The sequence below is a fragment of the Ascaphus truei genome, unplaced genomic scaffold (assembly GCF_040206685.1).
Source record: "Ascaphus truei isolate aAscTru1 unplaced genomic scaffold, aAscTru1.hap1 HAP1_SCAFFOLD_133, whole genome shotgun sequence".
Taxonomy (NCBI): Eukaryota; Metazoa; Chordata; class Amphibia; order Anura; family Ascaphidae; genus Ascaphus; species Ascaphus truei.
In genome coordinates, this window is record NW_027454207.1 from 679,396 (window position 1) to 751,484 (window position 72,089).

Sequence of the window (72,089 nt, forward strand, 5' to 3'; positions counted from 1 at the left end):
TTTATGCACTGTATATGAGCTGGCGATTTCTAAGTCTGTGGTTCCGAGAGGGGGTAACCAGGCTCACTAATAAAGGTCAAGCCACTTGCCTGCCAGAATGCCCTGCTTCAGCACAGACCAGAAAGGTATTGTGATAAGCGTATCCCCGGTATAGTCAGGGGTTAATGGGAGTCGTCCCCGTCCCCCCAGTATACGGCCAGAACCATGGACCCGGTACTTGTGGTTCGGACTGTCTCCAACCAGCCATAATGTTGTGAGAGTGAAATTATGTCTAAGTCCAGCTTTGGTACATTAGAAGCAACTCTGAAACTTAACCTAAGCGTTTTTCGAAGCTACTTTTTGGCTAACTTCTTATAGGAAGGTCTAGGAGCTTTGAAAATGAACGTGCGCGTCTTTCACTCTTCCCGAGGGACTTAGAAGAATTTTGTGATATTTTTTATAAAAATGGTGTATAAGGGTATATATATAAATATATTTTATGCACTGTATATGAGCTGGCGATTTCTAAGTCTGTGGTTCCGAGAGGGGGTAACCAGGCTCACTAATAAAGGTCAAGCAACTTGGCTGCCAGAATTCCCTCCTTCAGCACAGACCAGAAAGGCATTGTGATAAGCGTATCCCCGGTATAGTCAGGGGTTAATGGGAGTCGTCCCCGTCCCCCCAGTATACGGCCAGAACCATGGACCCGGTACTTGTGGTTCGGACTGTCTCCAACCAGCCATAATGTTGTGAGAGTGAAATTATGTCTAAGTCCAGCTTTGGTACATTAGAAGCAACTCTGAAACTTAACCTAAGCGTTTTTCGAAGCTACTTTTTGGCTAACTTCTTATAGGAAGGTCTAAGAGCTCTGAAAATGAACGTGCTCGTCTTTCACTCTTCCCGAGGGACTTAGAAGAATTTTGTGATATTTTTTATTAAAATGGTGTATAAGGGTTTATATATAAATATATTTTATGCACTGTATATGAGCTGGCGATTTCTAAGTCTGTGGTTCCGAGAGGGGGTAACCAGGCTCACTAATAAAGGTCAAGCCACTTGCCTGCCAGAATGCCCTGCTTCAGCACAGACCAGAAAGGTATTGTGATAAGCGTATCCCCGGTATAGTCAGGGGTTAATGGGAGTCGTCCCCGTCCCCCCAGTATACGGCCAGAACCATGGACCCGGTACTTGTGGTTCGGACTGTCTCCAACCAGCCATAATGTTGTGAGAGTGAAATTATGTCTAAGTCCAGCTTTGGTACATTAGAAGCAACTCTGAAACTTAACCTAAGCGTTTTTCGAAGCTACTTTTTGGCTAACTTCTTATAGGAAGGTCTAGGAGCTCTGAAAATGAACGTGCGCGTCTTTCACTCTTCCCGAGGGACTTAGAAGAATTTTGTGATATTTTTTATTAAAATGGTGTATAAGGGTTTATATATAAATATATTTTATGCACTGTATATGAGCTGGCGATTTCTAAGTCTGTGGTTCCGAGAGGGGGTAACCAGGCTCACTAATAAAGGTCAAGCCACTTGCCTGCCAGAATGCCCTGCTTCAGCACAGACCAGAAAGGCATTGTGATAAGCGTATCCCCGGTATAGTCAGGGGTTAATGGGAGTCGTCCCCGTCCCCCCAGTATACGGCCAGAACCATGGACCCGGTACTTGTGGTTCGGACTGTCTCCAACCAGCCATAATGTTGTGAGAGTGAAATTATGTCTAAGTCCAGCTTTGGTACATTAGAAGCAACTCTGAAACTTAACCTAAGCGTTTTTCGAAGCTACTTTTTGGCTAACTTCTTATAGGAAGGTCTAGGAGCTTTGAAAATGAACGTGCGCGTCTTTCACTCTTCCCGAGGGACTTAGAAGAATTTTGTGATATTTTTTATAAAAATGGTGTATAAGGGTATATATATAAATATATTTTATGCACTGTATATGAGCTGGCGATTTCTAAGTCTGTGGTTCCGAGAGGGGGTAACCAGGCTCACTAATAAAGGTCAAGCAACTTGGCTGCCAGAATTCCCTCCTTCAGCACAGACCAGAAAGGCATTGTGATAAGCGTATCCCCGGTATAGTCAGGGGTTAATGGGAGTCGTCCCCGTCCCCCCAGTATACGGCCAGAACCATGGACCCGGTACTTGTGGTTCGGACTGTCTCCAACCAGCCATAATGTTGTGAGAGTGAAATTATGTCTAAGTCCAGCTTTGGTACATTAGAAGCAACTCTGAAACTTAACCTAAGCGTTTTTCGAAGCTACTTTTTGGCTAACTTCTTATAGGAAGGTCTAAGAGCTCTGAAAATGAACGTGCTCGTCTTTCACTCTTCCCGAGGGACTTAGAAGAATTTTGTGATATTTTTTATTAAAATGGTGTATAAGGGTTTATATATAAATATATTTTATGCACTGTATATGAGCTGGCGATTTCTAAGTCTGTGGTTCCGAGAGGGGGTAACCAGGCTCACTAATAAAGGTCAAGCCACTTGCCTGCCAGAATGCCCTGCTTCAGCACAGACCAGAAAGGTATTGTGATAAGCGTATCCCCGGTATAGTCAGGGGTTAATGGGAGTCGTCCCCGTCCCCCCAGTATACGGCCAGAACCATGGACCCGGTACTTGTGGTTCGGACTGTCTCCAACCAGCCATAATGTTGTGAGAGTGAAATTATGTCTAAGTCCAGCTTTGGTACATTAGAAGCAACTCTGAAACTTAACCTAAGCGTTTTTCGAAGCTACTTTTTGGCTAACTTCTTATAGGAAGGTCTAGGAGCTTTGAAAATGAACGTGCGCGTCTTTCACTCTTCCCGAGGGACTTAGAAGAATTTTGTGATATTTTTTATAAAAATGGTGTATAAGGGTATATATATAAATATATTTTATGCACTGTATATGAGCTGGCGATTTCTAAGTCTGTGGTTCCGAGAGGGGGTAACCAGGCTCACTAATAAAGGTCAAGCAACTTGGCTGCCAGAATTCCCTCCTTCAGCACAGACCAGAAAGGCATTGTGATAAGCGTATCCCCGGTATAGTCAGGGGTTAATGGGAGTCGTCCCCGTCCCCCCAGTATACGGCCAGAACCATGGACCCGGTACTTGTGGTTCGGACTGTCTCCAACCAGCCATAATGTTGTGAGAGTGAAATTATGTCTAAGTCCAGCTTTGGTACATTAGAAGCAACTCTGAAACTTAACCTAAGCGTTTTTCGAAGCTACTTTTTGGCTAACTTCTTATAGGAAGGTCTAAGAGCTCTGAAAATGAACGTGCTCGTCTTTCACTCTTCCCGAGGGACTTAGAAGAATTTTGTGATATTTTTTATTAAAATGGTGTATAAGGGTTTATATATAAATATATTTTATGCACTGTATATGAGCTGGCGATTTCTAAGTCTGTGGTTCCGAGAGGGGGTAACCAGGCTCACTAATAAAGGTCAAGCCACTTGCCTGCCAGAATGCCCTGCTTCAGCACAGACCAGAAAGGTATTGTGATAAGCGTATCCCCGGTATAGTCAGGGGTTAATGGGAGTCGTCCCCGTCCCCCCAGTATACGGCCAGAACCATGGACCCGGTACTTGTGGTTCGGACTGTCTCCAACCAGCCATAATGTTGTGAGAGTGAAATTATGTCTAAGTCCAGCTTTGGTACATTAGAAGCAACTCTGAAACTTAACCTAAGCGTTTTTCGAAGCTACTTTTTGGCTAACTTCTTATAGGAAGGTCTAGGAGCTCTGAAAATGAACGTGCGCGTCTTTCACTCTTCCCGAGGGACTTAGAAGAATTTTGTGATATTTTTTATTAAAATGGTGTATAAGGGTTTATATATAAATATATTTTATGCACTGTATATGAGCTGGCGATTTCTAAGTCTGTGGTTCCGAGAGGGGGTAACCAGGCTCACTAATAAAGGTCAAGCCACTTGCCTGCCAGAATGCCCTGCTTCAGCACAGACCAGAAAGGCATTGTGATAAGCGTATCCCCGGTATAGTCAGGGGTTAATGGGAGTCGTCCCCGTCCCCCCAGTATACGGCCAGAACCATGGACCCGGTACTTGTGGTTCGGACTGTCTCCAACCAGCCATAATGTTGTGAGAGTGAAATTATGTCTAAGTCCAGCTTTGGTACATTAGAAGCAACTCTGAAACTTAACCTAAGCGTTTTTCGAAGCTACTTTTTGGCTAACTTCTTATAGGAAGGTCTAGGAGCTCTGAAAATGAACGTGCGCGTCTTTCACTCTTCCCGAGGGACTTAGAAGAATTTTGTGATATTTTTTATAAAAATGGTGTATAAGGGTATATATATAAATATATTTTATGCACTGTATATGAGCTGGCGATTTCTAAGTCTGTGGTTCCGAGAGGGGGTAACCAGGCTCACTAATAAAGGTCAAGCAACTTGGCTGCCAGAATTCCCTCCTTCAGCACAGACCAGAAAGGCATTGTGATAAGCGTATCCCCGGTATAGTCAGGGGTTAATGGGAGTCGTCCCTGTCCCCCCAGTATACGGCCAGAACCATGGACCCGGTACTTGTGGTTCGGACTGTCTCCAACCAGCCATAATGTTGTGAGAGTGAAATTATGTCTAAGTCCAGCTTTGGTACATTAGAAGCAACTCTGAAACTTAACCTAAGCGTTTTTCGAAGCTACTTTTTGGCTAACTTCTTATAGGAAGGTCTAAGAGCTCTGAAAATGAACGTGCTCGTCTTTCACTCTTCCCGAGGGACTTAGAAGAATTTTGTGATATTTTTTATTAAAATGGTGTATAAGGGTTTATATATATATATATTTTATGCACTGTATATGAGCTGGCGATTTCTAAGTCTGTGGTTCCGAGAGGGGGTAACCAGGCTCACTAATAAAGGTCAAGCCACTTGCCTGCCAGAATGCCCTGCTTCAGCACAGACCAGAAAGGTATTGTGATAAGCGTATCCCCGGTATAGTCAGGGGTTAATGGGAGTCGTCCCCGTCCCCCCAGTATACGGCCAGAACCATGGACCCGGTACTTGTGGTTCGGACTGTCTCCAACCAGCCATAATGTTGTGAGAGTGAAATTATGTCTAAGTCCAGCTTTGGTACATTAGAAGCAACTCTGAAACTTAACCTAAGCGTTTTTCGAAGCTACTTTTTGGCTAACTTCTTATAGGAAGGTCTAAGAGCTCTGAAAATGAACGTGCGCGTCTTTCACTCTTCCCGAGGGACTTAGAAGAATTTTGTGATATTTTTTATTAAAATGGTGTATAAGGGTTTATATATAAATATATTTTATGCACTGTATATGAGCTGGCGATTTCTAAGTCTGTGGTTCCGAGAGGGGGTAACCAGGCTCACTAATAAAGGTCAAGCCACTTGCCTGCCAGAATGCCCTGCTTCAGCACAGACCAGAAAGGCATTGTGATAAGCGTATCCCCGGTATAGTCAGGGGTTAATGGGAGTCGTCCCCGTCCCCCCAGTATACGGCCAGAACCATGGACCCGGTACTTGTGGTTCGGACTGTCTCCAACCAGCCATAATGTTGTGAGAGTGAAATTATGTCTAAGTCCAGCTTTGGTACATTAGAAGCAACTCTGAAACTTAACCTAAGCGTTTTTCGAAGCTACTTTTTGGCTAACTTCTTATAGGAAGGTCTAAGAGCTCTGAAAATGAACGTGCTCGTCTTTCACTCTTCCCGAGGGACTTAGAAGAATTTTGTGATATTTTTTATTAATATGGTGTATAAGGGTTTATATATAAATATATTTTATGCACTGTATATGAGCTGGCGATTTCTAAGTCTGTGGTTCCGAGAGGGGGTAACCAGGCTCACTAATAAAGGTCAAGCCACTTGCCTGCCAGAATGCCCTGCTTCAGCACAGACCAGAAAGGTATTGTGATAAGCGTATCCCCGGTATAGTCAGGGGTTAATGGGAGTCGTCCCCGTCCCCCCAGTATACGGCCAGAACCATGGACCCGGTACTTGTGGTTCGGACTGTCTCCAACCAGCCATAATGTTGTGAGAGTGAAATTATGTCTAAGTCCAGCTTTGGTACATTAGAAGCAACTCTGAAACTTAACCTAAGCGTTTTTCGAAGCTACTTTTTGGCTAACTTCTTATAGGAAGGTCTAGGAGCTCTGAAAATGAACGTGCGCGTCTTTCACTCTTCCCGAGGGACTTAGAAGAATTTTGTGATATTTTTTATTAAAATGGTGTATAAGGGTTTATATATAAATATATTTTATGCACTGTATATGAGCTGGCGATTTCTAAGTCTGTGGTTCCAAGAGGGGGTAACCAGGCTCACTAATAAAGGTCAAGCCACTTGCCTGCCAGAATGCCCTGCTTCAGCACAGACCAGAAAGGCATTGTGATAAGCGTATCCCCGGTATAGTCAGGGGTTAATGGGAGTCGTCCCCGTCCCCCCAGTATACGGCCAGAACCATGGACCCGGTACTTGTGGTTCGGACTGTCTCCAACCAGCCATAATGTTGTGAGAGTGAAATTATGTCAAAGTCCAGCTTTGGTACATTAGAAGCAACTCTGAAACTTAACCTAAGCGTTTTTCGAAGCTACTTTTTGGCTAACTTCTTATAGGAAGGTCTAAGAGCTCTGAAAATGAACGTGCTCGTCTTTCACTCTTCCCGAGGGACTTAGAAGAATTTTGTGATATTTTTTATTAAAATGGTGTATAAGGGTTTATATATAAATATATTTTATGCACTGTATATGAGCTGGCGATTTCTAAGTCTGTGGTTCCGAGAGGGGGTAACCAGGCTCACTAATAAAGGTCAAGCCACTTGCCTGCCAGAATGCCCTGCTTCAGCACAGACCAGAAAGGCATTGTGATAAGCGTATCCCCGGTATAGTCAGGGGTTAATGGGAGTCGTCCCCGTCCCCCCAGTATACGGCCAGAACCATGGACCCGGTACTTGTGGTTCGGACTGTCTCCAACCAGCCATAATGTTGTGAGAGTGAAATTATGTCTAAGTCCAGCTTTGGTACATTAGAAGCAACTCTGAAACTTAACCTAAGCGTTTTTCGAAGCTACTTTTTGGCTAACTTCTTATAGGAAGGTCTAAGAGCTCTGAAAATGAACGTGCTCGTCTTTCACTCTTCCCGAGGGACTTAGAAGAATTTTGTGATATTTTTTATTAAAATGGTGTATAAGGGTTTATATATAAATATATTTTATGCACTGTATATGAGCTGGCGATTTCTAAGTCTGTGGTTCCGAGAGGGGGTAACCAGGCTCACTAATAAAGGTCAAGCCACTTGCCTGCCAGAATGCCCTGCTTCAGCACAGACCAGAAAGGTATTGTGATAAGCGTATCCCCGGTATAGTCAGGGGTTAATGGGAGTCGTCCCCGTCCCCCCAGTATACGGCCAGAACCATGGACCCGGTACTTGTGGTTCGGACTGTCTCCAACCAGCCATAATGTTGTGAGAGTGAAATTATGTCTAAGTCCAGCTTTGGTACATTAGAAGCAACTCTGAAACTTAACCTAAGCGTTTTTCGAAGCTACTTTTTGGCTAACTTCTTATAGGAAGGTCTAGGAGCTCTGAAAATGAACGTGCGCGTCTTTCACTCTTCCCGAGGGACTTAGAAGAATTTTGTGATATTTTTTATTAAAATGGTGTATAAGGGTTTATATATAAATATATTTTATGCACTGTATATGAGCTGGCGATTTCTAAGTCTGTGGTTCCGAGAGGGGGTAACCAGGCTCACTAATAAAGGTCAAGCCACTTGCCTGCCAGAATGCCCTGCTTCAGCACAGACCAGAAAGGCATTGTGATAAGCGTATCCCCGGTATAGTCAGGGGTTAATGGGAGTCGTCCCCGTCCCCCCAGTATACGGCCAGAACCATGGACCCGGTACTTGTGGTTCGGACTGTCTCCAACCAGCCATAATGTTGTGAGAGTGAAATTATGTCTAAGTCCAGCTTTGGTACATTAGAAGCAACTCTGAAACTTAACCTAAGCGTTTTTCGAAGCTACTTTTTGGCTAACTTCTTATAGGAAGGTCTAGGAGCTTTGAAAATGAACGTGCGCGTCTTTCACTCTTCCCGAGGGACTTAGAAGAATTTTGTGATATTTTTTATAAAAATGGTGTATAAGGGTATATATATAAATATATTTTATGCACTGTATATGAGCTGGCGATTTCTAAGTCTGTGGTTCCGAGAGGGGGTAACCAGGCTCACTAATAAAGGTCAAGCAACTTGGCTGCCAGAATTCCCTCCTTCAGCACAGACCAGAAAGGCATTGTGATAAGCGTATCCCCGGTATAGTCAGGGGTTAATGGGAGTCGTCCCCGTCCCCCCAGTATACGGCCAGAACCATGGACCCGGTACTTGTGGTTCGGACTGTCTCCAACCAGCCATAATGTTGTGAGAGTGAAATTATGTCTAAGTCCAGCTTTGGTACATTAGAAGCAACTCTGAAACTTAACCTAAGCGTTTTTCGAAGCTACTTTTTGGCTAACTTCTTATAGGAAGGTCTAAGAGCTCTGAAAATGAACGTGCTCGTCTTTCACTCTTCCCGAGGGACTTAGAAGAATTTTGTGATATTTTTTATTAAAATGGTGTATAAGGGTTTATATATAAATATATTTTATGCACTGTATATGAGCTGGCGATTTCTAAGTCTGTGGTTCCGAGAGGGGGTAACCAGGCTCACTAATAAAGGTCAAGCCACTTGCCTGCCAGAATGCCCTGCTTCAGCACAGACCAGAAAGGTATTGTGATAAGCGTATCCCCGGTATAGTCAGGGGTTAATGGGAGTCGTCCCCGTCCCCCCAGTATACGGCCAGAACCATGGACCCGGTACTTGTGGTTCGGACTGTCTCCAACCAGCCATAATGTTGTGAGAGTGAAATTATGTCTAAGTCCAGCTTTGGTACATTAGAAGCAACTCTGAAACTTAACCTAAGCGTTTTTCGAAGCTACTTTTTGGCTAACTTCTTATAGGAAGGTCTAGGAGCTCTGAAAATGAACGTGCGCGTCTTTCACTCTTCCCGAGGGACTTAGAAGAATTTTGTGATATTTTTTATTAAAATGGTGTATAAGGGTTTATATATAAATATATTTTATGCACTGTATATGAGCTGGCGATTTCTAAGTCTGTGGTTCCGAGAGGGGGTAACCAGGCTCACTAATAAAGGTCAAGCCACTTGCCTGCCAGAATGCCCTGCTTCAGCACAGACCAGAAAGGCATTGTGATAAGCGTATCCCCGGTATAGTCAGGGGTTAATGGGAGTCGTCCCCGTCCCCCCAGTATACGGCCAGAACCATGGACCCGGTACTTGTGGTTCGGACTGTCTCCAACCAGCCATAATGTTGTGAGAGTGAAATTATGTCTAAGTCCAGCTTTGGTACATTAGAAGCAACTCTGAAACTTAACCTAAGCGTTTTTCGAAGCTACTTTTTGGCTAACTTCTTATAGGAAGGTCTAGGAGCTCTGAAAATGAACGTGCGCGTCTTTCACTCTTCCCGAGGGACTTAGAAGAATTTTGTGATATTTTTTATTAAAATGGTGTATAAGGGTTTATATATAAATATATTTTATGCACTGTATATGAGCTGGCGATTTCTAAGTCTGTGGTTCCGAGAGGGGGTAACCAGGCTCACTAATAAAGGTCAAGCCACTTGCCTGCCAGAATGCCCTGCTTCAGCACAGACCAGAAAGGCATTGTGATAAGCGTATCCCCGGTATAGTCAGGGGTTAATGGGAGTCGTCCCCGTCCCCCCAGTATACGGCCAGAACCATGGACCCGGTACTTGTGGTTCGGACTGTCTCCAACCAGCCATAATGTTGTGAGAGTGAAATTATGTCTAAGTCCAGCTTTGGTACATTAGAAGCAACTCTGAAACTTAACCTAAGCGTTTTTCGAAGCTACTTTTTGGCTAACTTCTTATAGGAAGGTCTAGGAGCTCTGAAAATGAACGTGCGCGTCTTTCACTCTTCCCGAGGGACTTAGAAGAATTTTGTGATATTTTTTATTAAAATGGTGTATAAGGGTTTATATATAAATATATTTTATGCACTGTATATGAGCTGGCGATTTCTAAGTCTGTGGTTCCGAGAGGGGGTAACCAGGCTCACTAATAAAGGTCAAGCCACTTGCCTGCCAGAATGCCCTGCTTCAGCACAGACCAGAAAGGCATTGTGATAAGCGTATCCCCGGTATAGTCAGGGGTTAATGGGAGTCGTCCCCGTCCCCCCAGTATACGGCCAGAACCATGGACCCGGTACTTGTGGTTCGGACTGTCTCCAACCAGCCATAATGTTGTGAGAGTGAAATTATGTCTAAGTCCAGCTTTGGTACATTAGAAGCAACTCTGAAACTTAACCTAAGCGTTTTTCGAAGCTACTTTTTGGCTAACTTCTTATAGGAAGGTCTAGGAGCTCTGAAAATGAACGTGCGCGTCTTTCACTCTTCCCGAGGGACTTAGAAGAATTTTGTGATATTTTTTATAAAAATGGTGTATAAGGGTATATATATAAATATATTTTATGCACTGTATATGAGCTGGCGATTTCTAAGTCTGTGGTTCCGAGAGGGGGTAACCAGGCTCACTAATAAAGGTCAAGCAACTTGGCTGCCAGAATTCCCTCCTTCAGCACAGACCAGAAAGGCATTGTGATAAGCGTATCCCCGGTATAGTCAGGGGTTAATGGGAGTCGTCCCTGTCCCCCCAGTATACGGCCAGAACCATGGACCCGGTACTTGTGGTTCGGACTGTCTCCAACCAGCCATAATGTTGTGAGAGTGAAATTATGTCTAAGTCCAGCTTTGGTACATTAGAAGCAACTCTGAAACTTAACCTAAGCGTTTTTCGAAGCTACTTTTTGGCTAACTTCTTATAGGAAGGTCTAAGAGCTCTGAAAATGAACGTGCTCGTCTTTCACTCTTCCCGAGGGACTTAGAAGAATTTTGTGATATTTTTTATTAAAATGGTGTATAAGGGTTTATATATATATATATTTTATGCACTGTATATGAGCTGGCGATTTCTAAGTCTGTGGTTCCGAGAGGGGGTAACCAGGCTCACTAATAAAGGTCAAGCCACTTGCCTGCCAGAATGCCCTGCTTCAGCACAGACCAGAAAGGTATTGTGATAAGCGTATCCCCGGTATAGTCAGGGGTTAATGGGAGTCGTCCCCGTCCCCCCAGTATACGGCCAGAACCATGGACCCGGTACTTGTGGTTCGGACTGTCTCCAACCAGCCATAATGTTGTGAGAGTGAAATTATGTCTAAGTCCAGCTTTGGTACATTAGAAGCAACTCTGAAACTTAACCTAAGCGTTTTTCGAAGCTACTTTTTGGCTAACTTCTTATAGGAAGGTCTAAGAGCTCTGAAAATGAACGTGCGCGTCTTTCACTCTTCCCGAGGGACTTAGAAGAATTTTGTGATATTTTTTATTAAAATGGTGTATAAGGGTTTATATATAAATATATTTTATGCACTGTATATGAGCTGGCGATTTCTAAGTCTGTGGTTCCGAGAGGGGGTAACCAGGCTCACTAATAAAGGTCAAGCCACTTGCCTGCCAGAATGCCCTGCTTCAGCACAGACCAGAAAGGCATTGTGATAAGCGTATCCCCGGTATAGTCAGGGGTTAATGGGAGTCGTCCCCGTCCCCCCAGTATACGGCCAGAACCATGGACCCGGTACTTGTGGTTCGGACTGTCTCCAACCAGCCATAATGTTGTGAGAGTGAAATTATGTCTAAGTCCAGCTTTGGTACATTAGAAGCAACTCTGAAACTTAACCTAAGCGTTTTTCGAAGCTACTTTTTGGCTAACTTCTTATAGGAAGGTCTAAGAGCTCTGAAAATGAACGTGCTCGTCTTTCACTCTTCCCGAGGGACTTAGAAGAATTTTGTGATATTTTTTATTAAAATGGTGTATAAGGGTTTATATATAAATATATTTTATGCACTGTATATGAGCTGGCGATTTCTAAGTCTGTGGTTCCGAGAGGGGGTAACCAGGCTCACTAATAAAGGTCAAGCCACTTGCCTGCCAGAATGCCCTGCTTCAGCACAGACCAGAAAGGTATTGTGATAAGCGTATCCCCGGTATAGTCAGGGGTTAATGGGAGTCGTCCCCGTCCCCCCAGTATACGGCCAGAACCATGGACCCGGTACTTGTGGTTCGGACTGTCTCCAACCAGCCATAATGTTGTGAGAGTGAAATTATGTCTAAGTCCAGCTTTGGTACATTAGAAGCAACTCTGAAACTTAACCTAAGCGTTTTTCGAAGCTACTTTTTGGCTAACTTCTTATAGGAAGGTCTAGGAGCTCTGAAAATGAACGTGCGCGTCTTTCACTCTTCCCGAGGGACTTAGAAGAATTTTGTGATATTTTTTATTAAAATGGTGTATAAGGGTTTATATATAAATATATTTTATGCACTGTATATGAGCTGGCGATTTCTAAGTCTGTGGTTCCGAGAGGGGGTAACCAGGCTCACTAATAAAGGTCAAGCCACTTGCCTGCCAGAATGCCCTGCTTCAGCACAGACCAGAAAGGCATTGTGATAAGCGTATCCCCGGTATAGTCAGGGGTTAATGGGAGTCGTCCCCGTCCCCCCAGTATACGGCCAGAACCATGGACCCGGTACTTGTGGTTCGGACTGTCTCCAACCAGCCATAATGTTGTGAGAGTGAAATTATGTCTAAGTCCAGCTTTGGTACATTAGAAGCAACTCTGAAACTTAACCTAAGCGTTTTTCGAAGCTACTTTTTGGCTACCTTCTTATAGGAAGGTCTAAGAGCTCTGAAAATGAACGTGCTCGTCTTTCACTCTTCCCGAGGGACTTAGAAGAATTTTGTGATATTTTTTATTAAAATGGTGTATAAGGGTTTATATATATATATATATTTTATGCACTGTATATGAGCTGGCGATTTCTAAGTCTGTGGTTCCGAGAGGGGGTAACCAGGCTCACTAATAAAGGTCAAGCCACTTGCCTGCCAGAATGCCCTGCTTCAGCACAGACCAGAAAGGTATTGTGATAAGCGTATCCCCGGTATAGTCAGGGGTTAATGGGAGTCGTCCCCGTCCCCCCAGTATACGGCCAGAACCATGGACCCGGTACTTGTGGTTCGGACTGTCTCCAACCAGCCATAATGTTGTGAGAGTGAAATTATGTCTAAGTCCAGCTTTGGTACATTAGAAGCAACTCTGAAACTTAACCTAAGCGTTTTTCGAAGCTACTTTTTGGCTAACTTCTTATAGGAAGGTCTAAGAGCTCTGAAAATGAACGTGCGCGTCTTTCACTCTTCCCGAGGGACTTAGAAGAATTTTGTGATATTTTTTATTAAAATGGTGTATAAGGGTTTATATATAAATATATTTTATGCACTGTATATGAGCTGGCGATTTCTAAGTCTGTGGTTCCGAGAGGGGGTAACCAGGCTCACTAATAAAGGTCAAGCCACTTGCCTGCCAGAATGCCCTGCTTCAGCACAGACCAGAAAGGCATTGTGATAAGCGTTTCCCCGGTATAGTCAGGGGTTAATGGGAGTCGTCCCCGTCCCCCCAGTATACGGCCAGAACCATGGACCCGGTACTTGTGGTTCGGACTGTCTCCAACCAGCCATAATGTTGTGAGAGTGAAATTATGTCTAAGTCCAGCTTTGGTACATTAGAAGCAACTCTGAAACTTAACCTAAGCGTTTTTCGAAGCTACTTTTTGGCTAACTTCTTATAGGAAGGTCTAAGAGCTCTGAAAATGAACGTGCTCGTCTTTCACTCTTCCCGAGGGACTTAGAAGAATTTTGTGATATTTTTTATAAAAATGGTGTATAAGGGTTTATATATAAATATATTTTATGCACTGTATATGAGCTGGCGATTTCTAAGTCTGTGGTTCCGAGAGGGGGTAACCAGGCTCACTAATAAAGGTCAAGCCACTTGCCTGCCAGAATGCCCTGCTTCAGCACAGACCAGAAAGGTATTGTGATAAGCGTATCCCCGGTATAGTCAGGGGTTAATGGGAGTCGTCCCCGTCCCCCCAGTATACGGCCAGAACCATGGACCCGGTACTTGTGGTTCGGACTGTCTCCAACCAGCCATAATGTTGTGAGAGTGAAATTATGTCTAAGTCCAGCTTTGGTACATTAGAAGCAACTCTGAAACTTAACCTAAGCGTTTTTCGAAGCTACTTTTTGGCTAACTTCTTATAGGAAGGTCTAGGAGCTCTGAAAATGAACGTGCGCGTCTTTCACTCTTCCCGAGGGACTTAGAAGAATTTTGTGATATTTTTTATTAAAATGGTGTATAAGGGTTTATATATAAATATATTTTATGCACTGTATATGAGCTGGCGATTTCTAAGTCTGTGGTTCCGAGAGGGGGTAACCAGGCTCACTAATAAAGGTCAAGCCACTTGCCTGCCAGAATGCCCTGCTTCAGCACAGACCAGAAAGGCATTGTGATAAGCGTATCCCCGGTATAGTCAGGGGTTAATGGGAGTCGTCCCCGTCCCCCCAGTATACGGCCAGAACCATGGACCCGGTACTTGTGGTTCGGACTGTCTCCAACCAGCCATAATGTTGTGAGAGTGAAATTATGTCTAAGTCCAGCTTTGGTACATTAGAAGCAACTCTGAAACTTAACCTAAGCGTTTTTCGAAGCTACTTTTTGGCTAACTTCTTATAGGAAGGTCTAGGAGCTTTGAAAATGAACGTGCGCGTCTTTCACTCTTCCCGAGGGACTTAGAAGAATTTTGTGATATTTTTTATAAAAATGGTGTATAAGGGTATATATATAAATATATTTTATGCACTGTATATGAGCTGGCGATTTCTAAGTCTGTGGTTCCGAGAGGGGGTAACCAGGCTCACTTATAAAGGTCAAGCAACTTGGCTGCCAGAATTCCCTCCTTCAGCACAGACCAGAAAGGCATTGTGATAAGCGTATCCCCGGTTTAGTCAGGGGTTAATGGGAGTCGTCCCCGTCCCCCCAGTATACGGCCAGAACCATGGACCCGGTACTTGTGGTTCGGACTGTCTCCAACCAGCCATAATGTTGTGAGAGTGAAATTATGTCTAAGTCCAGCTTTGGTACATTAGAAGCAACTCTGAAACTTAACCTAAGCGTTTTTCGAAGCTACTTTTTGGCTAACTTCTTATAGGAAGGTCTAAGAGCTCTGAAAATGAACGTGCTCGTCTTTCACTCTTCCCGAGGGACTTAGAAGAATTTTGTGATATTTTTTATTAAAATGGTGTATAAGGGTTTATATATAAATATATTTTATGCACTGTATATGAGCTGGCGATTTCTAAGTCTGTGGTTCCGAGAGGGGGTAACCAGGCTCACTAATAAAGGTCAAGCCACTTGCCTGCCAGAATGCCCTGCTTCAGCACAGACCAGAAAGGTATTGTGATAAGCGTATCCCCGGTATAGTCAGGGGTTAATGGGAGTCGTCCCCGTCCCCCCAGTATACGGCCAGAACCATGGACCCGGTACTTGTGGTTCGGACTGTCTCCAACCAGCCATAATGTTGTGAGAGTGAAATTATGTCTAAGTCCAGCTTTGGTACATTAGAAGCAACTCTGAAACTTAACCTAAGCGTTTTTCGAAGCTACTTTTTGGCTAACTTCTTATAGGAAGGTCTAGGAGCTCTGAAAATGAACGTGCGCGTCTTTCACTCTTCCCGAGGGACTTAGAAGAATTTTGTGATATTTTTTATTAAAATGGTGTATAAGGGTTTATATATAAATATATTTTATGCACTGTATATGAGCTGGCGATTTCTAAGTCTGTGGTTCCGAGAGGGGGTAACCAGGCTCACTAATAAAGGTCAAGCCACTTGCCTGCCAGAATGCCCTGCTTCAGCACAGACCAGAAAGGTATTGTGATAAGCGTATCCCCGGTATAGTCAGGGGTTAATGGGAGTCGTCCCCGTCCCCCCAGTATACGGCCAGAACCATGGACCCGGTACTTGTGGTTCGGACTGTCTCCAACCAGCCATAATGTTGTGAGAGTGAAATTATGTCTAAGTCCAGCTTTGGTACATTAGAAGCAACTCTGAAACTTAACCTAAGCGTTTTTCGAAGCTACTTTTTGGCTAACTTCTTATAGGAAGGTCTAGGAGCTCTGAAAATGAACGTGCGCGTCTTTCACTCTTCCCGAGGGACTTAGAAGAATTTTGTGATATTTTTTATTAAAATGGTGTATAAGGGTTTATATATAAATATATTTTATGCACTGTATATGAGCTGGCGATTTCTAAGTCTGTGGTTCCGAGAGGGGGTAACCAGGCTCACTAATAAAGGTCAAGCCACTTGCCTGCCAGAATGCCCTGTTTCAGCACAGACCAGAAAGGCATTGTGATAAGCGTATCCCCGGTATAGTCAGGGGTTAATGGGAGTCGTCCCCGTCCCCCCAGTATACGGCCAGAACCATGGACCCGGTACTTGTGGTTCGGACTGTCTCCAACCAGCCATAATGTTGTGAGAGTGAAATTATGTCTAAGTCCAGCTTTGGTACATTAGAAGCAACTCTGAAACTTAACCTAAGCGTTTTTCGAAGCTACTTTTTGGCTAACTTCTTATAGGAAGGTCTAGGAGCTCTGAAAATGAACGTGCGCGTCTTTCACTCTTCCCGAGGGACTTAGAAGAATTTTGTGATATTTTTTATAAAAATGGTGTATAAGGGTATATATATAAATATATTTTATGCACTGTATATGAGCTGGCGATTTCTAAGTCTGTGGTTCCGAGAGGGGGTAACCAGGCTCACTAATAAAGGTCAAGCCACTTGCCTGCCAGAATGCCCTGCTTCAGCACAGACCAGAAAGGCATTGTGATAAGCGTATCCCCGGTATAGTCAGGGGTTAATGGGAGTCGTCCCTGTCCCCCCAGTATACGGCCAGAACCATGGACCCGGTACTTGTGGTTCGGACTGTCTCCAACCAGCCATAATGTTGTGAGAGTGAAATTATGTCTAAGTCCAGCTTTGGTACATTAGAAGCAACTCTGAAACTTAACCTAAGCGTTTTTCGAAGCTACTTTTTGGCTAACTTCTTATAGGAAGGTCTAAGAGCTCTGAAAATGAACGTGCTCGTCTTTCACTCTTCCCGAGGGACTTAGAAGAATTTTGTGATATTTTTTATTAAAATGGTGTATAAGGGTTTATATATATATATATTTTATGCACTGTATATGAGCTGGCGATTTCTAAGTCTGTGGTTCCGAGAGGGGGTAACCAGGCTCACTAATAAAGGTCAAGCCACTTGCCTGCCAGAATGCCCTGCTTCAGCACAGACCAGAAAGGTATTGTGATAAGCGTATCCCCGGTATAGTCAGGGGTTAATGGGAGTCGTCCCCGTCCCCCCAGTATACGGCCAGAACCATGGACCCGGTACTTGTGGTTCGGACTGTCTCCAACCAGCCATAATGTTGTGAGAGTGAAATTATGTCAAAGTCCAGCTTTGGTACATTAGAAGCAACTCTGAAACTTAACCTAAGCGTTTTTCGAAGCTACTTTTTGGCTAACTTCTTATAGGAAGGTCTAGGAGCTCTGAAAATGAACGTGCGCGTCTTTCACTCTTCCCGAGGGACTTAGAAGAATTTTGTGATATTTTTTATTAAAATGGTGTATAAGGGTTTATATATAAATATATTTTATGCACTGTATATGAGCTGGCGATTTCTAAGTCTGTGGTTCCGAGAGGGGGTAACCAGGCTCACTAATAAAGGTCAAGCCACTTGCCTGCCAGAATGCCCTGCTTCAGCACAGACCAGAAAGGCATTGTGATAAGCGTATCCCCGGTATAGTCAGGGGTTAATGGGAGTCGTCCCCGTCCCCCCAGTATACGGCCAGAACCATGGACCCGGTACTTGTGGTTCGGACTGTCTCCAACCAGCCATAATGTTGTGAGAGTGAAATTATGTCTAAGTCCAGCTTTGGTACATTAGAAGCAACTCTGAAACTTAACCTAAGCGTTTTTCGAAGCTACTTTTTGGCTAACTTCTTATAGGAAGGTCTAGGAGCTCTGAAAATGAACGTGCGCGTCTTTCACTCTTCCCGAGGGACTTAGAAGAATTTTGTGATATTTTTTATAAAAATGGTGTATAAGGGTATATATATAAATATATTTTATGCACTGTATATGAGCTGGCGATTTCTAAGTCTGTGGTTCCGAGAGGGGGTAACCAGGCTCACTAATAAAGGTCAAGCAACTTGGCTGCCAGAATTCCCTCCTTCAGCACAGACCAGAAAGGCATTGTGATAAGCGTATCCCCGGTATAGTCAGGGGTTAATGGGAGTCGTCCCTGTCCCCCCAGTATACGGCCAGAACCATGGACCCGGTACTTGTGGTTCGGACTGTCTCCAACCAGCCATAATGTTGTGAGAGTGAAATTATGTCTAAGTCCAGCTTTGGTACATTAGAAGCAACTCTGAAACTTAACCTAAGCGTTTTTCGAAGCTACTTTTTGGCTAACTTCTTATAGGAAGGTCTAAGAGCTCTGAAAATGAACGTGCTCGTCTTTCACTCTTCCCGAGGGACTTAGAAGAATTTTGTGATATTTTTTATTAAAATGGTGTATAAGGGTTTATATATATATATATTTTATGCACTGTATATGAGCTGGCGATTTCTAAGTCTGTGGTTCCGAGAGGGGGTAACCAGGCTCACTAATAAAGGTCAAGCCACTTGCCTGCCAGAATGCCCTGCTTCAGCACAGACCAGAAAGGCATTGTGATAAGCGTATCCCCGGTATAGTCAGGGGTTAATGGGAGTCGTCCCCGTCCCCCCAGTATACGGCCAGAACCATGGACCCGGTACTTGTGGTTCGGACTGTCTCCAACCAGCCATAATGTTGTGAGAGTGAAATTATGTCTAAGTCCAGCTTTGGTACATTAGAAGCAACTCTGAAACTTAACCTAAGCGTTTTTCGAAGCTACTTTTTGGCTAACTTCTTATAGGAAGGTCTAGGAGCTCTGAAAATGAACGTGCGCGTCTTTCACTCTTCCCGAGGGACTTAGAAGAATTTTGTGATCTTTTTTATTAAAATGGTGTATAAGGGTTTATATATAAATATATTTTATGCACTGTATATGAGCTGGCGATTTCTAAGTCTGTGGTTCCGAGAGGGGGTAACCAGGCTCACTAATAAAGGTCAAGCCACTTGCCTGCCAGAATGCCCTGCTTCAGCACAGACCAGAAAGGCATTGTGATAAGCGTATCCCCGGTATAGTCAGGGGTTAATGGGAGTCGTCCCCGTCCCCCCAGTATACGGCCAGAACCATGGACCCGGTACTTTTGGTTCGGACTGTCTCCAACCAGCCATAATGTTGTGAGAGTGAAATTATGTCTAAGTCCAGCTTTGGTACATTAGAAGCAACTCTGAAACTTAACCTAAGCGTTTTTCGAAGCTACTTTTTGGCTAACTTCTTATAGGAAGGTCTAAGAGCTCTGAAAATGAACGTGCTCGTCTTTCACTCTTCCCGAGGGACTTAGAAGAATTTTGTGATATTTTTTATTAAAATGGTGTATAAGGGTTTATATATAAATATATTTTATGCACTGTATATGAGCTGGCGATTTCTAAGTCTGTGGTTCCGAGAGGGGGTAACCAGGCTCACTAATAAAGGTCAAGCCACTTGCCTGCCAGAATGCCCTGCTTCAGCACAGACCAGAAAGGTATTGTGATAAGCGTATCCCCGGTATAGTCAGGGGTTAATGGGAGTCGTCCCCGTCCCCCCAGTATACGGCCAGAACCATGGACCCGGTACTTGTGGTTCGGACTGTCTCCAACCAGCCATAATGTTGTGAGAGTGAAATTATGTCTAAGTCCAGCTTTGGTACATTAGAAGCAACTCTGAAACTTAACCTAAGCGTTTTTCGAAGCTACTTTTTGGCTAACTTCTTATAGGAAGGTCTAGGAGCTCTGAAAATGAACGTGCGCGTCTTTCACTCTTCCCGAGGGACTTAGAAGAATTTTGTGATATTTTTTATTAAAATGGTGTATAAGGGTTTATATATAAATATATTTTATGCACTGTATATGAGCTGGCGATTTCTAAGTCTGTGGTTCCGAGAGGGGGTAACCAGGCTCACTAATAAAGGTCAAGCCACTTGCCTGCCAGAATGCCCTGCTTCAGCACAGACCAGAAAGGCATTGTGATAAGCGTATCCCCGGTATAGTCAGGGGTTAATGGGAGTCGTCCCCGTCCCCCCAGTATACGGCCAGAACCATGGACCCGGTACTTGTGGTTCGGACTGTCTCCAACCAGCCATAATGTTGTGAGAGTGAAATTATGTCTAAGTCCAGCTTTGGTACATTAGAAGCAACTCTGAAACTTAACCTAAGCGTTTTTCGAAGCTACTTTTTGGCTAACTTCTTATAGGAAGGTCTAAGAGCTCTGAAAATGAACGTGCTCGTCTTTCACTCTTCCCGAGGGACTTAGAAGAATTTTGTGATATTTTTTATTAAAATGGTGTATAAGGGTTTATATATAAATATATTTTATGCACTGTATATGAGCTGGCGATTTCTAAGTCTGTGGTTCCGAGAGGGGGTAACCAGGCTCACTAATAAAGGTCAAGCCACTTGCCTGCCAGAATGCCCTGCTTCAGCACAGACCAGAAAGGCATTGTGATAAGCGTATCCCCGGTATAGTCAGGGGTTAATGGGAGTCGTCCCCGTCCCCCCAGTATACGGCCAGAACCATGGACCCGGTACTTGTGGTTCGGACTGTCTCCAACCAGCCATAATGTTGTGAGAGTGAAATTATGTCTAAGTCCAGCTTTGGTACATTAGAAGCAACTCTGAAACTTAACCTAAGCGTTTTTCGAAGCTACTTTTTGGCTAACTTCTTATAGGAAGGTCTAAGAGCTCTGAAAATGAACGTGCTCGTCTTTCACTCTTCCCGAGGGACTTAGAAGAATTTTGTGATATTTTTTATTAAAATGGTGTATAAGGGTTAATATATAAATATATTTTATGCACTGTATATGAGCTGGCGATTTCTAAGTCTGTGGTTCCGAGAGGGGGTAACCAGGCTCACTAATAAAGGTCAAGCCACTTGCCTGTCAGAATGCCCTGCTTCAGCACAGACCAGAAAGGCATTGTGATAAGCGTATCCCCGGTATAGTCAGGGGTTAATGGGAGTCGTCCCCGTCCCCCCAGTATACGGCCAGAACCATGGACCCGGTACTTGTGGTTCGGACTGTCTCCAACCAGCCATAATGTTGTGAGAGTGAAATTATGTCAAAGTCCAGCTTTGGTACATTAGAAGCAACTCTGAAACTTAACCTAAGCGTTTTTCGAAGCTACTTTTTGGCTAACTTCTTATAGGAAGGTCTAAGAGCTCTGAAAATGAACGTGCTCGTCTTTCACTCTTCCCGAGGGACTTAGAAGAATTTTGTGATATTTTTTATTAAAATGGTGTATAAGGGTTTATATATAAATATATTTTATGCACTGTATATGAGCTGGCGATTTCTAAGTCTGTGGTTCCGAGAGGGGGTAACCAGGCTCACTAATAAAGGTCAAGCCACTTGCCTGCCAGAATGCCCTGCTTCAGCACAGACCAGAAAGGCATTGTGATAAGCGTATCCCCGGTATAGTCAGGGGTTAATGGGAGTCGTCCCCGTCCCCCCAGTATACGGCCAGAACCATGGACCCGGTACTTGTGGTTCGGACTGTCTCCAACCAGCCATAATGTTGTGAGAGTGAAATTATGTCTAAGTCCAGCTTTGGTACATTAGAAGCAACTCTGAAACTTAACCTAAGCGTTTTTCGAAGCTACTTTTTGGCTAACTTCTTATAGGAAGGTCTAAGAGCTCTGAAAATGAACGTGCTCGTCTTTCACTCTTCCCGAGGGACTTAGAAGAATTTTGTGATATTTTTTATTAAAATGGTGTATAAGGGTTTATATATAAATATATTTTATGCACTGTATATGAGCTGGCGATTTCTAAGTCTGTGGTTCCGAGAGGGGGTAACCAGGCTCACTAATAAAGGTCAAGCCACTTGCCTGCCAGAATGCCCTGCTTCAGCACAGACCAGAAAGGCATTGTGATAAGCGTATCCCCGGTATAGTCAGGGGTTAATGGGAGTCGTCCCCGTCCCCCCAGTATACGGCCAGAACCATGGACCCGGTACTTGTGGTTCGGACTGTCTCCAACCAGCCATAATGTTGTGAGAGTGAAATTATGTCTAAGTCCAGCTTTGGTACATTAGAAGCAACTCTGAAACTTAACCTAAGCGTTTTTCGAAGCTACTTTTTGGCTAACTTCTTATAGGAAGGTCTAGGAGCTCTGAAAATGAACGTGCGCGTCTTTCACTCTTCCCGAGGGACTTAGAAGAATTTTGTGATATTTTTTATAAAAATGGTGTATAAGGGTATATATATAAATATATTTTATGCACTGTATATGAGCTGGCGATTTCTAAGTCTGTGGTTCCGAGAGGGGGTAACCAGGCTCACTAATAAAGGTCAAGCAACTTGGCTGCCAGAATTCCCTCCTTCAGCACAGACCAGAAAGGCATTGTGATAAGCGTATCCCCGGTATAGTCAGGGGTTAATGGGAGTCGTCCCCGTCCCCCCAGTATACGGCCAGAACCATGGACCCGGTACTTGTGGTTCGGACTGTCTCCAACCAGCCATAATGTTGTGAGAGTGAAATTATGTCTAAGTCCAGCTTTGGTACATTAGAAGCAACTCTGAAACTTAACCTAAGCGTTTTTCGAAGCTACTTTTTGGCTAACTTCTTATAGGAAGGTCTAAGAGCTCTGAAAATGAACGTGCTCGTCTTTCACTCTTCCCGAGGGACTTAGAAGAATTTTGTGATATTTTTTATTAAAATGGTGTATAAGGGTTTATATATAAATATATTTTATGCACTGTATATGAGCTGGCGATTTCTAAGTCTGTGGTTCCGAGAGGGGGTAACCAGGCTCACTAATAAAGGTCAAGCCACTTGCCTGCCAGAATGCCCTGCTTCAGCACAGACCAGAAAGGCATTGTGATAAGCGTATCCCCGGTATAGTCAGGGGTTAATGGGAGTCGTCCCCGTCCCCCCAGTATACGGCCAGAACCATGGACCCGGTACTTGTGGTTCGGACTGTCTCCAACCAGCCATAATGTTGTGAGAGTGAAATTATGTCTAAGTCCAGCTTTGGTACATTAGAAGCAACTCTGAAACTTAACCTAAGCGTTTTTCGAAGCTACTTTTTGGCTAACTTCTTATAGGAAGGTCTAGGAGCTCTGAAAATGAACGTGCGCGTCTTTCACTCTTCCCGAGGGACTTAGAAGAATTTTGTGATATTTTTTATTAAAATGGTGTATAAGGGTTTATATATAAATATATTTTATGCACTGTATATGAGCTGGCGATTTCTAAGTCTGTGGTTCCGAGAGGGGGTAACCAGGCTCACTAATAAAGGTCAAGCCACTTGCCTGCCAGAATGCCCTGCTTCAGCACAGACCAGAAAGGCATTGTGATAAGCGTATCCCCGGTATAGTCAGGGGTTAATGGGAGTCGTCCCCGTCCCCCCAGTATACGGCCAGAACCATGGACCCGGTACTTGTGGTTCGGACTGTCTCCAACCAGCCATAATGTTGTGAGAGTGAAATTATGTCTAAGTCCAGCTTTGGTACATTAGAAGCAACTCTGAAACTTAACCTAAGCGTTTTTCGAAGCTACTTTTTGGCTAACTTCTTATAGGAAGGTCTAGGAGCTCTGAAAATGAACGTGCGCGTCTTTCACTCTTCCCGAGGGACTTAGAAGAATTTTGTGATATTTTTTATTAAAATGGTGTATAAGGGTTTATATATAAATATATTTTATGCACTGTATATGAGCTGGCGATTTCTAAGTCTGTGGTTCCGAGAGGGGGTAACCAGGCTCACTAATAAAGGTCAAGCCACTTGCCTGCCAGAATGCCCTGCTTCAGCACAGACCAGAAAGGCATTGTGATAAGCGTATCCCCGGTATAGTCAGGGGTTAATGGGAGTCCCCCCCGTCCCCCCAGTATACGGCCAGAACCATGGACCCGGTACTTGTGGTTCGGACTGTCTCCAACCAGCCATAATGTTGTGAGAGTGAAATTATGTCTAAGTCCAGCTTTGGTACATTAGAAGCAACTCTGAAACTTAACCTAAGCGTTTTTCGAAGCTACTTTTTGGCTAACTTCTTATAGGAAGGTCTAAGAGCTCTGAAAATGAAGGTGCGCGTCTTTCACTCTTCCCGAGGGACTTAGAAGAATTTTGTGATATTTTTTATTAAAATGGTGTATAAGGGTTTATATATAAATATATTTTATGCACTGTATATGAGCTGGCGATTTCTAAGTCTGTGGTTCCGAGAGGGGGTAACCAGGCTCACTAATAAAGGTCAAGCCACTTGCCTGCCAGAATGCCCTGCTTCAGCACAGACCAGAAAGGCATTGTGATAAGCGTATCCCCGGTATAGTCAGGGGTTAATGGGAGTCGTCCCCGTCCCCCCAGTATACGGCCAGAACCATGGACCCGGTACTTGTGGTTCGGACTGTCTCCAACCAGCCATAATGTTGTGAGAGTGAAATTATGTCTAAGTCCAGCTTTGGTACATTAGAAGCAACTCTGAAACTTAACCTAAGCGTTTTTCGAAGCTACTTTTTGGCTAACTTCTTATAGGAAGGTCTAGGAGCTCTGAAAATGAACGTGCGCGTCTTTCACTCTTCCCGAGGGACTTAGAAGAATTTTGTGATATTTTTTATTAAAATGGGGTATAAGGGTTTATATATAAATATATTTTATGCACTGTATATGAGCTGGCGATTTCTAAGTCTGTGGTTCCGAGAGGGGGTAACCAGGCTCACTAATAAAGGTCAAGCCACTTGCCTGCCAGAATGCCCTGCTTCAGCACAGACCAGAAAGGCATTGTGATAAGCGTATCCCCGGTATAGTCAGGGGTTAATGGGAGTCGTCCCCGTTCCCCCAGTATACGGCCAGAACCATGGACCCGGTACTTGTGGTTCGGACTGTCTCCAACCAGCCATAATGTTGTGAGAGTGAAATTATGTCAAAGTCCAGCTTTGGTACATTAGAAGCAACTCTGAAACTTAACCTAAGCGTTTTTCGAAGCTACTTTTTGGCTAACTTCTTATAGGAAGGTCTAGGAGCTCTGAAAATGAACGTGCGCGTCTTTCACTCTTCCCGAGGGACTTAGAAGAATTTTGTGATATTTTTTATTAAAATGGTGTATAAGGGTTTATATATAAATATATTTTATGCACTGTATATGAGCTGGCGATTTCTAAGTCTGTGGTTCCGAGAGGGGGTAACCAGGCTCACTAATAAAGGTCAAGCCACTTGCCTGCCAGAATGCCCTGCTTCAGCACAGACCAGAAAGGCATTGTGATAAGCGTATCCCCGGTATAGTCAGGGGTTAATGGGAGTCGTCCCCGTCCCCCCAGTATACGGCCAGAACCATGGACCCGGTACTTGTGGTTCGGACTGTCTCCAACCAGCCATAATGTTGTGAGAGTGAAATTATGTCTAAGTCCAGCTTTGGTACATTAGAAGCAACTCTGAAACTTAACCTAAGCGTTTTTCGAAGCTACTTTTTGGCTAACTTCTTATAGGAAGGTCTAGGAGCTCTGAAAATGAACGTGCGCGTCTTTCACTCTTCCCGAGGGACTTAGAAGAATTTTGTGATATTTTTTATTAAAATGGTGTATAAGGGTTTATATATAAATATATTTTATGCACTGTATATGAGCTGGCGATTTCTAAGTCTGTGGTTCCGAGAGGGGGTAACCAGGCTCACTAATAAAGGTCAAGCCACTTGCCTGCCAGAATGCCCTGCTTCAGCACAGACCAGAAAGGCATTGTGATAAGCGTATCCCCGGTATAGTCAGGGGTTAATGGGAGTCCCCCCCGTCCCCCCAGTATACGGCCAGAACCATGGACCCGGTACTTGTGGTTCGGACTGTCTCCAACCAGCCATAATGTTGTGAGAGTGAAATTATGTCTAAGTCCAGCTTTGGTACATTAGAAGCAACTCTGAAACTTAACCTAAGCGTTTTTCGAAGCTACTTTTTGGCTAACTTCTTATAGGAAGGTCTAAGAGCTCTGAAAATGAAGGTGCGCGTCTTTCACTCTTCCCGAGGGACTTAGAAGAATTTTGTGATATTTTTTATTAAAATGGTGTATAAGGGTTTATATATAAATATATTTTATGCACTGTATATGAGCTGGCGATTTCTAAGTCTGTGGTTCCGAGAGGGGGTAACCAGGCTCACTAATAAAGGTCAAGCCACTTGCCTGCCAGAATGCCCTGCTTCAGCACAGACCAGAAAGGCATTGTGATAAGCGTATCCCCGGTATAGTCAGGGGTTAATGGGAGTCGTCCCCGTCCCCCCAGTATACGGCCAGAACCATGGACCCGGTACTTGTGGTTCGGACTGTCTCCAACCAGCCATAATGTTGTGAGAGTGAAATTATGTCTAAGTCCAGCTTTGGTACATTAGAAGCAACTCTGAAACTTAACCTAAGCGTTTTTCGAAGCTACTTTTTGGCTAACTTCTTATAGGAAGGTCTAGGAGCTCTGAAAATGAACGTGCGCGTCTTTCACTCTTCCCGAGGGACTTAGAAGAATTTTGTGATATTTTTTATTAAAATGGGGTATAAGGGTTTATATATAAATATATTTTATGCACTGTATATGAGCTGGCGATTTCTAAGTCTGTGGTTCCGAGAGGGGGTAACCAGGCTCACTAATAAAGGTCAAGCCACTTGCCTGCCAGAATGCCCTGCTTCAGCACAGACCAGAAAGGCATTGTGATAAGCGTATCCCCGGTATAGTCAGGGGTTAATGGGAGTCGTCCCCGTTCCCCCAGTATACGGCCAGAACCATGGACCCGGTACTTGTGGTTCGGACTGTCTCCAACCAGCCATAATGTTGTGAGAGTGAAATTATGTCAAAGTCCAGCTTTGGTACATTAGAAGCAACTCTGAAACTTAACCTAAGCGTTTTTCGAAGCTACTTTTTGGCTAACTTCTTATAGGAAGGTCTAGGAGCTCTGAAAATGAACGTGCGCGTCTTTCACTCTTCCCGAGGGACTTAGAAGAATTTTGTGATATTTTTTATAAAAATGGTGTATAAGGGTATATATATAAATATATTTTATGCACTGTATATGAGCTGGCGATTTCTAAGTCTGTGGTTCCGAGAGGGGGTAACCAGGCTCACTAATAAAGGTCAAGCCACTTGGCTGCCAGAATTCCCTCCTTCAGCACAGACCAGAAAGGCATTGTGATAAGCGTATCCCCGGTATAGTCAGGGGTTAATGGGAGTCGTCCCCGTCCCCCCAGTATACGGCCAGAACCATGGACCCGGTACTTGTGGTTCGGACTGTCTCCAACCAGCCATAATGTTGTGAGAGTGAAATTATGTCTAAGTCCAGCTTTGGTACATTAGAAGCAACTCTGAAACTTAACCTAAGCGTTTTTCGAAGCTACTTTTTGGCTAACTTCTTATAGGAAGGTCTAGGAGCTCTGAAAATGAATGTGCGCGTCTTTCACTCTTCCCGAGGGACTTAGAAGAATTTTGTGATATTTTTTTATTAAAATGGTGTATAAGGGTTTATATATAAATATATTTTATGCACTGTATATGAGCTGGCGATTTCTAAGTCTGTGGTTCCGAGAGGGGGTAACCAGGCTCACTAATAAAGGTCAAGCCACTTGCCTGCCAGAATGCCCTGCTTCAGCACAGACCAGAAAGGCATTGTGATAAGCGTATCCCCGGTATAGTCAGGGGTTAATGGGAGTCGTCCCCGTCCCCCCAGTATACGGCCAGAACCATGGACCCGGTACTTGTGGTTCGGACTGTCTCCAACCAGCCATAATGTTGTGAGAGTGAAATTATGTCAAAGTCCAGCTTTGGTACATTAGAAGCAACTCTGAAACTTAACCTAAGCGTTTTTCGAAGCTACTTTTTGGCTAACTTCTTATAGGAAGGTCTAAGAGCTCTGAAAATGAACGTGCTCGTCTTTAACTCTTCCCGAGGGACTTAGAAGAATTTTGTGATATTTTTTATTAAAATGGTGTATAAGGGTTTATATATAAATATATTTTATGCACTGTATATGAGCTGGCGATTTCTAAGTCTGTGGTTCCGAGAGGGGGTAACCAGGCTCACTAATAAAGGTCAAGCCACTTGCCTGCCAGAATGCCCTGCTTCAGCACAGACCAGAAAGGCATTGTGATAAGCGTATCCCCGGTATAGTCAGGGGTTAATGGGAGTCGTCCCCGTCCCCCCAGTATACGGCCAGAACCATGGACCCGGTACTTGTGGTTCGGACTGTCTCCAACCAGCCATAATGTTGTGAGAGTGAAATTATGTCTAAGTCCAGCTTTGGTACATTAGAAGCAACTCTGAAACTTAACCTAAGCGTTTTTCGAAGCTACTTTTTGGCTAACTTCTTATAGGAAGGTCTAGGAGCTCTGAAAATGAACGTGCGCGTCTTTCACTCTTCCCGAGGGACTTAGAAGAATTTTGTGATATTTTTTATTAAAATGGTGTATAAGGGTTTATATATAAATATATTTTATGCACTGTATATGAGCTGGCGATTTCTAAGTCTGTGGTTCCGAGAGGGGGTAACCAGTCTCACTAATAAAGGTCAAGCCACTTGCCTGCCAGAATGCCCTGCTTCAGCACAGACCAGAAAGGCATTGTGATAAGCGTATCCCCGGTATAGTCAGGGGTTAATGGGAGTCGTCCCCGTCCCCCCAGTATACGGCCAGAACCATGGACCCGGTACTTGTGGTTCGGACTGTCTCCAACCAGCCATAATGTTGTGAGAGTGAAATTATGTCTAAGTCCAGCTTTGGTACATTAGAAGCAACTCTGAAACTTAACCTAAGCGTTTTTCGAAGCTACTTTTTGGCTAACTTCTTATAGGAAGGTCTAAGAGCTCTGAAAATGAACGTGCGCGTCTTTCACTCTTCCCGAGGGACTTAGAAGAATTTTGTGATATTTTTTATTAAAATGGTGTATAAGGGTTTATATATAAATATATTTTATGCACTGTATATGAGCTGGCGATTTCTAAGTCTGTGGTTCCGAGAGGGGGTAACCAGGCTCACTAATAAAGGTCAAGCCACTTGCCTGCCAGAATGCCCTGCTTCAGCACAGACCAGAAAGGCATTGTGATAAGCGTATCCCCGGTATAGTCAGGGGTTAATGGGAGTCGTCCCCGTCCCCCCAGTATACGGCCAGAACCATGGACCCGGTACTTGTGGTTCGGACTGTCTCCAACCAGCCATAATGTTGTGAGAGTGAAATTATGTCTAAGTCCAGCTTTGGTACATTAGAAGCAACTCTGAAACTTAACCTAAGCGTTTTTCGAAGCTACTTTTTGGCTAACTTCTTATAGGAAGGTCTAAGAGCTCTGAAAATGAACGTGCGCGTCTTTCACTCTTCCCGAGGGACTTAGAAGAATTTAGATATTTTTTATTAAAATGGTGTATAAGGGTTTATATATAAATATATTTTATGCACTGTATATGAGCTGGCGATTTCTAAGTCTGTGGTTCCGAGAGGGGGTAACCAGGCTCACTAATAAAGGTCAAGCCACTTGCCTGCCAGAATGCCCTGCTTCAGCACAGACCAGAAAGGCATTGTGATAAGCGTATCCCCGGTATAGTCAGGGGTTAATGGGAGTCGTCCCCGTCCCCCCAGTATACGGCCAGAACCATGGACCCGGTACTTGTGGTTCGGACTGTCTCCAACCAGCCATAATGTTGTGAGAGTGAAATTATGTCTAAGTCCAGCTTTGGTACATTAGAAGCAACTCTGAAACTTAACCTAAGCGTTTTTCGAAGCTACTTTTTGGCTAACTTTTTATAGGAAGGTCTAGGAGCTCTGAAAATGAACGTGCGCGTCTTTCACTCTTCCCGAGGGACTTAGAAGAATTTTGTGATATTTTTTATAAAAATGGTGTATAAGGGTATATATATAAATATATTTTATGCACTGTATATGAGCTGGCGATTTCTAAGTCTGTGGTTCCGAGAGGGGGTAACCAGGCTCACTAATAAAGGTCAAGCAACTTGGCTGCCAGAATTCCCTCCTTCAGCACAGACCAGAAAGGCATTGTGATAAGCGTATCCCCGGTATAGTCAGGGGTTAATGGGAGTCGTCCCCGTCCCCCCAGTATACGGCCAGAACCATGGACCCGGTACTTGTGGTTCGGACTGTCTCCAACCAGCCATAATGTTGTGAGAGTGAAATTATGTCTAAGTCCAGCTTTGGTACATTAGAAGCAACTCTGAAACTTAACCTAAGCGTTTTTCGAAGCTACTTTTTGGCTAACTTCTTATAGGAAGGTCTAAGAGCTCTAAAAATGAACGTGCTCGTCTTTCACTCTTCCCGAGGGACTTAGAAGAATTTTGTGATATTTTTTATTAAAATGGTGTATAAGGGTTTATATATAAATATATTTTATGCACTGTATATGAGCTGGCGATTTCTAAGTCTGTGGTTCCGAGAGGGGGTAACCAGTCTCACTAATAAAGGTCAAGCCACTTGCCTGCCAGAATGCCCTGCTTCAGCACAGACCAGAAAGGCATTGTGATAAGCGTATCCCCGGTATAGTCAGGGGTTAATGGGAGTCGTCCCCGTCCCCCCAGTATACGGCCAGAACCATGGACCCGGTACTTGTGGTTCGGACTGTCTCCAACCAGCCATAATATTGTGAGAGTGAAATTATGTCTAAGTCCAGCTTTGGTACATTAGAAGCAACTCTGAAACTTAACCTAAGCGTTTTTCGAAGCTACTTTTTGGCTAACTTCTTATAGGAAGGTCTAAGAGCTCTGAAAATGAACGTGCGCGTCTTTCACTCTTCCCGAGGGACTTAGAAGAATTTTGTGATATTTTTTATTAAAATGGTGTATAAGGGTTTATATATAAATATATTTTATGCACTGTATATGAGCTGGCGATTTCTAAGTCTGTGGTTCCGAGAGGGGGTAACCAGGCTCACTAATAAAGGTCAAGCCACTTGCCTGCCAGAATGCCCTGCTTCAGCACAGACCAAAAAGGCATTGTGATAAGCGTATCCCCGGTATAGTCAGGGGTTAATGGGAGTCGTCCCCGTCCCCCCAGTATACGGCCAGAACCATGGACCCGGTACTTGTGGTTCGGACTGTCTCCAACCAGCCATAATGTTGTGAGAGTGAAATTATGTCTAAGTCCAGCTTTGGTACATTAGAAGCAACTCTGAAACTTAACCTAAGCGTTTTTCGAAGCTACTTTTTGGCTAACTTCTTATAGGAAGGTCTAGGAGCTCTGAAAATGAACGTGCGCGTCTTTCACTCTTCCCGAGGGACTTAGAAGAATTTTGTGATATTTTTTATTAAAATGGTGTATAAGGGTTTATATATAAATATATTTTATGCACTGTATATGAGCTGGCGATTTCTAAGTCTGTGGTTCCGAGAGGGGGTAACCAGGCTCACTAATAAAGGTCAAGCCACTTGCCTGCCAGAATGCCCTGCTTCAGCACAGACCAGAAAGGCATTGTGATAAGCGTATCCCCGGTATAGACAGGGGTTAATGGGAGTCGTCCCCGTCCCCCCAGTATACGGCCAGAACCATGGACCCGGTACTTGTGGTTCGGACTGTCTCCAACCAGCCATAATGTTGTGAGAGTGAAATTATGTCTAAGTCCAGCTTTGGTACATTAGAAGCAACTCTGAAACTTAACCTAAGCGTTTTTCGAAGCTACTTTTTGGCTAACTTCTTATAGGAAGGTCTAAGAGCTCTGAAAATGAACGTGCTCGTCTTTCACTCTTCCCGAGGGACTTAGAAGAATTTTGTGATATTTTTTATTAAAATGGTGTATAAGGGTTTATATATAAATATATTTTATGCACTGTATATGAGCTGGCGATTTCTAAGTCTGTGGTTCCGAGAGGGGGTAACCAGTCTCACTAATAAAGGTCAAGCCACTTGCCTGCCAGAATGCCCTGCTTCAGCACAGACCAGAAAGGCATTGTGATAAGCGTATCCCCGGTATAGTCAGGGGTTAATGGGAGTCGTCCCCGTCCCCCCAGTATACGGCCAGAACCATGGACCCGGTACTTGTGGTTCGGATTGTCTCCAACCAGCCATACTGTTGTGAGAGTGAAATTATGTCTAAGTCCAGCTTTGGTACATTAGAAGCAACTCTGAAACTTAACCTAAGCGTTTTTCGAAGCTACTTTTTGGCTAACTTCTTATAGGAAGGTCTAAGAGCTCTGAAAATGAACGTGCGCGTCTTTCACTCTTCCCGAGGGACTTAGAAGAATTTTGTGATATTTTTTATTAAAATGGTGTATAAGGGTTTATATATAAATATATTTTATGCACTGTATATGAGCTGGCGATTTCTAAGTCTGTGGTTCCGAGAGGGGGTAACCAGGCTCACTAATAAAGGTCAAGCCACTTGCCTGCCAGAATGCCCTGCTTCAGCACAGACCAAAAAGGCATTGTGATAAGCGTATCCCCGGTATAGTCAGGGGTTAATGGGAGTCGTCCCCGTCCCCCCAGTATACGGCCAGAACCATGGACCCGGTACTTGTGGTTCGGACTGTCTCCAACCAGCCATAATGTTGTGAGAGTGAAATTATGTCTAAGTCCAGCTTTGGTACATTAGAAGCAACTCTGAAACTTAACCTAAGCATTTTTCGAAGCTACTTTTTGGCTAACTTCTTATAGGAAGGTCTAGGAGCTCTGAAAATGAACGTGCGCGTCTTTCACTCTTCCCGAGGGACTTAGAAGAATTTTGTGATATTTTTTATTAAAATGGTGTATAAGGGTTTATATATAAATATATTTTATGCACTGTATATGAGCTGGCGATTTCTAAGTCTGTGGTTCCGAGAGGGGGTAACCAGGCTCACTAATAAAGGTCAAGCCACTTGCCTGCCACAATGCCCTGCTTCAGCACAGACCAGAAAGGCATTGTGATAAGCGTATCCCCGGTATAGTCAGGGGTTAATGGGAGTCGTCCCCGTCCCCCCAGTATACGGCCAGAACCATGGACCCGGTACTTGTGGTTCGGACTGTCTCCAACCAGCCATAATGTTGTGAGAGTGAAATTATGTCTAAGTCCAGCTATGGTACATTAGAAGCAACTCTGAAACTTAACCTAAGCGTTTTTCGAAGCTACTTTTTGGCTAACTTCTTATAGGAAGGTCTAGGAGCTCTGAAAATGAACGTGCGCGTCTTTCACTCTTCCCGAGGGACTTAGAAGAATTTTGTGATATTTTTTATTAAAATGGTGTATAAGGGTTTATATATAAATATATTTTATGCACTGTATATGAGCTGGCGATTTCTAAGTCTGTGGTTCCGAGAGGGGGTAACCAGGCTCACTAATAAAGGTCAAGCCACTTGCCTGCCAGAATGCCCTGCTTCAGCACAGACCAGAAAGGCATTGTGATAAGCGTTTCCCCGGTATAGTCAGGGGTTAATGGGAGTCGTCCCCGTCCCCCCAGTATACGGCCAGAACCATGGACCCGGTACTTGTGGTTCGGACTGTCTCCAACCAGCCATAATGTTGTGAGAGTGAAATTATGTCTAAGTCCAGCTTTGGTACATTAGAAGCAACTCTGAAACTTAACCTAAGCGTTTTTCGAAGCTACTTTTTGGCTAACTTCTTATAGGAAGGTCTAGGAGCTCTGAAAATGAACGTGCGCGTCTTTCACTCTTCCCGAGGGACTTAGAAGAATTTTGTGATATTTTTTATTAAAATGGTGTATAAGGGTTTATATATAAATATATTTTATGCACTGTATATGAGCTGGCGATTTCTAAGTCTGTGGTTCCGAGAGGGGGTAACCAGGCTCACTAATAAAGGTCAAGCCACTTGCCTGCCAGAATGCCCTGCTTCAGCACAGACCAGAAAGGCATTGTGATAAGCGTTTCCCCGGTATAGTCAGGGGTTAATGGGAGTCGTCCCCGTCCCCCCAGTATACGGCCAGAACCATGGACCCGGTACTTGTGGTTCGGACTGTCTCCAACCAGCCATAATGTTGTGAGAGTGAAATTATGTCTAAGTCCAGCTTTGGTACATTAGAAGCAACTCTGAAACTTAACCTAAGCGTTTTTCGAAGCTACTTTTTGGCTAACTTCTTATAGGAAGGTCTAGGAGCTCTGAAAATGAACGTGCGCGTCTTTCACTCTTCCCGAGGGACTTAGAAGAATTTTGTGATATTTTTTATTAAAATGGTGTATAAGGGTTTATATATAAATATATTTTATGCACTGTATATGAGCTGGCGATTTCTAAGTCTGTGGTTCCGAGAGGGGGTAACCAGGCTCACTAATAAAGGTCAAGCCACTTGCCTGCCAGAATGCCCTGCTTCAGCACAGACCAGAAAGGCATTGTGATAAGCGTATCCCCGGTATAGACAGGGGTTAATGGGAGTCGTCCCCGTCCCCCCAGTATACGGCCAGAACCATGGACCCGGTACTTGTGGTTCGGACTGTCTCCAACCAGCCATAATGTTGTGAGAGTGAAATTATGTCTAAGTCCAGCTTTGGTACATTAGAAGCAACTCTGAAACTTAACCTAAGCGTTTTTCGAAGCTACTTTTTGGCTAACTTCTTATAGGAAGGTCTAAGAGCTCTGAAAATGAACGTGCGCGTCTTTCACTCTTCCCGAGGGACTTAGAAGAATTTTGTGATATTTTTTATTAAAATGGTGTATAAGGGTTTATATATAAATATATTTTATGCACTGTATATGAGCTGGCGATTTCTAAGTCTGTGGTTCCGAGAGGGGGTAACCAGGCTCACTAATAAAGGTCAAGCCACTTGCCTGCCAGAATGCCCTGCTTCAGCACAGACCAAAAAGGCATTGTGATAAGCGTATCCCCGGTATAGTCAGGGGTTAATGGGAGTCGTCCCCGTCCCCCCAGTATACGGCCAGAACCATGGACCCGGTACTTGTGGTTCGGACTGTCTCCAACCAGCCATAATGTTGTGAGAGTGAAATTATGTCTAAGTCCAGCTTTGGTACATTAGAAGCAACTCTGAAACTTAACCTAAGCATTTTTCGAAGCTACTTTTTGGCTAACTTCTTATAGGAAGGTCTAGGAGCTCTGAAAATGAACGTGCGCGTCTTTCACTCTTCCCGAGGGACTTAGAAGAATTTTGTGATATTTTTTATTAAAATGGTGTATAAGGGTTTATATATAAATATATTTTATGCACTGTATATGAGCTGGCGATTTCTAAGTCTGTGGTTCCGAGAGGGGGTAACCAGGCTCACTAATAAAGGTCAAGCCACTTGCCTGCCACAATGCCCTGCTTCAGCACAGACCAGAAAGGCATTGTGATAAGCGTATCCCCGGTATAGTCAGGGGTTAATGGGAGTCGTCCCCGTCCCCCCAGTATACGGCCAGAACCATGGACCCGGTACTTGTGGTTCGGACTGTCTCCAACCAGCCATAATGTTGTGAGAGTGAAATTATGTCTAAGTCCAGCTATGGTACATTAGAAGCAACTCTGAAACTTAACCTAAGCGTTTTTCGAAGCTACTTTTTGGCTAACTTCTTATAGGAAGGTCTAGGAGCTCTGAAAATGAACGTGCGCGTCTTTCACTCTTCCCGAGGGACTTAGAAGAATTTTGTGATATTTTTTATTAAAATGGTGTATAAGGGTTTATATATAAATATATTTTATGCACTGTATATGAGCTGGCGATTTCTAAGTCTGTGGTTCCGAGAGGGGGTAACCAGGCTCACTAATAAAGGTCAAGCCACTTGCCTGCCAGAATGCCCTGCTTCAGCACAGACCAGAAAGGCATTGTGATAAGCGTTTCCCCGGTATAGTCAGGGGTTAATGGGAGTCGTCCCCGTCCCCCCAGTATACGGCCAGAACCATGGACCCGGTACTTGTGGTTCGGACTGTCTCCAACCAGCCATAATGTTGTGAGAGTGAAATTATGTCTAAGTCCAGCTTTGGTACATTAGAAGCAACTCTGAAACTTAACCTAAGCGTTTTTCGAAGCTACTTTTTGGCTAACTTCTTATAGGAAGGTCTAGGAGCTCTGAAAATGAACGTGCGCGTCTTTCACTCTTCCCGAGGGACTTAGAAGAATTTTGTGATATTTTTTATTAAAATGGTGTATAAGGGTTTATATATAAATATATTTTATGCACTGTATATGAGCTGGCGATTTCTAAGTCTGTGGTTCCGAGAGGGGGTAACCAGGCTCACTAATAAAGGTCAAGCCACTTGCCTGCCAGAATGCCCTGCTTCAGCACAGACCAGAAAGGCATTGTGATAAGCGTTTCCCCGGTATAGTCAGGGGTTAATGGGAGTCGTCCCCGTCCCCCCAGTATACGGCCAGAACCATGGACCCGGTACTTGTGGTTCGGACTGTCTCCAACCAGCCATAATGTTGTGAGAGTGAAATTATGTCTAAGTCCAGCTTTGGTACATTAGAAGCAACTCTGAAACTTAACCTAAGCGTTTTTCGAAGCTACTTTTTGGCTAACTTCTTATAGGAAGGTCTAGGAGCTCTGAAAATGAACGTGCGCGTCTTTCACTCTTCCCGAGGGACTTAGAAGAATTTTGTGATATTTTTTATTAAAATGGTGTATAAGGGTTTATATATAAATATATTTTATGCACTGTATATGAGCTGGCGATTTCTAAGTCTGTGGTTCCGAGAGGGGGTAACCAGGCTCACTAATAAAGGTCAAGCCACTTGCCTGCCAGAATGCCCTGCTTCAGCACAGACCAGAAAGGCATTGTGATAAGCGTATCCCCGGTATAGACAGGGGTTAATGGGAGTCGTCCCCGTCCCCCCAGTATACGGCCAGAACCATGGACCCGGTACTTGTGGTTCGGATTGTCTCCAACCAGCCATAATGTTGTGAGAGTGAAATTATGTCTAAGTCCAGCTTTGGTACATTAGAAGCAACTCTGAAACTTAACCTAAGCGTTTTTCGAAGCTACTTTTTGGCTAACGTCTTATAGGAAGGTCTAGGAGCTCTGAAAATGAACGTGCGCGTCTTTCACTCTTCCCGAGGGACTTAGAAGAATTTTGTGATATTTTTTATTAAAATGGTGTATAAGGGTTTATATATAAATATATTTTATGCACCGTATATGAGCTGGCGATTTCTAAGTCTGTGGTTCCGAGAGGGGGTAACCAGGCTCACTAATAAAGGTCAAGCCACTTGCCTGCCAGAATGCCCTGCTTCAGCACAGACCAGAAAGGCATTGTGATAAGCGTATCCCCGGTATAGTCAGGGGTTAATGGGAGTCGTCCCCGTTCCCCCAGTATACGGCCAGAACCATGGACCCGGTACTTGTGGTTCGGACTGTCTCCAACCAGTCATAATGTTGTGAGAGTGAAATTATGTCAAAGTCCAGCTTTGGTACATTAGAAGCAACTCTGAAACTTAACCTAAGCGTTTTTCGAAGCTACTTTTTGGCTAACTTCTTATAGGAAGGTCTAGGAGCTCTGAAAATGAACGTGCGCGTCTTTCACTTTTCCCGAGGGACTTAGAAGAATTTTGTGATATTTTTTATAAAAATGGTGTATAAGGGTATATATATAAATATATTTTATGCACTGTATATGAGCTGGCGATTTCTAAGTCTGTGGTTCCGAGAGGGGGTAACCAGGCTCACTAATAAAGGTCAAGCCACTTGGCTGCCAGAATTCCCTCCTTCAGCACAGACCAGAAAGGCATTGTGATAAGCGTATCCCCGGTATAGTCAGGGGTTAATGGGAGTCGTCCCCGTCCCCCCAGTATACGGCCAGAACCATGGACCCGGTACTTGTGGTTCGGACTGTCTCCAACCAGCCATAATGTTGTGAGAGTGAAATTATGTCTAAGTCCAGCTTTGGTACATTAGAAGCAACTCTGAAACTTAACCTAAGCGTTTTTCGAAGCTACTTTTTGGCTAACTTCTTATAGGAAGGTCTAGGAGCTCTGAAAATGAACGTGCGCGTCTTTCACTCTTCCCGAGGGACTTAGAAGAATTTTGTGATATTTTTTATAAAAATGGTGTATAAGGGTATATATATAAATATATTTTATGCACTGTATATGAGCTGGCGATTTCTAAGTCTGTGGTTCCGAGAGGGGGTAACCAGGCTCACTAATAAAGGTCAAGCCACTTGCCTGCCAGAATGCCCTGCTTCAGCACAGACCAGAAAGGCATTGTGATAAGCGTATCCCCGGTATAGTCAGGGGTTAATGGGAGTCGTCCCCGTCCCCCCAGTATACGGCCAGAACCATGGACCCGGTACTTGTGGTTCGGACTGTCTCCAACCAGCCATAATGTTGTGAGAGTGAAATTATGTCTAAGTCCAGCTTTGGTACATTAGAAGCAACTCTGAAACTTAACCTAAGCGTTTTTCGAAGCTACTTTTTGGCTAACTTCTTATAGGAAGGTCTAGGAGCTCTGAAAATGAACGTGCGCGTCTTTCACTCTTCCCGAGGGACTTAGAAGAATTTTGTGATATTTTTTATAAAAATGGTGTATAAGGGTATATATATAAATATATTTTATGCACTGTATATGAGCTGGCGATTTCTAAGTCTGTGGTTACGAGAGGGGGTAACCAGGCTCACTAATAAAGGTCAAGCAACTTGGCTGCCAGAATTCCCTCCTTCAGCACAGACCAGAAAGGCATTGTGATAAGCGTATCCCCGGTATAGTCAGGGGTTAATGGGAGTCGTCTCCGTCCCCCCAGTATACGGCCAGAACCATGGACCCGGTACTTGTGGTTCGGACTGTCTCCAACCAGCCATAATGTTGTGAGAGTGAAATTATGTCTAAGTCCAGCTTTGGTACATTAGAAGCAACTCTGAAACTTAACCTAAGCGTTTTTCGAAGCTACTTTTTGGCTAACTTCTTATAGGAAGGTCTAAGAGCTCTGAAAATGAACGTGCTCGTCTTTCACTCTTCCCGAGGGACTTAGAAGAATTTTGTGATATTTTTTATTAAAATGGTGTATAAGGGTTTATATATAAATATATTTTATGCACTGTATATGAGCTGGCGATTTCTAAGTCTGTGGTTCCGAGAGGGGGTAACCAGGCTCACTAATAAAGGTCAAGCCACTTGCCTGCCAGAATGCCCTGCTTCAGCACAGACCAGAAAGGCATTGTGATAAGCGTATCCCCGGTATAGTCAGGGGTTAATGGGAGTCGTCCCCGTCCCCCCAGTATACGGCCAGAACCATGGACCCGGTACTTGTGGTTCGGACTGTCTCCAACCAGCCATAATGTTGTGAGAGTGAAATTATGTCTAAGTCCAGCTTTGGTACATTAGAAGCAACTCTGAAACTTAACCTAAGCGTTTTTCGAAGCTACTTTTTGGCTAACTTCTTATAGGAAGGTCTAGGAGCTCTGAAAATGAACGTGCGCGTCTTTCACTCTTCCCGAGGGACTTAGAAGAATTTTGTGATATTTTTTATTAAAATGGTGTATAAGGGTTTATATATAAATATATTTTATGCACTGTATATGAGCTGGCGATTTCTAAGTCTGTGGTTCCAAGAGGGGGTAACCAGGCTCACTAATAAAGGTCAAGCCACTTGCCTGCCAGAATGCCCTGCTTCAGCACAGACCAGAAAGGCATTGTGATAAGCGTATCCCCGGTATAGTTAGGGGTTAATGGGAGTCGTCCCCGTCCCCCCAGTATACGGCTAGAACCATGGACCCGGTACTTGTGGTTCGGACTGTCTCCAACCAGCCATAATGTTGTGAGAGTGAAATTATGTCTAAGTCCAGCTTTGGTACATTAGAAGCAACTCTGAAACTTAACCTAAGCGTTTTTCGAAGCTACTTTTTGGCTAACTTCTTATAGGAAGGTCTAGGAGCTCTGAAAATGAACGTGCGCGACTTTCACTCTTCCCGAGGGACTTAGAAGAATTTTGTGATATTTTTTATAAAAATGGTGTATAAGGGTATATATATAAATATATTTTATGCACTGTATATGAGCTGGCGATTTCTAAGTCTGTGGTTCCGAGAGGGGGTAACCAGGCTCACTAATAAAGGTCAAGCCACTTGGCTGCCAGAATTCCCTCCTTCAGCACAGACCAGAAACGCATTGTGATAAGCGTATCCCCGGTATAGTCAGGTGTTAATGGGAGTCGTCCCCGTCCCCCCAGTATACGGCCAGAACCATGGACCCGGTACTTGTGGTTCGGACTGTCTCCAACCAGCCATAATGTTGTGAGAGTGAAATTATGTCTAAGTCCAGCTTTGATACATTAGAAGCAACTCTGAAACTTAACCTAAGCGTTTTTCGAAGCTACTTTTTGGCTAACTTCTTATAGGAAGGTCTAGGAGCTCTGAAAATGAACGTGCGCGTCTTTCACTCTTCCCGAGGGACTTAGAAGAATTTTGTGATATTTTTTATAAAAATGGTGTATAAGGGTATATATATAAATATATTTTATGCACTGTATATGAGCTGGCGATTTCTAAGTCTGTGGTTCCGAGAGGGGGTAACCAGGCTCACTAATAAAGGTCAAGCCACTTGCCTGCCAGAATGCCCTGCTTCAGCACAGACCAGAAAGGCATTGTGATAAGCGTATCCCCGGTATAGTCAGGGGTTAATGGGAGTCGTCCCCGTCCCCCCAGTATACGGCCAGAACCATGGACCCGGTACTTGTGGTTCGGACTGTCTCCAACCAGCCATAATGTTGTGAGAGTGAAATTATGTCTAAGTCCAGCTTTGGTACATTAGAAGCAACTCTGAAACTTAACCTAAGCGTTTTTCGAAGCTACTTTTTGGCTAACTTCTTATAGGAAGGTCTAGGAGCTCTGAAAATGAACGTGCGCGTCTTTCACTCTTCCCGAGGGACTTAGAAGAATTTTGTGATATTTTTTATAAAAATGGTGTATAAGGGTATATATATAAATATATTTTATGCACTGTATATGAGCTGGCGATTTCTAAGTCTGTGGTTACGAGAGGGGGTAACCAGGCTCACTAATAAAGGTCAAGCAACTTGGCTGCCAGAATTCCCTCCTTCAGCACAGACCAGAAAGGCATTGTGATAAGCGTATCCCCGGTATAGTCAGGGGTTAATGGGAGTCGTCCCCGTCCCCCCAGTATACGGCCAGAACCATGGACCCGGTACTTGTGGTTCGGACTGTCTCCAACCAGCCATAATGTTGTGAGAGTGAAATTATGTCTAAGTCCAGCTTTGGTACATTAGAAGCAACTCTGAAACTTAACCTAAGCGTTTTTCGAAGCTACTTTTTGGCTAACTTCTTATAGGAAGGTCTAAGAGCTCTGAAAATGAACGTGCTCGTCTTTCACTCTTCCCGAGGGACTTAGAAGAATTTTGTGATATTTTTTATTAAAATGGTGTATAAGGGTTTATATATAAATATATTTTATGCACTGTATATGAGCTGGCGATTTCTAAGTCTGAGGTTCCGAGAGGGGGTAACCAGGCTCACTAATAAAGGTCAAGCCACTTGCCTGCCAGAATGCCCTGCTTCAGCACAGACCAGAAAGGCATTGTGATAAGCGTATCCCCGGTATAGTCAGGGGTTAATGGGAGTCGTCCCCGTCCCCCCAGTATACGGCCAGAACCATGGAAACGGTACTTGTGGTTCGGACTGTCTCCAACCAGCCATAATGTTGTGAGAGTGAAATTATGTCTAAGTCCAGCTTTGGTACATTAGAAGCAACTCTGAAACTTAACCTAAGCGTTTTTCGAAGCTACTTTTTGGCTAACTTCTTATAGGAAGGTCTAAGAGCTCTGAAAATGAACGTGCTCGTCTTTCACTCTTCCCGAGGGACTTAGAAGAATTTTGTGATATTTTTTATTAAAATGGTGTATAAGGGTTTATATATAAATATATTTTATGCACTGTATATGAGCTGGCGATTTCTAAGTCTGTGGTTCCGAGAGGGGGTAACCAGGCTCACTAATAAAGGTCAAGCCACTTGCCTGCCAGAATGCCCTGCTTCAGCACAGACCAAAAAGGCATTGTGATAAGCGTATCCCCGGTATAGTCAGGGGTTAATGGGAGTCGTCCCCGTCCCCCCAGTATACGGCCAGAACCATGGACTCGGTACTTGTGGTTCGGACTGTCTCCAACCAGCCATAATGTTGTGAGAGTGAAATTATGTCTAAGTCCAGCTTTGGTACATTAGAAGCAACTCTGAAACTTAACCTAAGCGTTTTTCGAAGCTACTTTTTGGCTAACTTCTTATAGGAAGGTCTAAGAGCTCTGAAAATGAACGTGCTCATCTTTCACTCTTCCCGAGGGACTTAGAAGAATTTTGTGATATTTTTTATTAAAATGGTGTATAAGGGTTTATATATAAATATATTTTATGCACTGTATATGAGCTGGCGATTTCTAAGTCTGTGGTTCCAAGAGGGGGTAACCAGGCTCACTAATAAAGGTCAAGCCACTTGCCTGCCAGAATGCCCTGCTTCAGCACAGACCAGAAAGGCATTGTGATAAGCGTATCCCCGGTATAGTCAGGGGTTAATGGGAGTCGTCCCCGTCCCCCCAGTATACGGCCAGAACCATGGACCCGGTACTTGTGGTTCGGACTGTCTCCAACCAGCCATAATGTTGTGAGAGTGAAATTATGTCAAAGTCCAGCTTTGGTACATTAGAAGCAACTCTGAAACTTAACCTAAGCGTTTTTCGAAGCTACTTTTTGGCTAACTTCTTATAGGAAGGTCTAAGAGCTCTGAAAATGAACGTGCGCGTCTTTCACTCTTCCCGAGGGACTTAGAAGAATTTAGATATTTTTTATTAAAATGGTGTATAAGGGTTTATATATAAATATATTTTATGCACTGTATATGAGCTGGCGATTTCTAAGTCTGTGGTTCCGAGAGGGGGTAACCAGGCTCACTAATAAAGGTCAAGACACTTGCCTGCCAGAATGCCCTGCTTCAGCACAGACCAGAAAGGCATTGTGATAAGCGTATCCCCGGTATAGTCAGGGGTTAGTGGGAGTCGTCCCCGTCCCCCCAGTATACGGCCAGAACCATGGACCCGGTACTTGTGGTTCGGACTGTCTCCAACCAGCCATAATGTTGTGAGAGTGAAATTATGTCTAAGTCCAGCTTTGGTACATTAGAAGCAACTCTGAAACTTAACCTAAGCGTTTTTCGAAGCTACTTTTTGGCTAACTTCTTATAGGAAGGTCTAGGAGCTCTGAAAATGAACGTGCGCGTCTTTCACTCTTCCCGAGGGACTTAGAAGAATTTTGTGATATTTTTTATAAAAATGGTGTATAAGGGTATATATATAAATATATTTTATGCACTGTATATGAGCTGGCGATTTCTAAGTCTGTGGTTCCGAGAGGGGGTAACCAGGCTCACTAATAAAGGTCAAGCAACTTGGCTGCCAGAATTCCCTCCTTCAGCACAGACCAGAAAGGCATTGTGATAAGCGTATCCCCGGTATAGTCAGGGGTTAATGGGAGTCGTCCCCGTCCCCCCAGTATACGGCCAGAACCATGGACCCGGTACTTGTGGTTCGGACTGTCTCCAACCAGCCATAATGTTGTGAGAGTGAAATTATGTCTAAGTCCAGCTTTGGTACATTAGAAGCAACTCTGAAACTTAACCTAAGCGTTTTTCGAAGCTACTTTTTGGCTAACTTCTTATAGGAAGGTCTAAGAGCTCTAAAAATGAACGTGCTCGTCTTTCACTCTTCCCGAGGGACTTAGAAGAATTTTGTGATATTTTTTATTAAAATGGTGTATAAGGGTTTATATATAAATATATTTTATGCACTGTATATGAGCTGGCGATTTCTAAGTCTGTGGTTCCGAGAGGGGGTAACCAGTCTCACTAATAAAGGTCAAGCCACTTGCCTGCCAGAATGCCCTGCTTCAGCACAGACCAGAAAGGCATTGTGATAAGCGTATCCCCGGTATAGTCAGGGGTTAATGGGAGTCGTCCCCGTCCCCCCAGTATACGGCCAGAACCATGGACCCGGTACTTGTGGTTCGGACTGTCTCCAACCAGCCATAATATTGTGAGAGTGAAATTATGTCTAAGTCCAGCTTTGGTACATTAGAAGCAACTCTGAAACTTAACCTAAGCGTTTTTCGAAGCTACTTTTTGGCTAACTTCTTATAGGAAGGTCTAAGAGCTCTGAAAATGAACGTGCGCGTCTTTCACTCTTCCCGAGGGACTTAGAAGAATTTTGTGATATTTTTTATTAAAATGGTGTATAAGGGTTTATATATAAATATATTTTATGCACTGTATATGAGCTGGCGATTTCTAAGTCTGTGGTTCCGAGAGGGGGTAACCAGGCTCACTAATAAAGGTCAAGCCACTTGCCTGCCAGAATGCCCTGCTTCAGCACAGACCAAAAAGGCATTGTGATAAGCGTATCCCCGGTATAGTCAGGGGTTAATGGGAGTCGTCCCCGTCCCCCCAGTATACGGCCAGAACCATGGACCCGGTACTTGTGGTTCGGACTGTCTCCAACCAGCCATAATGTTGTGAGAGTGAAATTATGTCTAAGTCCAGCTTTGGTACATTAGAAGCAACTCTGAAACTTAACCTAAGCGTTTTTCGAAGCTACTTTTTGGCTAACTTCTTATAGGAAGGTCTAGGAGCTCTGAAAATGAACGTGCGCGTCTTTCACTCTTCCCGAGGGACTTAGAAGAATTTTGTGATATTTTTTATTAAAATGGTGTATAAGGGTTTATATATAAATATATTTTATGCACTGTATATGAGCTGGCGATTTCTAAGTCTGTGGTTCCGAGAGGGGGTAACCAGGCTCACTAATAAAGGTCAAGCCACTTGCCTGCCAGAATGCCCTGCTTCAGCACAGACCAGAAAGGCATTGTGATAAGCGTATCCCCGGTATAGACAGGGGTTAATGGGAGTCGTCCCCGTCCCCCCAGTATACGGCCAGAACCATGGACCCGGTACTTGTGGTTCGGACTGTCTCCAACCAGCCATAATGTTGTGAGAGTGAAATTATGTCTAAGTCCAGCTTTGGTACATTAGAAGCAACTCTGAAACTTAACCTAAGCGTTTTTCGAAGCTACTTTTTGGCTAACTTCTTATAGGAAGGTCTAAGAGCTCTGAAAATGAACGTGCTCGTCTTTCACTCTTCCCGAGGGACTTAGAAGAATTTTGTGATATTTTTTATTAAAATGGTGTATAAGGGTTTATATATAAATATATTTTATGCACTGTATATGAGCTGGCGATTTCTAAGTCTGTGGTTCCGAGAGGGGGTAACCAGTCTCACTAATAAAGGTCAAGCCACTTGCCTGCCAGAATGCCCTGCTTCAGCACAGACCAGAAAGGCATTGTGATAAGCGTATCCCCGGTATAGTCAGGGGTTAATGGGAGTCGTCCCCGTCCCCCCAGTATACGGCCAGAACCATGGACCCGGTACTTGTGGTTCGGATTGTCTCCAACCAGCCATACTGTTGTGAGAGTGAAATTATGTCTAAGTCCAGCTTTGGTACATTAGAAGCAACTCTGAAACTTAACCTAAGCGTTTTTCGAAGCTACTTTTTGGCTAACTTCTTATAGGAAGGTCTAAGAGCTCTGAAAATGAACGTGCGCGTCTTTCACTCTTCCCGAGGGACTTAGAAGAATTTTGTGATATTTTTTATTAAAATGGTGTATAAGGGTTTATATATAAATATATTTTATGCACTGTATATGAGCTGGCGATTTCTAAGTCTGTGGTTCCGAGAGGGGGTAACCAGGCTCACTAATAAAGGTCAAGCCACTTGCCTGCCAGAATGCCCTGCTTCAGCACAGACCAAAAAGGCATTGTGATAAGCGTATCCCCGGTATAGTCAGGGGTTAATGGGAGTCGTCCCCGTCCCCCCAGTATACGGCCAGAACCATGGACCCGGTACTTGTGGTTCGGACTGTCTCCAACCAGCCATAATGTTGTGAGAGTGAAATTATGTCTAAGTCCAGCTTTGGTACATTAGAAGCAACTCTGAAACTTAACCTAAGCATTTTTCGAAGCTACTTTTTGGCTAACTTCTTATAGGAAGGTCTAGGAGCTCTGAAAATGAACGTGCGCGTCTTTCACTCTTCCCGAGGGACTTAGAAGAATTTTGTGATATTTTTTATTAAAATGGTGTATAAGGGTTTATATATAAATATATTTTATGCACTGTATATGAGCTGGCGATTTCTAAGTCTGTGGTTCCGAGAGGGGGTAACCAGGCTCACTAATAAAGGTCAAGCCACTTGGCTGCCAGAATGCCCTGCTTCAGCACAGACCAGAAAGGCATTGTGATAAGCGTATCCCCGGTATAGTCAGGGGTTAATGGGAGTCGTCCCCGTCCCCCCAGTATACGGCCAGAACCATGGACCCGGTACTTGTGGTTCGGACTGTCTCCAACCAGCCATAATGTTGTGAGAGTGAAATTATGTCTAAGTCCAGCTATGGTACATTAGAAGCAACTCTGAAACTTAACCTAAGCGTTTTTCGAAGCTACTTTTTGGCTAACTTCTTATAGGAAGGTCTAGGAGCTCTGAAAATGAACGTGCGCGTCTTTCACTCTTCCCGAGGGACTTAGAAGAATTTTGTGATATTTTTTATTAAAATGGTGTATAAGGGTTTTATATAAATATATTTTATGCACTGTATATGAGCTGGCGATTTCTAAGTCTGTGGTTCCGAGAGGGGGTAACCAGGCTCACTAATAAAGGTCAAGCCACTTGCCTGCCAGAATGCCCTGCTTCAGCACAGACCAGAAAGGCATTGTGATAAGCGTTTCCCCGGTATAGTCAGGGGTTAATGGGAGTCGTCCCCGTCCCCCCAGTATACGGCCAGAACCATGGACCCGGTACTTGTGGTTCGGACTGTCTCCAACCAGCCATAATGTTGTGAGAGTGAAATTATGTCTAAGTCCAGCTTTGGTACATTAGAAGCAACTCTGAAACTTAACCTAAGCGTTTTTCGAAGCTACTTTTTGGCTAACTTCTTATAGGAAGGTCTAGGAGCTCTGAAAATGAACGTGCGCGTCTTTCACTCTTCCCGAGGGACTTAGAAGAATTTTGTGATATTTTTTATTAAAATGGTGTATAAGGGTTTATATATAAATATATTTTATGCACTGTATATGAGCTGGCGATTTCTAAGTCTGTGGTTCCGAGAGGGGGTAACCAGGCTCACTAATAAAGGTCAAGCCACTTGCCTGCCAGAATGCCCTGCTTCAGCACAGACCAGAAAGGCATTGTGATAAGCGTATCCCCGGTATAGACAGGGGTTAATGGGAGTCGTCCCCGTCCCCCCAGTATACGGCCAGAACCATGGACCCGGTACTTGTGGTTCGGACTGTCTCCAACCAGCCATAATGTTGTGAGAGTGAAATTATGTCTAAGTCCAGCTTTGGTACATTAGAAGCAACTCTGAAACTTAACCTAAGCGTTTTTCGAAGCTACTTTTTGGCTAACTTCTTATAGGAAGGTCTAGGAGCTCTGAAAATGAACGTGCGCGTCTTTCACTCTTCCCGAGGGACTTAGAAGAATTTTGTGATATTTTTTATTAAAATGGTGTATAAGGGTTTATATATAAATATATTTTATGCACTGTATATGAGCTGGCGATTTCTAAGTCTGTGGTTCCGAGAGGGGGTAACCAGGCTCACTAATAAAGGTCAAGCCACTTGCCTGCCAGAATGCCCTGCTTCAGCACAGACCAGAAAGGCATTGTGATAAGCGTTTCCCCGGTATAGTCAGGGGTTAATGGGAGTCGTCCCCGTCCCCCCAGTATACGGCCAGAACCATGGACCCGGTACTTGTGGTTCGGACTGTCTCCAACCAGCCATAATGTTGTGAGAGTGAAATTATGTCTAAGTCCAGCTTTGGTACATTAGAAGCAACTCTGAAACTTAACCTAAGCGTTTTTCGAAGCTACTTTTTGGCTAACTTCTTATAGGAAGGTCTAGGAGCTCTGAAAATGAACGTGCGCGTCTTTCACTCTTCCCGAGGGACTTAGAAGAATTTTGTGATATTTTTTATTAAAATGGTGTATAAGGGTTTATATATAAATATATTTTATGCACTGTATATGAGCTGGCGATTTCTAAGTCTGTGGTTCCGAGAGGGGGTAACCAGGCTCACTAATAAAGGTCAAGCCACTTGCCTGCCAGAATGCCCTGCTTCAGCACAGACCAGAAAGGCATTGTGATAAGCGTATCCCCGGTATAGTCAGGGGTTAATGGGAGTCGTCCCCGTTCCCCCAGTATACGGCCAGAACCATGGACCCGGTACTTGTGGTTCGGACTGTCTCCAACCAGTCATAATGTTGTGAGAGTGAAATTATGTCAAAGTCCAGCTTTGGTACATTAGAAGCAACTCTGAAACTTAACCTAAGCGTTTTTCGAAGCTACTTTTTGGCTAACTTCTTATAGGAAGGTCTAGGAGCTCTGAAAATGAACGTGCGCGTCTTTCACTTTTCCCGAGGGACTTAGAAGAATTTTGTGATATTTTTTATAAAAATGGTGTATAAGGGTATATATATAAATATATTTTATGCACTGTATATGAGCTGGCGATTTCTAAGTCTGTGGTTCCGAGAGGGGGTAACCAGGCTCACTAATAAAGGTCAAGCCACTTGGCTGCCAGAATTCCCTCCTTCAGCACAGACCAGAAAGGCATTGTGATAAGCGTATCCCCGGTATAGTCAGGGGTTAATGGGAGTCGTCCCCGTCCCCCCAGTATACGGCCAGAACCATGGACCCGGTACTTGTGGTTCGGACTGTCTCCAACCAGCCATAATGTTGTGAGAGTGAAATTATGTCTAAGTCCAGCTTTGGTACATTAGAAGCAACTCTGAAACTTAACCTAAGCGTTTTTCGAAGCTACTTTTTGGCTAACTTCTTATAGGAAGGTCTAGGAGCTCTGAAAATGAACGTGCGCGTCTTTCACTCTTCCCGAGGGACTTAGAAGAATTTTGTGATATTTTTTATAAAAATGGTGTATAAGGGTATATATATATAAATATATTTTATGCACTGTATATGAGCTGGCGATTTCTAAGTCTGTGGTTCCGAGAGGGGGTAACCAGGCTCACTAATAAAGGTCAAGCCACTTGCCTGCCAGAATGCCCTGCTTCAGCACAGACCAGAAAGGCATTGTGATAAGCGTATCCCCGGTATAGTCAGGGGTTAATGGGAGTCGTCCCCGTCCCCCCAGTATACGGCCAGAACCATGGACCCGGTACTTGTGGTTCGGACTGTCTCCAACCAGCCATAATGTTGTGAGAGTGAAATTATGTCTAAGTCCAGCTTTGGTACATTAGAAGCAACTCTGAAACTTAACCTAAGCGTTTTTCGAAGCTACTTTTTGGCTAACTTCTTATAGGAAGGTCTAAGAGCTCTGAAAATGAACGTGCTCGTCTTTCACTCTTCCCGAGGGACTTAGAAGAATTTTGTGATATTTTTTATTAAAATGGTGTATAAGGGTTTATATATAAATATATTTTATGCACTGTATATGAGCTGGCGATTTCTAAGTCTGTGGTTCCGAGAGGGGGTAACCAGGCTCACTAATAAAGGTCAAGCCACTTGCCTGCCAGAATGCCCTGCTTCAGCACAGACCAGAAAGGCATTGTGATAAGCGTATCCCCGGTATAGTCAGGGGTTAATGGGAGTCGTCCCCGTCCCCCCAGTATACGGCCAGAACCATGGACCCGGTACTTGTGGTTCGGACTGTCTCCAACCAGCCATAATGTTGTGAGAGTGAAATTATGTCTAAGTCCAGCTTTGGTACATTAGAAGCAACTCTGAAACTTAACCTAAGCGTTTTTCGAAGCTACTTTTTGGCTAACTTCTTATAGGAAGGTCTAGGAGCTCTGAAAATGAACGTGCGCGTCTTTCACTCTTCCCGAGGGACTTAGAAGAATTTTGTGATATTTTTTATTAAAATGGTGTATAAGGGTTTATATATAAATATATTTTATGCACTGTATATGAGCTGGCGATTTCTAAGTCTGTGGTTCCAAGAGGGGGTAACCAGGCTCACTAATAAAGGTCAAGCCACTTGCCTGCCAGAATGCCCTGCTTCAGCACAGACCAGAAAGGCATTGTGATAAGCGTATCCCCGGTATAGTTAGGGGTTAATGGGAGTCGTCCCCGTCCCCCCAGTATACGGCTAGAACCATGGACCCGGTACTTGTGGTTCGGACTGTCTCCAACCAGCCATAATGTTGTGAGAGTGAAATTATGTCTAAGTCCAGCTTTGGTACATTAGAAGCAACTCTGAAACTTAACCTAAGCGTTTTTCGAAGCTACTTTTTGGCTAACTTCTTATAGGAAGGTCTAGGAGCTCTGAAAATGAACGTGCGCGACTTTCACTCTTCCCGAGGGACTTAGAAGAATTTTGTGATATTTTTTATAAAAATGGTGTATAAGGGTATATATATAAATATATTTTATGCACTGTATATGAGCTGGCGATTTCTAAGTCTGTGGTTCCGAGAGGGGGTAACCAGGCTCACTAATAAAGGTCAAGCCACTTGCCTGCCAGAATTCCCTCCTTCAGCACAGACCAGAAACGCATTGTGATAAGCGTATCCCCGGTATAGTCAGGTGTTAATGGGAGTCGTCCCCGTCCCCCCAGTATACGGCCAGAACCATGGACCCGGTACTTGTGGTTCGGACTGTCTCCAACCAGCCATAATGTTGTGAGAGTGAAATTATGTCTAAGTCCAGCTTTGATACATTAGAAGCAACTCTGAAACTTAACCTAAGCGTTTTTCGAAGCTACTTTTTGGCTAACTTCTTATAGGAAGGTCTAGGAGCTCTGAAAATGAACGTGCGCGTCTTTCACTCTTCCCGAGGGACTTAGAAGAATTTTGTGATATTTTTTATAAAAATGGTGTATAAGGGTATATATATAAATATATTTTATGCACTGTATATGAGCTGGCGATTTCTAAGTCTGTGGTTCCGAGAGGGGGTAACCAGGCTCACTAATAAAGGTCAAGCCACTTGCCTGCCAGAATGCCCTGCTTCAGCACAGACCAGAAAGGCATTGTGATAAGCGTATCCCCGGTATAGTCAGGGGTTAATGGGAGTCGTCCCCGTCCCCCCAGTATACGGCCAGAACCATGGACCCGGTACTTGTGGTTCGGACTGTCTCCAACCAGCCATAATGTTGTGAGAGTGAAATTATGTCTAAGTCCAGCTTTGGTACATTAGAAGCAACTCTGAAACTTAACCTAAGCGTTTTTCGAAGCTACTTTTTGGCTAACTTCTTATAGGAAGGTCTAGGAGCTCTGAAAATGAACGTGCGCGTCTTTCACTCTTCCCGAGGGACTTAGAAGAATTTTGTGATTTTTTTTATAAAAATGGTGTATAAGGGTATATATATAAATATATTTTATGCACTGTATATGAGCTGGCGATTTCTAAGTCTGTGGTTACGAGAGGGGGTAACCAGGCTCACTAATAAAGGTCAAGCAACTTGGCTGCCAGAATTCCCTCCTTCAGCACAGACCAGAAAGGCATTGTGATAAGCGTATCCCCGGTATAGTCAGGGGTTAATGGGAGTCGTCCCCGTCCCCCCAGTATACGGCCAGAACCATGGACCCGGTACTTGTGGTTCGGACTGTCTCCAACCAGCCATAATGTTGTGAGAGTGAAATTATGTCTAAGTCCAGCTTTGGTACATTAGAAGCAACTCTGAAACTTAACCTAAGCGTTTTTCGAAGCTACTTTTTGGCTAACTTCTTATAGGAAGGTCTAGGAGCTCTGAAAATGAACGTGCGCGTCTTTCACTCTTCCCGAGGGACTTAGAAGAATTTTGTGATATTTTTTATTAAAATGGTGTATAAGGGTTTATATATAAATATATTTTATGCACTGTATATGAGCTGGCGATTTCTAAGTCTGTGGTTCCGAGAGGGGGTAACCAGGCTCACTAATAAAGGTCAAGCCACTTGCCTGCCAGAATGCCCTGCTTCAGCACAGACCAGAAAGGCATTGTGATAAGCGTATCCCCGGTATAGACAGGGGTTAATGGGAGTCGTCCCCGTCCCCCCAGTATACGGCCAGAACCATGGACCCGGTACTTGTGGTTCGGACTGTCTCCAACCAGCCATAATGTTGTGAGAGTGAAATTATGTCTAAGTCCAGCTTTGGTACATTAGAAGCAACTCTGAAACTTAACCTAAGCGTTTTTCGAAGCTACTTTTTGGCTAACTTCTTATAGGAAGGTCTAGGAGCTCTGAAAATGAACGTGCGCGTCTTTCACTCTTCCCGAGGGACTTAGAAGAATTTTGTGATATTTTTTATTAAAATGGTGTATAAGGGTTTATATATAAATATATTTTATGCACCGTATATGAGCTGGCGATTTCTAAGTCTGTGGTTCCGAGAGGGGGTAACCAGGCTCACTAATAAAGGTCAAGCCACTTGCCTGCCAGAATGCCCTGCTTCAGCACAGACCAGAAAGGCATTGTGATAAGCGTATCCCCGGTATAGTCAGGGGTTAATGGGAGTCGTCCCCGTTCCCCCAGTATACGGCCAGAACCATGGACCCGGTACTTGTGGTTCGGACTGTCTCCAACCAGTCATAATGTTGTGAGAGTGAAATTATGTCAAAGTCCAGCTTTGGTACATTAGAAGCAACTCTGAAACTTAACCTAAGCGTTTTTCGAAGCTACTTTTTGGCTAACTTCTTATAGGAAGGTCTAGGAGCTCTGAAAATGAACGTGCGCGTCTTTCACTTTTCCCGAGGGACTTAGAAGAATTTTGTGATATTTTTTATAAAAATGGTGTATAAGGGTATATATATAAATATATTTTATGCACTGTATATGAGCTGGCGATTTCTAAGTCTGTGGTTCCGAGAGGGGGTAACCAGGCTCACTAATAAAGGTCAAGCCACTTGGCTGCCAGAATTCCCTCCTTCAGCACAGACCAGAAAGGCATTGTGATAAGCGTATCCCCGGTATAGTCAGGGGTTAATGGGAGTCGTCCCCGTCCCCCCAGTATACGGCCAGAACCATGGACCCGGTACTTGTGGTTCGGACTGTCTCCAACCAGCCATAATGTTGTGAGAGTGAAATTATGTCTAAGTCCAGCTTTGGTACATTAGAAGCAACTCTGAAACTTAACCTAAGCGTTTTTCGAAGCTACTTTTTGGCTAACTTCTTATAGGAAGGTCTAGGAGCTCTGAAAATGAACGTGCGCGTCTTTCACTCTTCCCGAGGGACTTAGAAGAATTTTGTGATATTTTTTATAAAAATGGTGTATAAGGGTATATATATAAATATATTTTATGCACTGTATATGAGCTGGCGATTTCTAAGTCTGTGGTTCCGAGAGGGGGTAACCAGGCTCACTAATAAAGGTCAAGCCACTTGCCTGCCAGAATGCCCTGCTTCAGCACAGACCAGAAAGGCATTGTGATAAGCGTATCCCCGGTATAGTCAGGGGTTAATGGGAGTCGTCCCCGTCCCCCCAGTATACGGCCAGAACCATGGACCCGGTACTTGTGGTTCGGACTGTCTCCAACCAGCCATAATGTTGTGAGAGTGAAATTATGTCTAAGTCCAGCTTTGGTACATTAGAAGCAACTCTGAAACTTAACCTAAGCGTTTTTCGAAGCTACTTTTTGGCTAACTTCTTATAGGAAGGTCTAGGAGCTCTGAAAATGAACGTGCGCGTCTTTCACTCTTCCCGAGGGACTTAGAAGAATTTTGTGATATTTTTTATAAAAATGGTGTATAAGGGTATATATATAAATATATTTTATGCACTGTATATGAGCTGGCGATTTCTAAGTCTGTGGTTACGAGAGGGGGTAACCAGGCTCACTAATAAAGGTCAAACAACTTGGCTGCCAGAATTCCCTCCTTCAGCACAGACCAGAAAGGCATTGTGATAAGCGTATCCCCGGTATAGTCAGGGGTTAATGGGAGTCGTCTCCGTCCCCCCAGTATACGGCCAGAACCATGGACCCGGTACTTGTGGTTCGGACTGTCTCCAACCAGCCATAATGTTGTGAGAGTGAAATTATGTCTAAGTCCAGCTTTGGTACATTAGAAGCAACTCTGAAACTTAACCTAAGCGTTTTTCGAAGCTACTTTTTGGCTAACTTCTTATAGGAAGGTCTAAGAGCTCTGAAAATGAACGTGCTCGTCTTTCACTCTTCCCGAGGGACTTAGAAGAATTTTGTGATATTTTTTATTAAAATGGTGTATAAGGGTTTATATATAAATATATTTTATGCACTGTATATGAGCTGGCGATTTCTAAGTCTGTGGTTCCGAGAGGGGGTAACCAGGCTCACTAATAAAGGTCAAGCCACTTGCCTGCCAGAATGCCCTGCTTCAGCACAGACCAGAAAGGCATTGTGATAAGCGTATCCCCGGTATAGTCAGGGGTTAATGGGAGTCGTCCCCGTCCCCCCAGTATACGGCCAGAACCATGGACCCGGTACTTGTGGTTCGGACTGTCTCCAACCAGCCATAATGTTGTGAGAGTGAAATTATGTCTAAGTCCAGCTTTGGTACATTAGAAGCAACTCTGAAACTTAACCTAAGCGTTTTTCGAAGCTACTTTTTGGCTAACTTCTTATAGGAAGGTCTAGGAGCTCTGAAAATGAACGTGCGCGTCTTTCACTCTTCCCGAGGGACTTAGAAGAATTTTGTGATATTTTTTATTAAAATGGTGTATAAGGGTTTATATATAAATATATTTTATGCACTGTATATGAGCTGGCGATTTCTAAGTCTGTGGTTCCGAGAGGGGGTAACCAGGCTCACTAATAAAGGTCAAGCCACTTGCCTGCCAGAATGCCCTGCTTCAGCACAGACCAGAAAGGCATTGTGATAAGCGTATCCCCGGTATAGACAGGGGTTAATGGGAGTCGTCCCCGTCCCCCCAGTATACGGCCAGAACCATGGACCCGGTACTTGTGGTTCGGACTGTCTCCAACCAGCCATAATGTTGTGAGAGTGAAATTATGTCTAAGTCCAGCTTTGGTACATTAGAAGCAACTCTGAAACTTAACCTAAGCGTTTTTCGAAGCTACTTTTTGGCTAACTTCTTATAGGAAGGTCTAGGAGCTCTGAAAATGAACGTGCGCGTCTTTCACTCTTCCCGAGGGACTTAGAAGAATTTTGTGATATTTTTTATTAAAATGGTGTATAAGGGTTTATATATAAATATATTTTATGCACCGTATATGAGCTGGCGATTTCTAAGTCTGTGGTTCCGAGAGGGGGTAACCAGGCTCACTAATAAAGGTCAAGCCACTTGCCTGCCAGAATGCCCTGCTTCAGCACAGACCAGAAAGGCATTGTGATAAGCGTATCCCCGGTATAGTCAGGGGTTAATGGGAGTCGTCCCCGTTCCCCCAGTATACGGCCAGAACCATGGACCCGGTACTTGTGGTTCGGACTGTCTCCAACCAGTCATAATGTTGTGAGAGTGAAATTATGTCAAAGTCCAGCTTTGGTACATTAGAAGCAACTCTGAAACTTAACCTAAGCGTTTTTCGAAGCTACTTTTTGGCTAACTTCTTATAGGAAGGTCTAGGAGCTCTGAAAATGAACGTGCGCGTCTTTCACTTTTCCCGAGGGACTTAGAAGAATTTTGTGATATTTTTTATAAAAATGGTGTATAAGGGTATATATATAAATATATTTTATGCACTGTATATGAGCTGGCGATTTCTAAGTCTGTGGTTCCGAGAGGGGGTAACCAGGCTCACTAATAAAGGTCAAGCCACTTGGCTGCCAGAATTCCCTCCTTCAGCACAGACCAGAAAGGCATTGTGATAAGCGTATCCCCGGTATAGTCAGGGGTTAATGGGAGTCGTCCCCGTCCCCCCAGTATACGGCCAGAACCATGGACCCGGTACTTGTGGTTCGGACTGTCTCCAACCAGCCATAATGTTGTGAGAGTGAAATTATGTCTAAGTCCAGCTTTGGTACATTAGAAGCAACTCTGAAACTTAACCTAAGCGTTTTTCGAAGCTACTTTTTGGCTAACTTCTTATAGGAAGGTCTAGGAGCTCTGAAAATGAACGTGCGCGTCTTTCACTCTTCCCGAGGGACTTAGAAGAATTTTGTGATATTTTTTATAAAAATGGTGTATAAGGGTATATATATAAATATATTTTATGCACTGTATATGAGCTGGCGATTTCTAAGTCTGTGGTTCCGAGAGGGGGTAACCAGGCTCACTAATAAAGGTCAAGCCACTTGCCTGCCAGAATGCCCTGCTTCAGCACAGACCAGAAAGGCATTGTGATAAGCGTATCCCCGGTATAGTCAGGGGTTAATGGGAGTCGTCCCCGTCCCCCCAGTATACGGCCAGAACCATGGACCCGGTACTTGTGGTTCGGACTGTCTCCAACCAGCCATAATGTTGTGAGAGTGAAATTATGTCTAAGTCCAGCTTTGGTACATTAGAAGCAACTCTGAAACTTAACCTAAGCGTTTTTCGAAGCTACTTTTTGGCTAACTTCTTATAGGAAGGTCTAGGAGCTCTGAAAATGAACGTGCGCGTCTTTCACTCTTCCCGAGGGACTTAGAAGAATTTTGTGATATTTTTTATAAAAATGGTGTATAAGGGTATATATATAAATATATTTTATGCACTGTATATGAGCTGGCGATTTCTAAGTCTGTGGTTACGAGAGGGGGTAACCAGGCTCACTAATAAAGGTCAAACAACTTGGCTGCCAGAATTCCCTCCTTCAGCACAGACCAGAAAGGCATTGTGATAAGCGTATCCCCGGTATAGTCAGGGGTTAATGGGAGTCGTCTCCGTCCCCCCAGTATACGGCCAGAACCATGGACCCGGTACTTGTGGTTCGGACTGTCTCCAACCAGCCATAATGTTGTGAGAGTGAAATTATGTCTAAGTCCAGCTTTGGTACATTAGAAGCAACTCTGAAACTTAACCTAAGCGTTTTTCGAAGCTACTTTTTGGCTAACTTCTTATAGGAAGGTCTAAGAGCTCTGAAAATGAACGTGCTCGTCTTTCACTCTTCCCGAGGGACTTAGAAGAATTTTGTGATATTTTTTATTAAAATGGTGTATAAGGGTTTATATATAAATATATTTTATGCACTGTATATGAGCTGGCGATTTCTAAGTCTGTGGTTCCAAGAGGGGGTAACCAGGCTCACTAATAAAGGTCAAGCCACTTGCCTGCCAGAATGCCCTGCTTCAGCACAGACCAGAAAGGCATTGTGATAAGCGTATCCCCGGTATAGTTAGGGGTTAATGGGAGTCGTCCCCGTCCCCCCAGTATACGGCTAGAACCATGGACCCGGTACTTGTGGTTCGGACTGTCTCCAACCAGCCATAATGTTGTGAGAGTGAAATTATGTCTAAGTCCAGCTTTGGTACATTAGAAGCAACTCTGAAACTTAACCTAAGCGTTTTTCGAAGCTACTTTTTGGCTAACTTCTTATAGGAAGGTCTAGGAGCTCTGAAAATGAACGTGCGCGTCTTTCACTCTTCCCGAGGGACTTAGAAGAATTTTGTGATATTTTTTATAAAAATGGTGTATAAGGGTATATATATAAATATATTTTATGCACTGTATATGAGCTGGCGATTTCTAAGTCTGTGGTTCCGAGAGGGGGTAACCAGGCTCACTAATAAAGGTCAAGCCACTTGCCTGCCAGAATGCCCTGCTTCAGCACAGACCAGAAAGGCATTGTGATAAGCGTATCCCCGGTATAGTCAGGGGTTAATGGGAGTCGTCCCCGTCCCCCCAGTATACGGCCAGAACCATGGACCCGGTACTTGTGGTTCGGACTGTCTCCAACCAGCCATAATGTTGTGAGAGTGAAATTATGTCTAAGTCCAGCTTTGGTACATTAGAAGCAACTCTGAAACTTAACCTAAGCGTTTTTCGAAGCTACTTTTTGGCTAACTTCTTATAGGAAGGTCTAGGAGCTCTGAAAATGAACGTGCGCGTCTTTCACTCTTCCCGAGGGACTTAGAAGAATTTTGTGATATTTTTTATAAAAATGGTGTATAAGGGTATATATATAAATATATTTTATGCACTGTATATGAGCTGGCGATTTCTAAGTCTGTGGTTACGAGAGGGGGTAACCAGGCTCACTAATAAAGGTCAAACAACTTGGCTGCCAGAATTCCCTCCTTCAGCACAGACCAGAAAGGCATTGTGATAAGCGTATCCCCGGTATAGTCAGGGGTTAATGGGAGTCGTCTCCGTCCCCCCAGTATACGGCCAGAACCATGGACCCGGTACTTGTGGTTCGGACTGTCTCCAACCAGCCATAATGTTGTGAGAGTGAAATTATGTCTAAGTCCAGCTTTGGTACATTAGAAGCAACTCTGAAACTTAACCTAAGCGTTTTTCGAAGCTACTTTTTGGCTAACTTCTTATAGGAAGGTCTAAGAGCTCTGAAAATGAACGTGCTCGTCTTTCACTCTTCCCGAGGGACTTAGAAGAATTTTGTGATATTTTTTATTAAAATGGTGTATAAGGGTTTATATATAAATATATTTTATGCACTGTATATGAGCTGGCGATTTCTAAGTCTGTGGTTCCAAGAGGGGGTAACCAGGCTCACTAATAAAGGTCAAGCCACTTGCCTGCCAGAATGCCCTGCTTCAGCACAGACCAGAAAGGCATTGTGATAAGCGTATCCCCGGTATAGTTAGGGGTTAATGGGAGTCGTCCCCGTCCCCCCAGTATACGGCTAGAACCATGGACCCGGTACTTGTGGTTCGGACTGTCTCCAACCAGCCATAATGTTGTGAGAGTGAAATTATGTCTAAGTCCAGCTTTGGTACATTAGAAGCAACTCTGAAACTTAACCTAAGCGTTTTTCGAAGCTACTTTTTGGCTAACTTCTTATAGGAAGGTCTAGGAGCTCTGAAAATGAACGTGCGCGTCTTTCACTCTTCCCGAGGGACTTAGAAGAATTTTGTGATATTTTTTATTAAAATGGTGTATAAGGGTTTATATATAAATATATTTTATGCACCGTATATGAGCTGGCGATTTCTAAGTCTGTGGTTCCGAGAGGGGGTAACCAGGCTCACTAATAAAGGTCAAGCCACTTGCCTGCCAGAATGCCCTGCTTCAGCACAGACCAGAAAGGCATTGTGATAAGCGTATCCCCGGTATAGTCAGGGGTTAATGGGAGTCGTCCCCGTTCCCCCAGTATACGGCCAGAACCATGGACCCGGTACTTGTGGTTCGGACTGTCTCCAACCAGTCATAATGTTGTGAGAGTGAAATTATGTCAAAGTCCAGCTTTGGTACATTAGAAGCAACTCTGAAACTTAACCTAAGCGTTTTTCGAAGCTACTTTTTGGCTAACTTCTTATAGGAAGGTCTAGGAGCTCTGAAAATGAACGTGCGCGTCTTTCACTTTTCCCGAGGGACTTAGAAGAATTTTGTGATATTTTTTATAAAAATGGTGTATAAGGGTATATATATAAATATATTTTATGCACTGTATATGAGCTGGCGATTTCTAAGTCTGTGGTTCCGAGAGGGGGTAACCAGGCTCACTAATAAAGGTCAAGCCACTTGGCTGCCAGAATTCCCTCCTTCAGCACAGACCAGAAAGGCATTGTGATAAGCGTATCCCCGGTATAGTCAGGGGTTAATGGGAGTCGTCCCCGTCCCCCCAGTATACGGCCAGAACCATGGACCCGGTACTTGTGGTTCGGACTGTCTCCAACCAGCCATAATGTTGTGAGAGTGAAATTATGTCTAAGTCCAGCTTTGGTACATTAGAAGCAACTCTGAAACTTAACCTAAGCGTTTTTCGAAGCTACTTTTTGGCTAACTTCTTATAGGAAGGTCTAGGAGCTCTGAAAATGAACGTGCGCGTCTTTCACTCTTCCCGAGGGACTTAGAAGAATTTTGTGATATTTTTTATAAAAATGGTGTATAAGGGTATATATATAAATATATTTTATGCACTGTATATGAGCTGGCGATTTCTAAGTCTGTGGTTCCGAGAGGGGGTAACCAGGCTCACTAATAAAGGTCAAGCCACTTGCCTGCCAGAATGCCCTGCTTCAGCACAGACCAGAAAGGCATTGTGATAAGCGTATCCCCGGTATAGTCAGGGGTTAATGGGAGTCGTCCCCGTCCCCCCAGTATACGGCCAGAACCATGGACCCGGTACTTGTGGTTCGGACTGTCTCCAACCAGCCATAATGTTGTGAGAGTGAAATTATGTCTAAGTCCAGCTTTGGTACATTAGAAGCAACTCTGAAACTTAACCTAAGCGTTTTTCGAAGCTACTTTTTGGCTAACTTCTTATAGGAAGGTCTAGGAGCTCTGAAAATGAACGTGCGCGTCTTTCACTCTTCCCGAGGGACTTAGAAGAATTTTGTGATATTTTTTATAAAAATGGTGTATAAGGGTATATATATAAATATATTTTATGCACTGTATATGAGCTGGCGATTTCTAAGTCTGTGGTTACGAGAGGGGGTAACCAGGCTCACTAATAAAGGTCAAACAACTTGGCTGCCAGAATTCCCTCCTTCAGCACAGACCAGAAAGGCATTGTGATAAGCGTATCCCCGGTATAGTCAGGGGTTAATGGGAGTCGTCTCCGTCCCCCCAGTATACGGCCAGAACCATGGACCCGGTACTTGTGGTTCGGACTGTCTCCAACCAGCCATAATGTTGTGAGAGTGAAATTATGTCTAAGTCCAGCTTTGGTACATTAGAAGCAACTCTGAAACTTAACCTAAGCGTTTTTCGAAGCTACTTTTTGGCTAACTTCTTATAGGAAGGTCTAAGAGCTCTGAAAATGAACGTGCTCGTCTTTCACTCTTCCCGAGGGACTTAGAAGAATTTTGTGATATTTTTTATTAAAATGGTGTATAAGGGTTTATATATAAATATATTTTATGCACTGTATATGAGCTGGCGATTTCTAAGTCTGTGGTTCCAAGAGGGGGTAACCAGGCTCACTAATAAAGGTCAAGCCACTTGCCTGCCAGAATGCCCTGCTTCAGCACAGACCAGAAAGGCATTGTGATAAGCGTATCCCCGGTATAGTTAGGGGTTAATGGGAGTCGTCCCCGTCCCCCCAGTATACGGCTAGAACCATGGACCCGGTACTTGTGGTTCGGACTGTCTCCAACCAGCCATAATGTTGTGAGAGTGAAATTATGTCTAAGTCCAGCTTTGGTACATTAGAAGCAACTCTGAAACTTAACCTAAGCGTTTTTCGAAGCTACTTTTTGGCTAACTTCTTATAGGAAGGTCTAGGAGCTCTGAAAATGAACGTGCGCGACTTTCACTCTTCCCGAGGGACTTAGAAGAATTTTGTGATATTTTTTATAAAAATGGTGTATAAGGGTATATATATAAATATATTTTATGCACTGTATATGAGCTGGCGATTTCTAAGTCTGTGGTTCCGAGAGGGGGTAACCAGGCTCACTAATAAAGGTCAAGCCACTTGGCTGCCAGAATTCCCTCCTTCAGCACAGACCAGAAACGCATTGTGATAAGCGTATCCCCGGTATAGTCAGGTGTTAATGGGAGTCGTCCCCGTCCCCCCAGTATACGGCCAGAACCATGGACCCGGTACTTGTGGTTCGGACTGTCTCCAACCAGCCATAATGTTGTGAGAGTGAAATTATGTCTAAGTACAGCTTTGATACATTAGAAGCAACTCTGAAACTTAACCTAAGCGTTTTTCGAAGCTACTTTTTGGCTAACTTCTTATAGGAAGGTCTAGGTGCTCTGAAAATGAACGTGCGCGTCTTTCACTCTTCCCGAGGGACTTAGAAGAATTTTGTGATATTTTTTATAAAAATGGTGTATAAGGGTATATATATAAATATATTTTATGCACTGTATATGAGCTGGCGATTTCTAAATCTGTGGTTCCGAGAGGGGGTAACCAGGCTCACTAATAAAGGTCAAGCCACTTGCCTGCCAGAATGCCCTGCTTCAGCACAGACCAGAAAGGCATTGTGATAAGCGTATCCCCGGTATAGTCAGGGGTTAATGGGAGTCGTCCCCGTCCCCCCAGTATACGGCCAGAACCATGGACCCGGTACTTGTGGTTCGGACTGTCTCCAACCAGCCATAATGTTGTGAGAGTGAAATTATGTCTAAGTCCAGCTTTGGTACATTAGAAGCAACTCTGAAACTTAACCTAAGCGTTTTTCGAAGCTACTTTTTGGCTAACTTCTTATAGGAAGGTCTAGGAGCTCTGAAAATGAACGTGCGCGTCTTTCACTCTTCCCGAGGGACTTAGAAGAATTTTGTGATATTTTTTATAAAAATGGTGTATAAGGGTATATATATAAATATATTTTATGCACTGTATATGAGCTGGCGATTTCTAAGTCTGTGGTTACGAGAGGGGGTAACCAGGCTCACTAATAAAGGTCAAGCAACTTGGCTGCCAGAATTCCCTCCTTCAGCACAGACCAGAAAGGCATTGTGATAAGCGTATCCCCGGTATAGTCAGGGGTTAATGGGAGTCGTCCCCGTCCCCCCAGTATACGGCCAGAACCATGGACCCGGTACTTGTGGTTCGGACTGTCTCCAACCAGCCATAATGTTGTGAGAGTGAAATTATGTCTAAGTCCAGCTTTGGTACATTAGAAGCAACTCTGAAACTTAACCTAAGCGTTTTTCGAAGCTACTTTTTGGCTAACTTCTTATAGGAAGGTCTAAGAGCTCTGAAAATGAACGTGCTCGTCTTTCACTCTTCCCGAGGGACTTAGAAGAATTTTGTGATATTTTTTATTAAAATGGTGTATAAGGGTTTATATATAAATATATTTTATGCACTGTATATGAGCTGGCGATTTCTAAGTCTGAGGTTCCGAGAGGGGGTAACCAGGCTCACTAATAAAGGTCAAGCCACTTGCCTGCCAGAATGCCCTGCTTCAGCACAGACCAGAAAGGCATTGTGATAAGCGTATCCCCGGTATAGTCAGGGGTTAATGGGAGTCGTCCCCGTCCCCCCAGTATACGGCCAGAACCATGGAAACGGTACTTGTGGTTCGGACTGTCTCCAACCAGCCATAATGTTGTGAGAGTGAAATTATGTCTAAGTCCAGCTTTGGTACATTAGAAGCAACTCTGAAACTTAACCTAAGCGTTTTTCGAAGCTACTTTTTGGCTAACTTCTTATAGGAAGGTCTAAGAGCTCTGAAAATGAACGTGCTCGTCTTTCACTCTTCCCGAGGGACTTAGAAGAATTTTGTGATATTTTTTATTAAAATGGTGTATAAGGGTTTATATATAAATATATTTTATGCACTGTATATGAGCTGGCGATTTCTAAGTCTGTGGTTCCAAGAGGGGGTAACCAGGCTCACTAATAAAGGTCAAGCCACTTGCCTGCCAGAATGCCCTGCTTCAGCACAGACCAGAAAGGCATTGTGATAAGCGTATCCCCGGTATAGTCAGGGGTTAATGGGAGTCGTCCCCGTCCCCCCAGTATACGGCCAGAACCATGGACCCGGTACTTGTGGTTCGGATTGTCTCCAACCAGCCATACTGTTGTGAGAGTGAAATTATGTCTAAGTCCAGCTTTGGTACATTAGAAGCAACTCTGAAACTTAACCTAAGCGTTTTTCGAAGCTACTTTTTGGCTAACTTCTTATAGGAAGGTCTAGGAGCTCTGAAAATGAACGTGCGCGTCTTTCACTCTTCCCGAGGGACTTAGAAGAATTTTGTGATATTTTTTATTAAAATGGTGTATAAGAGTATATATATAAATATATTTTATGCACTGTATATGAGCTGGCGATTTCTAAGTCTGTGGTTCCAAGAGGGGGTAACCAGGCTCACTAATAAAGGTCAAGCCACTTGCCTGCCAGAATGCCCTGCTTCAGCACAGACCAGAAAGGCATTGTGATAAGCGTATCCCCGGTATAGTCAGGGGTTAATGGGAGTCGTCCCCGTCCCCCCAGTATACGGCTAGAACCATGGACCCGGTACTTGTGGTTCGGAATGTCTCCAACCAGCCATAATGTTGTGAGAGTGAAATTATGTCTAAGTCCAGCTTTGGTACATTAGAAGCAACTCTGAAACTTAACCTAAGCGTTTTTCGAAGCTACTTTTTGGCTAACTTCTTATAGGAAGGTCTAAGAGCTCTGAAAATGAACGTGCTCGTCTTTCACTCTTCCCGAGGGACTTAGAAGAATTTTGTGATATTTTTTATTAAAATGGTGTATAAGGGTTTATATATAAATATATTTTATGCACTGTATATGAGCTGGCGATTTCTAAGTCTGTGGTTCCGAGAGGGGGTAACCAGGCTCACTAATAAAGGTCAAGCCACTTGCCTGCCAGAATGCCCTGCTTCAGCACAGACCAGAAAGGCATTGTGATAAGCGTATCCCCGGTATAGTCAGGGGTTAATGGGAGTCGTCCCCGTCCCCCCAGTATACGGCCAGAACCATGGACCCGGTACTTGTGGTTCGGACTGTCTCCAACCAGCCATAATGTTGTGAGAGTGAAATTATGTCTAAGTCCAGCTTTGGTACATTAGAAGCAACTCTGAAACTTAACCTAAGCGTTTTTCGAAGCTACTTTTTGGCTAACTTCTTATAGGAAGGTCTAAGAGCTCTGAAAATGAACGTGCTCGTCTTTCACTCTTCCCGAGGGACTTAGAAGAATTTTGTGATATTTTTTATTAAAATGGTGTATAAGGGTTTATATATAAATATATTTTATGCACTGTATATGAGCTGGCGATTTCTAAGTCTGTGGTTCCGAGAGGGGGTAACCAGGCTCACTAATAAAGGTCAAGCCATTTGCCTGCCAGAATGCCCTGCTTCAGCACAGACCAAAAAGGCATTGTGATAAGCGTATCCCCGGTATAGTCAGGGGTTAATGGGAGTCGTCCCCGTCCCCCCAGTATACGGCCAGAACCATGGACCCGGTACTTGTGGTTCGGACTGTCTCCAACCAGCCATAATGTTGTGAGAGTGAAATTATGTCTAAGTCCAGCTTTGGTACATTAGAAGCAACTCTGAAACTTAACCTAAGCGTTTTTCGAAGCTACTTTTTGGCTAACTTCTTATAGGAAGGTCTAGGAGCTCTGAAAATGAACGTGCGCGTCTTTCACTCTTCCCGAGGGACTTAGAAGAATTTTGTGATATTTTTTATTAAAATGGTGTATAAGGGTTTATATATAAATATATTTTATGCACTGTATATGAGCTGGCGATTTCTAAGTCTGTGGTTCCAAGAGGGGGTAACCAGGCTCACTAATAAAGGTCAAGCCACTTGCCTGCCAGAATGCCCTGCTTCAGCACAGACCAGAAAGGCATTGTGATAAGCGTATCCCCGGTATAGTTAGGGGTTAATGGGAGTCGTCCCCGTCCCCCCAGTATACGGCCAGAACCATGGACCCGGTACTTGTGGTTCGGACTGTCTCCAACCAGCCATAATGTTGTGAGAGTGAAATTATGTCTAAGTCCAGCTTTGGTACATTAGAAGCAACTCTGAAACTTAACCTAAGCGTTTTTCGAAGCTACTTTTTGGCTAACTTCTTATAGGAAGGTCTAGGAGCTCTGAAAATGAACGTGCGCGTCTTTCACTCTTCCCGAGGGACTTAGAAGAATTTTGTGATATTTTTTATTAAAATGGTGTATAAGAGTATATATATAAATATATTTTATGCACTGTATATGAGCTGGCGATTTCTAAGTCTGTGGTTCCAAGAGGGGGTAACCAGGCTCACTAATAAAGGTCAAGCCACTTGCCTGCCAGAATGCCCTGCTTCAGCACAGACCAGAAAGGCATTGTGATAAGCGTATCCCCGGTATAGTCAGGGGTTAATGGGAGTCGTCCCCGTCCCCCCAGTATACGGCTAGAACCATGGACCCGGTACTTGTGGTTCGGAATGTCTCCAACCAGCCATAATGTTGTGAGAGTGAAATTATGTCTAAGTCCAGCTTTGGTACATTAGAAGCAACTCTGAAACTTAACCTAAGCGTTTTTCGAAGCTACTTTTTGGCTAACTTCTTATAGGAAGGTCTAAGAGCTCTGAAAATGAACGTGCTCGTCTTTCACTCTTCCCGAGGGACTTAGAAGAATTTTGTGATATTTTTTATTAAAATGGTGTATAAGGGTTTATATACAGTATAAATATATTTTATGCACTGTATATGAGCTGGCGATTTCTAAGTCTGTGGTTCCGAGAGGGGGTAACCAGGCTCACTAATAAAGGTCAAGCCACTTGCCTGCCAGAATGCCCTGCTTCAGCTCAGACCAGAAAGGCATTGTGATAAGCGTATCCCCGGTATAGTCAGGGGTTAATGGGAGTCGTCCCCGTTCCCCCAGTATACGGCTAGAACCATGGACCCGGTACTTGTGGTTCGGACTGTCTCCAACCAGCCATAATGTTGTGAGAGTGAAATTATGTCAAAGTCCAGCTTTGGTACATTAGAAGCAACTCTGAAACTTAACCTAAGCGTTTTTCGAAGCTACTTTTTGGCTAACTTCTTATAGGAAGGTCTAGGAGATCTGAAAATGAACGTGCGCGTCTTTCACTCTTCCCGAGGGACTTAGAAGAATTTTGTGATATTTTTTATAAAAATGGTGTATAAGGGTATATATATAAATATATTTTATGCACTGTATATGAGCTGGCGATTTCTAAGTCTGTGGTTCCGAGAGGGGGTAACCAGGCTCACTAATAAAGGTCAAGCCACTTGCCTGCCAGAATTCCCTCCTTCAGCACAGACCAGAAAGGCATTGTGATAAGCGTATCCCCGGTATAGTCAGGGGTTAATGGGAGTCGTCCCCGTCCCCCCAGTATACGGCCAGAACCATGGACCCGGTACTTGTGGTTCGGACTGTCTCCAACCAGCCATAATGTTGTGAGAGTGAAATTATGTCTAAGTCCAGCTTTGGTACATTAGAAGAAACTCTGAAACTTAAACTAAGCGTTTTTCGAAGCTACTTTTTGGCTAACTTCTTATAGGAAGGTCTAGGAGCTCAGAAAATGAACGTGCGCGTCTTTCACTCTTCCCGAGGGACTTAGAAGAATTTTGTGATATTTTTTATTAAAATGGTGTATAAGAGTATATATATAAATATATTTATGCACTGTATATGAGCTGGCGATTTCTAAGTCTGTGGTTCCAAGAGGGGGTAACCAGGCTCACTAATAAAGGTCAAGCCACTTGCCTGCCAGAATGCCCTGCTTCAGCACAGACCAGAAAGGCATTGTGATAAGCGTATCCCCGGTATAGTCAGGGGTTAATGGGAGTCGTCCCCGTCCCCCCAGTATACGGCCAGAACCATGGAAACGGTACTTGTGGTTCGGACTGTCTCCAACCAGCCATAATGTTGTGAGAGTGAAATTATGTCTAAGTCCAGCTTTGGTACATTAGAAGAAACTCTGAAACTTAACCTAAGCGTTTTTCGAAGCTACTTTTTAGCTAACTTCTTATAGGAAGGTCTAGGAGCTCAGAAAATGAACGTGCGCGTCTTTCACTCTTCCCGAGGGACTTAGAAGAATTTTGTGATATTTTTTATTAAAATGGTGTATAAGAGTATATATATAAATATATTTTATGCACTGTATATGAGCTGGCGATTTCTAAGTCTGTGGTTCCAAGAGGGGGTAACCAGGCTCACTAATAAAGGTCAAGCCACTTGCCTGCCAGAATGCCCTGCTTCAGCACAGACCAGAAAGGCATTGTGATAAGCGTATCCCCGGTATAGTCAGGGGTTAATGGGAGTCGTCCCCGTCCCCCCAGTATACGGCTAGAACCATGGACCCGGTACTTGTGGTTCGGAATGTCTCCAACCAGCCATAATGTTGTGAGAGTGAAATTATGTCTAAGTCCAGCTTTGGTACATTAGAAGCAACTCTGAAACTTAACCTAAGCGTTTTTCGAAGCTACTTTTTGGCTAACTTCTTATAGGAAGGTCTAAGAGCTCTGAAAATGAACGTGCGCGTCTTTCACTCTTCCCGAGGGACTTAGAAGAATTTTGTGATATTTTTTATAAAAATGGTGTATAAGGGTATATATATAAATATATTTTATGCACTGTATATGAGCTGGCGATTTCTAAGTCTGTGGTTACGAGAGGGGGTAACCAGGCTCACTAATAAAGGTCAAGCAACTTGGCTGCCAGAATTCCCTCCTTCAGCACAGACCAGAAAGGCATTGTGATAAGCGTATCCCCGGTATAGTCAGGGGTTAATGGGAGTCGTCCCCGTCCCCCCAGTATACGGCCAGAACCATGGACCCGGTACTTGTGGTTCGGACTGTCTCCAACCAGCCATAATGTTGTGAGAGTGAAATTATGTCTAAGTCCAGCTTTGGTACATTAGAAGCAACTCTGAAACTTAACCTAAGCGTTTTTCGAAGCTACTTTTTGGCTAACTTCTTATAGGAAGGTCTAAGAGCTCTGAAAATGAACGTGCTCGTCTTTCACTCTTCCCGAGGGACTTAGAAGAATTTTGTGATATTTTTTATTAAAATGGTGTATAAGGGTTTATATATAAATATATTTTATGCACTGTATATGAGCTGGCGATTTCTAAGTCTGTGGTTCCGAGAGGGGGTAACCAGGCTCACTAATAAAGGTCAAGCCACTTGCCTGCCAGAATGCCCTGCTTCAGCACAGACCAGAAAGGCATTGTGATAAGCGTATCCCCGGTATAGTCAGGGGTTAATGGGAGTCGTCCCCGTCCCCCCAGTATACGGCCAGAACCATGGAAACGGTACTTGTGGTTCGGACTGTCTCCAACCAGCCATAATGTTGTGAGAGTGAAATTATGTCTAAGTCCAGCTTTGGTACATTAGAAGCAACTCTGAAACTTAACCTAAGCGTTTTTCGAAGCTACTTTTTGGCTAACTTCTTATAGGAAGGTCTAGGAGCTCAGAAAATGAACGTGCGCGTCTTTCACTCTTCCCGAGGGACTTAGAAGAATTTTGTGATATTTTTTATTAAAATGGTGTATAAGAGTATATATATAAATATATTTTATGCACTGTATATGAGCTGGCGATTTCTAAGTCTGTGGTTCCAAGAGGGGGTAACCAGGCTCACTAATAAAGGTCAAGCCACTTGCCTGCCAGAATGCCCTGCTTCAGCACAGACCAGAAAGGCATTGTGATAAGCGTATCCCCGGTATAGTCAGGGGTTAATGGGAGTCGTCCCCGTCCCCCCAGTATACGGCTAGAACCATGGACCCGGTACTTGTGGTTCGGAATGTCTCCAACCAGCCATAATGTTGTGAGAGTGAAATTATGTCTAAGTCCAGCTTTGGTACATTAGAAGCAACTCTGAAACTTAACCTAAGCGTTTTTCGAAGCTACTTTTTGGCTAACTTCTTATAGGAAGGTCTAGGAGCTCTGAAAATGAACGTGCGCGTCTTTCACTCTTCCCGAGGGACTTAGAAGAATTTTGTGATATTTTTTATAAAAATGGTGTATAAGGGTATATATATAAATATATTTTATGCACTGTATATGAGCTGGCGATTTCTAAGTCTGTGGTTACGAGAGGGGGTAACCAGGCTCACTTAAAAAGGTCAAGCAACTTGGCTGCCAGAATTCCCTCCTTCAGCACAGACCAGAAAGGCATTGTGATAAGCGTATCCCCGGTATAGTCAGGGGTTAATGGGAGTCGTCCCCGTCCCCCCAGTATACGGCCAGAACCATGGACCCGGTACTTGTGGTTCGGACTGTCTTCAACCAGCCATAATGTTGTGAGAGTGAAATTATGTCTAAGTCCAGCTTTGGTACATTAGAAGCAACTCTGAAACTTAACCTAAGCGTTTTTCGAAGCTACTTTTTGGCTAACTTCTTATAGGAAGGTCTAAGAGCTCTGAAAATGAACGTGCTCGTCTTTCACTCTTCCCGAGGGACTTAGAAGAATTTTGTGATATTTTTTATTAAAATGGTGTATAAGGGTTTATATATAAATATATTTTATGCACTGTATATGAGCTGGCGATTTCTAAGTCTGTGGTTCCGAGAGGGGGTAACCAGGCTCACTAATAAAGGTCAAGCCACTTGCCTGCCAGAATGCCCTGCTTCAGCACAGACCAGAAAGGCATTGTGATAAGCGTATCCCCGGTTTAGTCAGGGGTTAATGGGAGTCGTCCCCGTTCCCCCAGTATACGGCCAGAACCATGGACCCGGTACTTGTGGTTCGGACTGTCTCCAACCAGCCATAATGTTGTGAGAGTGAAATTATGTCAAAGTCCAGCTTTGGTACATTAGAAGCAACTCTGAAACTTAACCTAAGCTTTTTTCGAAGCTACTTTTTGGCTAACTTCTTATAGGAAGGTCTAGGAGCTCTGAAAATGAACGTGCGCGTCTTTCACTCTTCCCGAGGGACATAGAAGAATTTTGTGATATTTTTTATAAAAATGGTGTATAAGGGTATATATATAAATATATTTTATGCACTGTATATGAGCTGGCGATTTCTAAGTCTGTGGTTCCGAGAGGGGGTAACCAGGCTCACTAATAAAGGTCAAGCCACTTGCCTGCCAGAATTCCCTCCTTCAGCACAGACCAGAAAGGCATTGTGATAAGCGTATCCCCGGTATAGTCAGGGGTTAATGGGAGTCGTCCCCGTCCCCCCAGTATACGGCCAGAACCATGGACCCGGTACTTGTGGTTCGGACTGTCTCCAACCAGTCATAATGTTGTGAGAGTGAAATTATGTCTAAGTCCAGCTTTGGTACATTAGAAGCAACTCTGAAACTTAACCTAAGCGTTTTTCGAAGCTACTTTTTGGCTAACTTCTTATAGGAAGGTCTAAGAGCTCTGAAAATGAACGTGCTCGTCTTTCACTCTTCCCGAGGGACTTAGAAGAATTTTGTGATATTTTTTATTAAAATGGTGTATAAGGGTTTATATATAAATATATTTTATGCACTGTATATGAGCTGGCGATTTCTAAGTCTGTGGTTCCGAGAGGGGGTAACCAGGCTCACTAATAAAGGTCAAGCCACTTGCCTGCCAGAATGCCCTGCTTCAGCACAGACCAGAAAGGCATTGTGATAAGCGTATCCCCGGTATAGTCAGGGGTTAATGGGAGTCGTCCCCGTCCCCCCAGTATACGGCTAGAACCATGGACCCGGTACTTGTGGTTCGGAATGTCTCCAACCAGCCATAATGTTGTGAGAGTGAAATTATGTCTAAGTCCAGCTTTGGTACATTAGAAGCAACTCTGAAACTTAACCTAAGCGTTTTTCGAAGCTACTTTTTGGCTAACTTCTTATAGGAAGGTCTAGGAGCTCTGAAAATGAACGTGCGCGTCTTTCACTCTTCCCGAGGGACTTAGAAGAATTTTGTGATATTTTTTATAAAAATGGTGTATAAGGGTATATATATAAATATATTTTATGCACTGTATATGAGCTGGCGATTTCTAAGTCTGTGGTTCCGAGAGGGGGTAACCAGGCTCACTAATAAAGGTCAAGCCACTTGGCTGCCAGAATGCCCTGCTTCAGCACAGACCAGAAAGGCATTGTGATAAGCGTATCCCCTTTATAGTCAGGGGTTAATGGGAGTCGTCCCCGTCCCCCCAGTATACGGCCAGAACCATGGACCCGGTACTTGTGGTTCGGACTGTCTCCAACCAGCCATTATGTTGTGAGAGTGAAATTATGTCTAAGTCCAGCTTTGGTACATTAGAAGCAACTCTGAAACTTAACCTAAGCGTTTTTCGAAGCTACTTTTTGGCTAACTTCTTATAGGAAGGTCTAAGAGCTCTGAAAATGAACGTGCTCGTCTTTCACTCTTCCCGAGGGACTTAGAAGAATTTTGTGATATTTTTTATTAAAATGGTGTATAAGGGTTTATATATAAATATATTTTATGCACTGTATATGAGCTGGCGATTTCTAAGTCTGTGGTTCCGAGAGGGGGTAACCAGGCTCACTAATAAAGGTCAAGCCACTTGCCTGCCAGAATGCCCTGCTTCAGCACAGACCAGAAAGGCATTGTGATAAGCGTATCCCCGGTATAGTCAGGGGTTAATGGGAGTCGTCCCCGTCCCCCCAGTATACGGCCAGAACCATGGAAACGGTACTTGTGGTTCGGACTGTCTCCAACCAGCCATAATGTTGTGAGAGTGAAATTATGTCTAAGTCCAGCTTTGGTACATTAGAAGCAACTCTGAAACTTAACCTAAGCGTTTTTCGAAGCTACTTTTTGGCTAACTTCTTATAGGAA